Source organism: Balaenoptera physalus (genome assembly GCF_965194825.1).
Source record: "Balaenoptera physalus genome assembly, chromosome: 17".
Classification (NCBI taxonomy): Eukaryota; Metazoa; Chordata; class Mammalia; order Artiodactyla; family Balaenopteridae; genus Balaenoptera; species Balaenoptera physalus.
Genome location: NC_138895.1, coordinates 72,809,781 through 72,881,869, shown reverse-complemented (window position 1 = coordinate 72,881,869; position 72,089 = coordinate 72,809,781). Strand labels below are relative to the sequence as shown.

The 72,089-nt window shown below is 42.7% G+C and overlaps 1 long non-coding RNA gene across 1 annotated transcript; it reads left to right on the top strand.

The window, feature by feature from the left end:
• Positions 1 to 26,676: 26,676 nt before the first annotated feature.
• On the top strand, positions 26,677 to 56,069 carry LOC309647116. The gene is made up of 2 exons (XR_014255818.1): positions 26,677 to 39,677; positions 51,634 to 56,069. It is a non-coding gene; the product is annotated as an uncharacterized lncRNA (long non-coding RNA).
• Positions 56,070 to 72,089: the final 16,020 nt, after the last annotated feature.

Here is a 72,089-nt window from a genome sequence, read left to right as displayed (position 1 = left end):
TCATCAACAGACAAACAGCAGGAAGCCAAGCCATCAGGAGATGTAGAACAGTCATCTGATTTAGATACTATCAGTAGAACACTGCAAATTTGAGCAAGTCTCCTGATTGCCACCAGTACTTGTGTTTACTACTCCTCATCAGGTTTCAGAATAGCCCGAGGATTTTGCTGCCACTTGAGTCATCCGTTGGAAAATGTCTCAGTTTTTCATGAAGCAATTTCAGAGCAAATTCGGAAAGAAATGTTTTTCACCCTCCTTCCCATGGCCTTCTGGGAAGCAGGTCTGGAGTGAAGTTGTGCACATCCTTGAATCAAGGATTGTGCATAGACCCATTATTACTGTGCAGACTTAAGTTCCTAATATTCATTATGAATAATGACTCTCCTGTCAAATCTTAGTGAATTGGAAGATAAATATTATGTTCCCTTAAAAATAAAGTATCTGGGGGCTTCCCTCGTGGTGCAGTGGTTGAGAATCTGCCTGCCAATGCAGGGGGCACGGTTTCGAGCCCTGGTCTAGGAAGATCCCACATGCCGCGGAGCAACTAGGCCCGTGAGCCACAATTACTGAGTCTGCGCGTCTGGAGCCTGTGCTCCGCAACAAGAGAGGCCGCGACAGTGAGAGGCCCGCGCACCGTGATGAAGAGTGGCCCCCGCTTGCCACAACTAGAGAAAGCCCTCGCACAGAAACGAAGACCAACACAGCCAAAAATAAATAAATAAATAAATTAATTAATTAAAAAAAAAAAGTATCTGGATCAGGGAGAATGGTTAATGCTCAAATTTTTGTGGAATATGCCAGAAATTGGAGGGAGACTGTGACCATGGTTTCAGTGGTCAAATAAGATGTCTTGAAGAAAAACCACCACCACCAAGTGGGACTCTAGGAGAAGGGAAAAGAGAGGATAAACCAAATATTTAGTGAGTACCTACAATGTGCAACACATTTTACCATACTTTTAAAAATTATTACTTCATTATGTTTATTTTCCACTGAAAGCTCTGTGAGGATATGGCTATATCTTATTCTTACCAGTAATTAAGTGCCTAAAACATCATTAAATGTTTATTGAGTGAAAAATTGTGCTAGGAGCTCTCTATAAGTGATCTTTTCAAATAATTATAATCACTGTGTGAATTGGAAATTATCCCCACTTTGTGAATGAGAACACCAAGATTTAGAGAAGTTAACTGATATATCCATTGTGCCTGCGGCAGATCTGGAATTCAAATCCAGGTGCCATGATTCCTGAGTCCATTCTGTCCCCACCATGACATGCCACCAGATTCTCTACGGGAGACATCTCTACTTGTGTTTTATGCTATAGAATGGTGGGTGTTCTTTCCAATTGTGATTTCCTGTAGATTGAAGGGAAATGGCTCTACCATGGACAAGCACAAGGCAGAGTGGCTAGAGACAAAAGGAACTCCCTGGCCTGATTCTTCACTGTTGGTGGCCAGTGTGGAGTAGTGAGGGGAAAGAACCCTGCATGAACATATAAGAGCGCTGGTTCCACCTCCTCCCTGACTGCTTTCTTGACTGCTGGATGGTATATTAGTTATCCATCATGCGTAATAGATCATTCCAAACTTAGTGGCTTAAAAACAACAAACATTTATTATCTCACCGTTTCTTTGAATCAGGAATCATGGAGTAGCTTAACTGGGTGGTCCTGGCTCAAGGCTTCTCATGAGGTTGTGGTCAAGATGACCACTGGAGGTGTGGTCATCTGAAAGCTTGACAGGGGCTGGAGGATCCACTTTCCAAAATGGTTCACTCACAGGGCTGTTGGAAATGGCCTCAGCTCCTTGCTGGCAGTTGACAAGAGACCTCAGTTGTCACCACACAGACCTCTCCACAGAGGTGGTGAATTCACTAATTCACTTCCTCTTCACATATCGTGAAGACACTCAAGACTCAGGCTGCTTGAGTGTCTTCACAATATGTCAGCTGTTTTACCCCACAGTGATCTAAGAAAGGGCAGGAAAGAAGCCACAGTGTTTTTCATTACATAGTCTCAGAAGTCAGACACTTTTACTTTTGACATATTCTATTCATTAGAAGTGATTCACTAATCCAGCCTACACTCAAGAGGAGGAGAATTAGACTTCACCATTTGAAGGGAAGGATCTCACAGAATTGGTGGACGTATCCTAAAGCCACCACAATGGGTTAGGTAGACCATGTGTTGTAGCTGACACTCAAATACTCTATTTCCATTCCTCATGGGTGTTGCCAAAAGATATGGGGCTTTGAAAAGGGGGCAGTGTTGGAACCCTGGATAAATGTTCAATGTCTCCAAGCCTTGTTTCTCAACCATACAATAAATTTCATATCAAATCAACTTTCCAGGCTTTCTGGGTGGATCAGAGGTCATAGAGATAAAGCTGTTAGTACGATGTTTGGCACAAAGTAAGTGTTCAAGCAATGGGCTCATTTGTGTTCTTTTATAAGGCAACACTCCCTCTCCGCAGTCCTCAAATATGTCTGAGTCAGGATACTGAAATCACACACACACACACACACTCACTCACACAGATTTCTGAGTCCCTTCTGTTTCCACCATGCCATCCTGCCAGCTTCTGCATGGCAGTCATTTTTGCTTCTGCACTGTGAAATACAGTTACTTGTCACAAAAATGAGATTCCAGAATCACGATACGAGTTGGGAAGGGAACTTAGATGTTCTCCAATCTTGCTCACATTCTCATGCTTATTTGCTGTTCTTGACTATTTCCAATAAGATAGACATGGGATTAAATCCAGACTCTTCCACTTGTTATCCTGAAAACCTTTTCTATCTTTTCTCAGGGTCGTGAGCTCTCTCTCAAGTGTGTTGTGAGGTTTAAGTCAGATAATGTGTGTAACTCTCTCAATGAATGGTAGCTAGTACTCTCACCATATTTATGGCTAGCTTCAGTTCCTTTAAGGTCTAAAATATTTAAAATACCACCTGGAAAAAGTGTGTAAGTATTAGGGAGTGGGGGCAGGTGTACTAACTCTTCGTAAGAACCACAAAATGTGCTTGGGCTAGATACTGGAATACAGAGAGGTAAAGAGGACTCTATAGGAATACTGAGGCAGAGGAGGGGTGTAAAGCCCACTGTAATGTTCCATCTTTGTCTCCAGATAATGACAGACAGACCACCCTGGTGAAATGGCTGATGAATGGAAAGCCAGCTCATGTTATTCAGGTACATACTGGTAGTAAACACAGAAGACTGGCAGCCTTGACATTGATGAAATTACTGATGAAACTGTGTTGGATGATTATAAAGTCAATCTGCTTGAAATCAAGATATCACAGTGGAACAATTTCCTTGGTCCTGTTGTGTCATTTATCACCATTGTTTGTCTTCCTTGTTGGTATTAACATCAATAATTTATCATAATGCACATTTTCCTTCCCAGCCCTCTTTCCTGTCTGACATGTAGAATCTCTTGCTATTAACTTGAGGGGCAGGTGGAAATATTAGTCCTTCTTACATCATTGTTCCTTCTGAACTAAGAGCTTTTTCAGGGGGACAGGCAAATTGGAAAAATCCATTCCACGTTGGATAAATACTGTTTCCCTTGCTCTGTACACATTTTTCCAGCTGACATTTAAGGTGCTATTCTTCTGGGGTTGGTGATGTAGGGAAGCAGGCAGGTCTGTTAAATCTAAAGCAGGTAGAAGCGACAATACTTGGGATGGCAGAAACAGCTAGTTGCCTCCCCAAATCTGTTCTCCCTTTTCTGCCTTAGTAACATAACCTCATTTTTTATGGGTTAACAGGGCACACAGCTGAAAGATTATATTTACTAGTGTGCCATGGCACTAAGTTATGGCCGATGAGAATTAGCAGGAGCGTAATGTGAAATTTGGGGGGAAGGCTGATTAAAGGAAACAGAATTAGCTGGAAGCCCCCTTGCATTCTACCCCATTACCCTTTTCCTTCTAGCCTACAGCATGGATGTGACGGCAAGCACTCCAGTAGCCATCCGGGACTGTGAGATGACATTAGGATGGAAGCTGCAGGTTACAGTGGTAAACAAAGTGAAGGAACTTGGACCCCTGGTGATCTTTATACCACCATAGCAAGCCCAGACTTCCTACCTTGGGAAGATATTAAATAGCTGAGTTATTTAAATCATTGGGTTTGTTTGCTTAGGTTTCCTGTTCTATGCAGCCGATTTTAATTCTAAGAGAAAAATTTGGGAGTGACTAGATGGGAGGGAGAATTGGAGATTGGGAGGGAGAGGGAAGAATCAAAGAGGACTCCCATGCTCTTGGCTTGGGTGACCGTGTGGGTGGCGAGCCCATTCACTGAGAAAGGATACACAAGAGGAAATACAAGATTGTAAGGAGAGGAGTGTGCTTGGTCTTGGACATGTTAAGTCAGAAGGGGCTGTGGGACATTAAGGTATAGGGTTCTCACAGGCAGCTGGATATGGCTGTTAGGGGTTACGAAGAGATAGTAAGGAAGGAGATACAGACTTGGCCATAACTAGGATGTGTGAGATGTGTAAGGCTACTGGAGTGGATTAGATTTTTCAGGGAGACCTAGATGTGTTGAGAATTAACATAGAGCGCTTGAGCGAGCTTCCTGTGGGACAGCTGAGGGTGAGGTACAGATACACAAACATGTAATTATGACTCCAGGCAGGATGTGGTACATGCACTACCGATCCATTTTATTGCTCTTCCCCACAGGTAGTCGTATTTTGATAAGGTGCCAAACAAACAGAAATCTTAAAGCAATTAGTTTCTGCTTCTAATGAACCAAATACTGCTGCCAAGCACAGGTTCTCATCAGCATGAGAGAACTGGTGTTGCCATAGTAAGTTGATATTATTTCAGCCACATCAAAGTCTTGTGATGTCTGAACCTATGTGTCCTAATCACAGGCAAATAAGTGATTTCCAGTAGGGTTGTACAATATTGATATAGACTAATGGATTCCCCTGAACACCTTGAAGGAATCATCAAGTAGTGGACAGAGCGTGGATGTAAGACTCGGTCAAGACTGTGTGAGTGTGTTAGCTCTAACAGTTTCTACCAGACTACCTTAATGTCTCAGCTCCACTTCTTCATAGGGAAAATGCAGGAATACTTCCCACCTCATGGTACTGCTGTGAGAAATATGAGATGACATATTTAAAGCATTGGGAAAGTAGCTGGCATATAGGAGACCCAAAATTCTTCATCTCACTTGGTTAACAGGAAACTGAAGCCCTGGGAAACTGGGGATCATCTTACAGAGGCCTCCTATGTGAAGGCTCCATTCTCATGGGGTTTTCTTGACCAGAAGCAAAAGAACTTCAATGAAAAATTTTTAAAGAATGAAATGGGGAAGAGCTGGTACATTGTAAAATCACATGGGTTGCCACTTATCGATATTGCAAACAGCTGCTCCTGGAGTTGAACAGTGCACAACCTCTACAACTGTAGACTGGCCCTGTTTGGGAGACACCTCTTACAATGTCTTCTCAATAATAATGGCTGTTTTCTTTGGCAATAAGAAGAGGTATGATCACCACTGTGGTTTGTCGTTTGTTGTCCTTTGTTGAGGTCCTACTTCCCAAGGCCTCTTTGAGTCTCACTTTCCCTACTCTCTGCCACACACTTAGTGTGCTTCCCTCTCTCATTTTTGCCTTCTCTCTTTGGCACATTCTGTTCCCTTTTTATGGAATTCTCTTTCCCTGGTTTGGCTTCGTGGTGAACCTCTACTCATCTTTAAAGAACCCGCTTAAATGTTACCTCCTTTGGTTGCCTTCCCCACGAGCTCCAGGTGGTATTAAGGATTCTCACTTCGGTGCTGCCATGATAGCTTGGACTTTGTCACTGACTTTGGGATAAAGCCCAAACTCCTCAGCCTGTCCTAGGAGGCCCAATACAATGATCACCTCTTCATCTGCATTTCTAGCTACTTCCCTCCCACGATATACCCAGAGTCAATAGGTTCTATTCATGTTGATTAGGAGCTTGGGCTTTTGCCAGGAGGAGAATGCCTTACTGTGAATTGGGGCTATTCCCAGAGGGAATTTCTTCTGATCCTGCCCATGGGTATATGGTACAAACACCCTTTCTTAGTCCTGCCATATGCTCCATGTTTTAAAGCCTCTTGTCACAGGTGGCTACTTAAGTTAAAATTAATTAAAATTAGATAAAATTAAAAATTAAGTTGCTCAGTTGCACTAGCCACATTTCAAGGGCTCGGTAGTCACATGTGGCTAGTGGCTCCTATACCGTATTGGACAGCATAGATAAAGGACACTCCCTTCATAGCAGAAAGTTCTTTGGGACAGTGCTGCTATAGACTTTGCAAATGTTTGGGAGAAAAAGTACCTTAGAATCTTGTTCCTCAAAATATTTTCCCAAGACTAGCAACAACTGTATTATTAATACCTGGTTGCTTGTTAAAAATGCAGCATCTCAGATGTATTAAGTCGGAGCTACTGAGTCAGAATCTGCACTGTAACACGATTCCAGGTGACCTGCATGTACATGGAAGGTTGAGAATCACTGTCTTAAAGATCACCGATTGCAGTCACCTCACTTTGGATGTTCTCAAGGTTTTCAACTGCACCTTGAAGCCTGGGAAGCCTAAAAAACTGGATATCTGGGTCTCAGCCCTGGAGTTTTGATGTAATTGTTCTGGAAAGTGATCTTGGTACTGGGAGCTTTAAAAACTCCCCAGGTGACTCTAAGGTGCAGCCAGGATTGATAACCACTGCTTTAGAAACAAGGCAGGAAGTCTCAGAGAAGGAAAGTGATGGATGTAGATCTCTAGTTATGGGCTCACTTATTTTCTGACTCCGAGACCCGTGCTCACTGTGCTATACTATCTAGTCTCATTCTCGTCAGACGGAATTCTAGAGGAGCACTCTGGATAGATCAAGTCTTTTTGTTATTGTTGTTTTGATTTTTTTCTCTTTCTCCTTTTAAAACAATCATCCTGATATCCCCGAGTGAAGGTAACACAGACACTGCATTATAATTGCTTGTTAATATCAAACTGATGGCTGATGGATTCACCATCTGCAGAGGCTTTGCTTTTAAGGTCCAATGCCTGGCGTACAGGTCACGCAACACGCCTGATGGAGATCAATACTCTGTCATGGAAGCAGCCGGCTAGCAAACACCACGGGGGCCTCACCTCCTGCCTTTAGGCACATCGGCTCTGCAAAGAACTCAGATCAGATCTGTGAGGGCTACAGGTGAGGGAGCCACTAATGGGCCCATCAGAGCCCGATACCAGCACTCCGACAGGTCCGCGTACAGGGGCACAGCTGTGCAGCCATTGCCCTGCACAGTACGAGGGCCTGCAGACCTGCCCGTCATGTCTAGTCGGCCACATCTACCACTGCGGTCAGCCTTGAACTAACCTACAAGAGGCAGCTGAGAGGCAAAAAGAAAAAAGAAAAAAAGAGGGAGAAGTCACAGACACTGCCCATTCCCTCTGCCTACTTTCCTCTCTCTCGCTCTGATTTTATCTCATTCCAGGTGCAGTAGAATGGAGGGCAGATTAGCAGAATATTGATAATGATATCAATTTAGAGAACTTTAAAAGTGCCAGAGCACTTTAGAGCATTTTAAAAGTGCCAGAGAGTCTGCTGAGTGCTTTTATTCATTTTCTCATTTAATTCTCACAACAGTGCCCTAAGTTGGGGCTTGATTTTACAGATGAGAAAGTTCAGGATCAGAGAGGTTATGTGATTTGTTCAAAGTCATATCAGGAAGTGGCAGAGCTGGGATTTGAACCAAGATCTGTCACCCAGCAATGCCCATGCTCTTTAGAGCCATGCAGTTTGGTCTCCCAAAACATGTGTGTGAAGGTTCCCAGGGTTTCCATGTGGCAGAGAAAACTGCTGGGGGGCCAGCCTTGTAATGACTATGCGTATTTCACTGTAACAATTCCTATTTGATTTTTTTAAAATTGGGTATAATTTATAAACATAGATTGCATCAATCTTAAGGATACCACTTGATGATTTTTTTTTTTTATAAATGTATACACCTGTATAACTAGAACTCAGTTCAGGGTATAGAACATTTCCATCATCCCAGAAGATTTTTCACCGACAGTAACTAACATTATAATTTCTATAAACATAGTTTGCCTGGTCTTGAGCTTCATATAAATCGAATCATACAATATGTACTCTTTGTGTCTGGTTCCTTTTGCTTGATTTATTTTTGAGAGTCACCCATGTTGCAGCATGCATCAGAAGTTTGTCCATTTTTACTGCCGTATAGCATTCTGTTGTGTGGATACATCACAACTCGTTTTCCACTATTCTGTTGAGCATTTGGGTTGGTTCTGTATTAAATTGTAAATTCCCATAGAGCAGGATAGATTTTATCTGATATTGTGTTCAGTTCAACCCAAACCCTTCACTACTTCACTCCGTGTTGTTGCTACTGTGGTGTCTCTCACAGGGTCTAAAAAATGTCTGTTGATGGATGGACTTGCTGAGTGAGAGTCTAGAGTCTATTTTTCAATAGTTTTATTTTTAACTTTTTTTTAATTGAAGTATAATTAATTTACAATGTTGTGTTAGTTTCAGGTGTACAGCTCGGTGATTCACCCCCACTTTCTGTTTTGGTAACCACAAGTTTGTTTTCTATGTCTGTGAGTCTCTTTCTGTTTTGTAAATAAGTTCATCTGCATCTTAATAACGTATCTGAAACTAAAGCTTAAGAGCTTCCTATAAGTAGTTCCTCAGAGAGATTGTCTTAGTCTGTCCGGGCTGCTATAACAGAATACCAGGGACTAAGTGGCTTATACCCAACAGAAGTTTATTCCTCACAGTTCTGGAGGCAGGGAAGTCCAAGATCATGGCGTGGGCAGATTGGGTGTCTGATGAGGACCCTCTTCCTGTTTCACGGACCGCTGTCTTCTCAGTGAGCCCTCACATGGCAAAAGGGGTAAGGGAGCTCTCTGGGGTCTCCTTTAAAGGGCACTAATCTCATCATGGGGACTCCATCCTCATAACTTAATCACATCTGAAAGGCTCCCACCTTCTAATACCATCACACTGGGGATTAGGTTTCAACATACGAATTTTGAAGGGGGCACAAGCATTCAGTCTATACTAGAGATCTTCCTATTTTCAAATTGATTCCTCCCAAGGCAAGCTAAGAGGTGGAACTAGACCACTGGCATTCAAGGCAATGATGTCTAAGGACCTTAAAGGAGTCCAGGGACAAGTTTTTCATGGAGCTTTGTGAACTAGGTTGAGCAAAAGGATTTTTTTGTTTCCTCATCTGGAAGGAGAAGATACTATAACCATCTCTGCTCCAAACCACAAATGTTTGTAGGATGGTGAATGTAAAGCAAAATTATTTGTAAATCACAGTGGACCTTTGCCAGTCATTTGTATGACAGACCCAGTCCTCAAACCTGCCATCACAGCAGCACTTCTCAAAGCACTTTCTTTGACTTGCTCAGTCAATGTGCCTGCTGTCACATCAGCTGGGAACTGCTGCCTAGTAGATGCAGCTCTCAAAGGATCCCAACACCCACTAACCAGCAGTTAAAGAATGTGAGGCAATTGAGCTGTGTATCTTCCATTCACCTCTCTGGATGCCAACTCCACCCCCTTTCACCATGAGTTATTCCCCAGGAGACCGACCTGAGCAGAATAAATCAATAGGTTTCTGTGTCTCCAGTGTCTAGAGGCTCAGACAGGGGTGCACACTAGCAGGAGATGGGAGGGAGGTAGAAAAGTGGAGCTGGTGTGGTTAATCCTCAGGATCCAGCCCTGCAGGCTCATCTTGACCAAAGCCCTCCACTCCTGTCTCCACCTAGCCCTCTTTGACTCCAGGTTTTAGTAAATATTCTACACCTGTGCCTCTTCCCACATTAGGGAGTTGTCTATAACTAACCCTAAGGTACTGCAATATTCCTCAGGGTTTCTTGATACCCTGCTCACATCTTTGTAAGCAGTATCTTTTTAAAACTAACTTCAAGTTATTCTATTTTGAGTGTGCCCTCTGTTGTCTGCTGGGACCCTGATTGATATATCAACATGTACAAATTTACAAAGCCCTGTGTTTCCCAAACATACTTGATGATAGCTCCCCTCCCTTTATTTTTCTTTGTTTATTACATAAGAGAACCCTGTTGAATTAGCAGGGAATTCTGGGGAATACGTTCTCTTTTTTTCTACTCAGATGTTTATCTTTCAACTTTGTGCACAAGCACAGACGTTTGTGGAATGCAGAAGGGAAATTCTTGATGGAGATAGCCATGCTGGCTTGACCTATCCAGTTCAGAACTAACATTTGAACTCATCTTAAGTTCAGAACTTTCAGATAAGGGTGGTTTCAAGAGGTGGGGAAATCAAAGATAGTGTACTTTTCCCCTAGGGAAAGGAAGGAAAACATTTTTCTTACAATTTCCTGTTCTTGTATGGTTTCTTCATTCACTGTACATTGAATGTATACCAGCCTGAGTGCTGGGGTACAGAGATAAAAGTGCTCATTCATGTCTCTGAGGAATTTATTAGTTATCTTGTGAGAAAGATGCAAACAAATTACTGCAGTACAGTGAGACTGGCACTATAATGGGTGGGCATGTATGATTCTCCAGAGTCCAGAGGAAGTGGGGAGGAGGGGAATGAGTAGTATTTCTGGAGTGTCTATTGAGAAGCAAATACTGTGCTCCTTGCATTATGGATGTTCTTGTCTCATCTTCACACCCATCCTGGAGAGACAATATAATTTTCCCCTGATTCTCAGAGAGGTACATCAGTCTTCCCTGAATCACACAGCTAGGATTAAGAACTCTTATTAAAGTTGCACTTGTCTGGTTCAAAAGCTTTGGCTCTTATGGTCCAGCCTTGCCAGAGGGTCTGGGACTAGAGCCACTCACATGGAGACTGTGTGCTGAAGGCTAAGGTGGGATTTGCCAGCTTGGGAGGGGTGACGGGCATTCCAGGCAGAGCGGGTTCCGACTGTGAGATGTCAAAGAAGCCAGGAAGTATGGACTCTTTGGAAAATGACTTTCAAGTCTTTCTCTCTGGCTGGAGACTAGAGTCCCTTGGCGAGGGATATGGGGGGAGGGGAAAGAAGTTGGAAAGAAGAGGTGAGAGGAAGGACAAACCATGTAGGTGGTGTCTGTTTGCAAAGGGCTTTGCATCTGCCATGGCATCCTTCTTGTGCTAAGAAGACTCCAGTCTTGGGACTTTGGTTTGTTTTGTGTTAGCAATTATCTTACTATACATCCCTCCTAACATTTAACAAACTGAAGGAGATCATGAATGCCTGGAGGCCAGTGAGGCAAGAATTCAGTGCAATAGAAGGGAAAGCACCCAGATTTGGAGTCACAGGATGTGGCCTTTTTCTTGACCCACCGTTTAGACCTGGGTGAACTTTGGACTGCTATTTAACCCCGTGGAGCTTCCGTTTCATCGTTTGCGAAGCAGAAACAAGCTTCAGTCCTACTAATAGAACCAGCGTTTCAAATTGCATCATAGAGAGGAATCTGCCTTGTAAACTATAAAGTATTGGGGCAACGATCGTTTCCCAGCTTTTGCATAGCAGTAGCTGATGGTGTCAAAGGCAATGATTTTCTCCATGGCTGGATATCTACCAGAAGAAGAATACAAATGGCATTTGTGTTTCATTGTTTTTTTTTTTTTTTTTTGCAACTGTTTTGTAAAAGCTTTCTTGGGCCAGTATTAGACTGCCTTGTTCATCCTTTGAAAGAAGGCCAGCCCAGGAGGCGCCTTGGTCCTTGTGTGGCTGAGTCATTTGCGATGTAAGATGTAAACTTGCATGTGCCTCACCCTGTCATGTGAGGGACGTGTGAGAACGCTCACCCTGACACCCTGGCTCATGGATCGGGAGACTGAGGCTCGGAGATGAAGTATTGCACCCGAGTTCACATGGTGAGGACGTCCCAGAGCCAGATGTCAGCCCAGGTTTGCCAGGTTCGTATGCCTATTCTTTTCACTACTTCATGTTGCCTGCAGTAAAAGCTCCTCTGAGCGAATAGGTAGGGCTGTCAGTTAAGTGCGAGCCAGGGTTGAGGCAGAAGTATGCACGAGGGTGATGCACGCTTTGTCGGAGACTTTGCTGTGGCTTTTACCAGCCCGCCACCAGAATAAAACCCACCCAGAGCCAGTTGATATCAGCCTGGGCCATAATGAGCCAACACCTTCCAGAGTGAGAAAGCCTCTCTTGTTGGCTTCAGTTGACATCAAGAGAACAAGTCAGGAATGAGGAACCAGGAAGCCACTGGGAGAAGACTTTGCCACCTGGACCATTTCCTGCAATATTATAGTCAAATAAGACAAGCCCTGATAACGCTTACAGATTTGTGTGTGTGTGTGTGTGTGTGTGTGTGTGTGCACGTGCACGCGTGCGTGCGTGTGTGTACAGTTTTAAAGGAAGCCTATTCAAGCACATCAGACTCAAGACTTAAGCAAAAGATGCCTTCGGTTTTGATGAGATCATCTTTGTGGACAGTGGCCACCTCTTCTGTTGGAGGCATCTGCAGGTAGCACACCTGTCCAGCAGGAATGCTCTGTCAAGATGCATTAGTGTCATCTGGGAGGATGTTGCCCATGGCTCCCTTCCCAGATTAGAAAGAGGGAAGCTGAACACCTCCAGGATATCTTGGGAATGACATTTAAAAATCCACAGCTGTCCCAGCTGAGCCTGGAGCCTGAGAGCATTTGGAGCACACATTATTTATGTCAGCAATCTCTTTCAGCGCCACATCTGGGGATAAAGAATCAAACCCCGACAAATTTAATTAAGGCTCATCACGTAGATGAAATTGAGATGCTAGACTAGGCAATTTGTAATGGTTAGAAAATGCCCTTCTAAGTCCCATCAATGCATTGGCTTCTTGGCATCTCCCAGAAAATGCTCTCACCAGATATGCCCCAGAGAGATGACACCTTTTAGAGGTTCAGGGACCATATAAAGGTTAGTGATGGATGTTTTCCTCAGGGGCGATTATGGCTCTTTAGTCTAATAGCTCCCCTATTCATACCATATTAAGGGCTTAATAAGAACTGAAAAGGTGCTGGTAGCTTTAAAAGCTGACACAGACTCAAGGGCTCTGTAGAAAACATAATATCCCTGGGAAAATAGATGGCATAAAACCATAAACAAAACACAGCTCACCAATGCATTGATAAAAGCCAAACTGGCATTACAGCCTGCTGAGAAAGAAGGCTCACTCCTGGTAGGGACACTTGTATATTTTGGGGATAGGTTGGAAACCAGGAGAGAGAGAGAATGCCTTCTTGTTGGGACTTGTGGTAGAACCTATGTAGGGCATGCCAAACCCTTCCCTCATTAACTATTTGACTCTCCCTGCAGGCTCAAACATATTACCTGGGCAGTTGCGAAATGAGAACAGTTGTGGGACAAAGAACACATTGTTAAACTGCAGAGTTGCACAGTTATTGCCTGGAGCACCAGGTTAAAGGAAACTGAACTGGAGAATTGGCTGGCTCTGTCAGTATACACAGCTCAGTCTAAGGCCCTGATCCTGAGAAACTTGCTGGGTTCCTGCCCTTTGATTCAGAGAAAGCAGCTTTCCAGCTGGGGCAGACTCCCTCCCCCACAGAAAATAAAATAAAGTCAATAGCACATAAAAATTCTTTGTACTTTTTTCCATGCCTTTCATCTGCTGAGCTCAAAGGACCATGAGGGTATTAACTCTGACTACACCCCTTAGTGGTAGGTGGAGAGTTTGCTCGTCCCTCTGTTTTCTGGGTGGGGACCTGAGATATGGAGAGGTTAAACAGTTTGACCAGGGTCACACAATTGGTCATGGGTGGAGTTGGGAAGAGAAATCAGGTTTTCTAATTCCTAGTCTAGTGCCCCCTGCAGGCTATATTGAGAGATGCAGTTGGTAAAAAAAATAAAGGCAAAACCTGGAAATAGGATCACACATTAAGATCAGGGGAAAAAAAAAAAAAGAAACCATTTTTGCCAATGTCCTCATTTCCCACATGAGGAGATGAGGCTTGGGAAGTTTATGTGATGTTCCAAGGTCAAACATTTGGTTAATTACAGAGCAGAGTTTAGAAGTTGGACTCTTAACCTCCAGTCTGAGGTGGCTTCCACTTCATTGTGCTGTAGTCTCTCTGTCTAGATCATCTTTGCAAACTTTAGAGTACCTAGCAATTTAATTGGTGTTCAAGAAATGTTTGATGGTGATTTGATAGTCTCATACTAGCTATCCCCTTCTCTATGCCATTGTATTCATTTTTTAGCATTCAGTTCAAGACCTAGCCATCCAAGAAGCTCTACCTGATCACCTGAAAACAGCTCTACCCTCTACCATTTGAATCCCACATGTGCCCTGTGCCCTGGGATCAGACTTAATTTCCTACCCTAGTTGTCCCTGTGGCTCCCCTTGATCTCCAGCCTCCACAGACTATGTTCCTGCAATTCTTTGTATCTAACTCTGCCATGTGAATCATTGGTCATGATTCATGTTGCACTTGTCTCCCTTCCCCACCAGACCTTTTCTGTGCACTGAATCATACAATCTTACCGCCATTTTGAGTTGCAGATTCATACTCCTTTTTAAGAAATGAAGAAAGAGAGACGTAGAATAATTTTACTGCTGGTGAGTCACTTAGAAGCCAAGTCTTTCACACTACAATTCTGTGTTCTTTCTACCTCACTGTGCTGCCTCTTTTGAGGGCACCAACCATGTTTTTTACATCTCTCCCTCTCCATAGGGACTAGTATAATATCACTAACGACATTCTGATTGCTCTGAAAGGAAATGGATCAAAACACATCACCTGATGCTACTGATAATGAACCACAGTTTTGGTTACGTCTACACCTCTTATGCCCACACACATGGGTGACTGTGTGTGTTCCATACATCTGCAAAGCTTCTCAGCGAGTCAAATATATCTTTCAATCCCTGCTTTCATGGCAAACCATGGGAAATGTGTAGGACAGTGATTATAATGGGGGTGAAAGTGTCTTAGTTGGGAAGATTTTTCCAACCATTTTCCAACCATTCCTTCTCCCACAAATTATAATATGGCCTCCAAAGTCTTCTTTAGTTGAGAATCACTGGGAAGAGGTGTATTAGTTCAAGTAACACTAACTGCTGTAACAAATAGGCTCCATGCACATAAAGGCTCACACTTATTAGAGGTTTATTTAGTCTTCAACATAGCAATTCTGGAAATGGGTAAACATGTTATCAGCATGGCTCTACCCCATGTAGTTACTGAGGGACATTCTTAACACTTGCTTCCACGGTTGCCATGATAATCCCCATCCCAGCCAGCCACAAGGAGAAAAGAGCTTGGAAAAGCATGTGTTGGAGATTGTTATAGGCTAGACCTGGAAGTCATGTTTCATTGGATTGAAAGTCACATGGCCACACCTTAACTGCAAGTGAGTCTGCGAAATGCAATTCAGCTGTGTGCCCAGGAACAGAGGAATAAATTTACTCTGAGCTCAGATCACTGATACCATCTTGTTATAATGCCTGTGTTATGGGCACCTTTTTAATTCACTTGTTCATTCATTTACTCATAAACTAAACAGCTATTAACTGAGAGTCAATTGTATATTTGGTATGAGAGTCACTAGACAGAGGCAAAAGCAGATAAAAGACCTGCTTTGGGGGAGTTTACAGACTAATACAGAAAATAGGCATAATTCAAACCGTAATGAAATCAATGTACACGTACACTTCTGATAAGGGCTAATTTTGAAAGAAAGGCATATGGTGCTTAGGAGAGCTTATGACAGAGGCTCAGGGTTTAGCCTGTGTGGTCAGGGCTGACTTCCCTGAGACATGCTTTCTGAACTGAGAATAGGAGTTAACCAATCAGTTGAAGGGTAAAAGTCAGGAAAGTAGCTTTCATTGCCAGTCCATAAAACTGTGTGTAATATATAAGGCAACTTCTATCCCGGGTAGGTGGAGAGAGACGCTGCAAACATGTGGTTTAATTCAGTCATGCAACTAGCAAGTCTTGAATGAAACCAGTTGTCTATCTTTAGTCAGCTGGCGGCTTTGGCGGTGACCAGTGGTGAAGCCCTCCAGGTATGGACAATCGGCTTGAGTCCAGAGTGGGTGAACAATCTCCCTGACACTCTGCCTGAGCATATGCTGCCAAAGACCCCTTTGGGCTTAGTTTCTGCTCAGTCTCCAGGGATAACGCTTGGCTGGGGGTGGTCAGGAGTCTTGGGTGTGCTAAGAGTTAATTAAATATACATCACTGCCTGGCTTCCGGCTGTTCTGCCCCCTGAATTAATATCAAGAGTCTTTAGTTTGCTCTTCTTATGCACATAAGAAGAAAATCATTATTTCCATGATTATGGCACTTTGGTTGTGTCAATATTCACTGAACTGTACTATGCTGTGTTGTAGCATGTCAGGACCATATCCTACAATAACAGGGTCAGGAAGTCTGGCGCAATACGAGGGAAACATAAGCCTGAGAAAAAGAGAGAGAAGAACAAAGTCATTTATTTGTAAGATAATGAGCAGGTTGGACATTTTTCTCTTTGGAAGCTCCTGGTTTCCCAGGGCTAACACCCCACAGATAGCAGAGACCCAGGTACTGTTTGAAATGAGATGCCATCCCATCATGACTGTAACTTGATATATGTACTGTAAAGGTGTGTCCTGCCAAGATATTAATGAGGTATAGCACCATTTCTCTCCCTATCCCTTAAATGGAAATGTGGTGTCCAGTGAGATTCCTGGGGGGTTGAAATTTAGGCTAGAGAAGCTATTTTCTGATATAAGTTCTGTGGTGGGAATGACAAAGCTTACTTAAAAAGTGTACTTGTCAGGCTACCTTTTCTACAGTCAGATTAAGTTTAAACCAGTGAAATATTAATAACTAATTTCACTCCTCTGGATCTCAATCTCTCCATCCAGGAACTAGGATGCTTGTAGGTGAGACTTTAGAAGTCTGTAGACCCAAAGCTGATGAAGAGGGACTTTCTAGCTGTTAAGTGTGGGGTAGATGTATTAGAACGTGCTGGTCAGGCGGGCTGAAGGACAGATGTACTTTTGACTTCTGCAGCCCCAGATTTTAGCTGTCCCCCCTCCTTGGTGGGGTCACTAGGCATTTCCTCCTCAGAAGCTTCTTCCTAAATGAGAACTGAAATCAGAGTGCCCCGATCCCATTTCACTCATATGAAATTTGTTTAAACTTACTCTAAACAAAGCAATAATATCTGTGAAAAGACAGGTTTGACAGGCTAGAAATTTAGCAGGAACACATGTTTAAATGTAATTATTTGCATTGGAAGTATTCATCCGTACACTGTGGACAACTGCCTCCCATGGCCTGTGGTCACGCTTGGGGAAACACACGGTGTTAACGGCATTGGCAATAAAGTTTCTTCAACAAAGTGGAAGTGATTTCTTTTCATAGCGGTAAATATACTCCAGTGAAACGTTTGACAATGGAAGTATTTCCATGCTCTCAATTCACTTCTTTCTTCTCTCCTCCTTCCCTTTTTTATTTCCTCCCTCCCTCCCTCCATTCCCTTCCCTCTCTCCCTCCCTCCCTCCCTCCCTTCCTTCCCTCCTTTCTTCCTTCCTTCCTCTCTCTCTTTTTTTTTCCTGGCCTTTCTTCCTTTCTTCACTGATTTCCTAATAGCTGCCAAGGACTCTGATAGGGGCAGGAACTCCTTCCAAGTGCCAGCATACTACTGCATTTATTACAACCATAGATTTTAAGATTATTTTCCTGTCTGCATCTTGAGGGCAGGGACAGTGAGAGGCATGGTATCCTCAGCGGCTGCCGCAGTGCCTGCCACAGGGCAGGACTTCAGTAACGCTGGGCTGCACGCGTGGACACTGTCCTGGGCATCGCGGCACCCTGGATTTAATTGGGGAAATGGACACTAAACCAGACCTGGTAAATTCCGGTATCAGGGCAGGCACATGTGAGACAAGTGGGACAGGGGTCAACTTTGCCTGGGTGAGGAGTGGTCAATTGTGGCTTCATGAGGGAGACTTGAGCTCTATCTTGAAGAAGGAATAGACAAAAGAGAAGGGCATTCGGGGCAGTGGAATAGCAGGGAGACCTCAACAGGAAGGATGAATTCAAGGGCTATGAAAACCTTGGTATCATAGGTGACCTTGGGGCTGAATAGAAAATAACAACAGCAGCAAATACCTTAGCTATAGCTAGCACGACTGTGTAGCAGTTACTATTCCAAACACTGTATGTATTACCTTCCTTAATTCTCTCGACCACCTTGGATCCCTGTTTTGTGAAGGAAGAATGGAGTCAACACCTGGTTGCTCAGGTACAGCATCAAAGTCCGTGACTGAAGACAGGTACCCTAGTTTCAGAGTCTAGGTAAGGATGACATTATATTGGCTGAGACAGTAAAAGGCTGGAGAGGTTAAAAAGGTGGTGTGTGCTAGGAATTAAACATGGCACGGTGCAACGTCAGGTACTGGGGTAGAGGGTAGTGGTCGTAGTAAAATTTTGTCACGAGAAAGACCTCTTACGTGTGTTTGTGTAGGAAGTCACTGACCTTGCCCAATGCCCAGAACAGCTTGGCGTGGGAAAGTGGCTTTTTTGGGAGATGTGGAGGTAGGTGTCAATCAACAAACAGTCAAATGTACCTCCTATGTGTGTCAGGCAATGGGTTAAGGATGCAGAAAATAATTTATTGCTCTCCTGTCCTTGAGGCTGGTAGGACCTCCCCTTATAAGGGAAACAGATAAGCCAACAATGATTCCCTAACATGATATAAGTTATTGTCAATCTGTGTACAAATGGTGGGTAGGTGGGCGAGGAGAGAGCTCTCTGGGACGTGTTTGTGTGTGTGCATGTGTCTAGGTTTCTCTTACGCAAGGCTTCACAGAGGAGACACCATGGAAACCTGATCTTGAAGGATGGATGAGAATTTGATGGAGGAGGGATGGAGGATTTCCAGGCAAAGAGAACATTGTGAGAGAAAGCAGAGCTATGCAGGGGCAGGGAGTATTTGGGAACAAGAAGCTTAGCATGGCTGTGTATACAGCATGATGGCTGGTGGAGAGTAGGTGCTTCCTGTTTTTAAATGAATCAGTGAAAAGATAAATGAATGGCATCAGTGGTAGGGGAGGTAAAAGTTCGTGAAGGGTCCTAGTATGCATGTCCAGGGAGGATGGTTTTTATCTTGTGGGCAATGGGGAGCCCATTGTACTTTTTGAACAAGGATAAAATATAATCAGATTTATGGATCAGAAAACACTAGAAACATGTTCTTGCAACTGTATGGAGGGTGCATTAGAAGTGATTACTTTTGCAATGGTCCAGGCAAGAGAGGCAGTGAGGATTAAGAGTGGGGTGGGGAAGATGTGAGAGATACCTGTAGGGAAGAAGTCAAAGGAGAGGCATAAATACAGAGGATAAGGGAAATCACAAGTAGTGTTTGACCTCATTAGGCAGTGGTTTGTAAAGTATGACCCAGAGCATTTAACATTTGACCCTGTGTCTTACATACGTACCCATGGGAAGCAAAAATTTAGAACCTTTCCATGTGTCACCACTTATCTGTTAAACAGGAAACCTTAACTGTATACTGAATTTTAGAAAAGGAGCAAAGTCAGGATTTAGAAAATACCAAGAGGTCGTGTGTGTTTAAAGTTAAAATACTTAGGAAATACATTTTGGCAGAAGTAGACGGACGAAGAGTCTAGGGAAATAAAACTCTTTGTACCAGAACTTACTCAGGGCTGGAGTTTATTCATAGGAAGTGAAATTCATATGAAGAGAAACAGGGACCTCTCACTCATAGGTCTTACTCTATCCAACTTGCCTGGCTTTTGGCAGTGGGTGGGAAAGGGCTAATACTGGGGGCGGGGGTGTGTATGGAATCAGAGGTATCACCATCTATCAACCATGGTCCATTGATCTTATATTTTTACTATATCCAGGATTTCTTCTTTTCAAATTGGCAGCTACAAGCAGCAGAAGGAAATTGAAGTCTCTGTGATTTTTGCCTCACTGGTTTAAGCTTTGACTTTATTTATGCCTTTAATTTTCTATTTAGCGAATAATTGTTGCCTTACGTTCTGATCACGAAATGTCCTGGAATTGAAATTAGATTCTACCCTTGGCTGTGCATCTCTGATTCTTGACAGTGCCCATGATATCATGCTTCGAGCTGAGCCCTTTCCAGAGCAGGTCAAACTTCCAGGCATGGAGTTTTTTACATTTTCCCCCCTTTGCTGCTGCAATGCTTTTTTGGAAGAGTCTCAAATTGCTCACCGCCTCTTCCGTCATTGTTCTTTTAACACCTGGGCTAAGTCAACCGCAAGGAAGGCCATATTGCAGGGGAAATAATCTGAGCTCTGGGTTAGCAACCTTGTTCTGTCAGTTGGGAGCAAGATGATGTTGAGAAATTATTTAACCATCATGGCCCCAGTAAAACGGGACTAAAAATCAACTTCCTTGAAAGATAGTTATGATGATTCGAAACATAGAAAGGGTTTAACGTGGTGCCTAGTACATAGTGAACACTCAGTAAATGTTGGCTATTTTCAATTTTATAATTACAAGGGCTTCAGACAAGAGAGAGAGCCCTGGGGGGTAGGGGTGGGTGGGGTGGGTGTTTTCACTACAGAGGAAGAGAAATTTAACTTACGTCTCGAAGGATGAGAAGACTTGACCTGGCAGAGCTGACTCCTCGGCTGGGACTGACACCTTCAAGCCTCGTCCTGGACTGAGGGCTCAAGGCACCGTGTGCTCAGAGGCACCAGGTGTAGGTCTGTCCTCTCCTGGGAAGTGGTTTCCACTGTCACTGCTGTGATGCTTAGCATGCCAGGTGCTCCGGATGAGGCTTGGGAGGGCTAGGCTGCAGTTCTGTCCCATCTCCACCACTTCTTTCTTCTCCCAGCACATATCTTCTCCCAGTAGGTCTCCCCTATCTTCTCTCAGTGGGTTCAAACACTAAACTTTTGGACCTTAAAATATGGGTATGAGTTATTTAGTTTGTTTTTGCTATAACTTCAAGTTGCTGAATTAGAGTTGCCTAAATGATTCTCTTTCCTTGCTTCCTCTTTTTCTCCCTCCCTCACTTCCTCTTTTCCTTCTTCCATCTCATCCTTCTTGGGATAGTGAACTTTAGAATACAATGAGCCGGGGCTTCCCTGGTGGCGTAGTGGTTGAGAATCTGCCTGCTAATGCAGGGGACACGGGTTCGAGCCCTGGTCTGGGAAGATCCCACATGCCGCGGAGCAACTGGGCCCGTGAGCCACAGCTGCTGAGCCTGCGGGTCTGGAGCCTGTGCCCCACAACGGGAGGGGCTGCGATAGTGAAAGGCCCGCGCACCGCGATGAAGAGTGGCCCCCGCTTGCCACAACTAGAGAAAGCCCTCGCACAGAAACGAAGACCCAACACAGCCAAAAATAAATAAATAAATAAAGTAGCTATTAATTTAAAAAAAAAAAAAAAGAATACAATGAGCCACACTGGCTTTGAATTCCAACTCTGCCCCTTAAGCAAGTTTAAATTCCAACTCTGCCACAGAAGCATGTGTCATGTTTTCAATCATCAGTTTCCTCCTCTGGAAAATAAGACAAATAATTATACTTGCATCATAGAAATCTCAGGAAAATTAAATGCACTAATGTATGTCAGGGCATCCATCAGCATTTCTGGCCTTAAAGAAAAGCTCAGTAAATGTCTCCTTTAGTTATTACTCAAAAGGCATTTGTTTGTTGAAAAACACATGCATGTCTTTATGTGTATGTGTGTGTGTATATACACATATAAATGATATAAATATATACAAATGTAATTAGGAAGGTATAGGAGAAGAGTTGTAGGTGTTGAGACCATTGAAATCCTCAAGCAACAAGCTCTGGTGAAGAGAACCTCATGTGTTTGTTAACTCTGTACCTTCCCTGTGGAATGCCATACTGATACTGCTTCTTTTAAAAATACTACTGATGGGGGCTTCCTTGGTGGCGCAGTGGTTGAGAATCTGCCTGCCAATGCAGGGGACACGGGTTCGAGCCCTGGTCTGGGAGGATCCCACGTGCCGCGGAGCAACTAGGCCCGTGCGCCACAGCTACTGAGCCTGCGTGTTTGGAGCCTGTGCTCCGCAACAAGAGAGGCCGCGATGGTGAGAGGCCCGCGCACCGCGATGAAGAGTGGCCCCCGCTCGCCGCAACTAGAGAAAGCCCTCGCACAGAAACAAAGACCCAACACAGCCAGAAATAAATAAATAAATAAATAAATAAATAAATAAATAAATAAATAAATAAATAAATAAAATTAGAAAAAAATAAATACTACTGATGCTCTGTGGCCACAAGCACCCTGAAGCATTGCCTGAATCTCCCTGTCTGCTCCTCTTTCCCCCCGCAGAGCTCCTCACAGCGTCTGCAACAAGAGAGCCCTAACACAGATTTCCCCAACTGCATGTACTTAGACAGAAATAAGTAGGTGTCAAATTCTACAAGGCTTTGTTCGGTCACCTCGGTTAGAAGGCCGAGATCAGAGCATTGTCTTCAAATTCTCCAGCATTCGCTAGTAGAACTCAATCAAAGCTACTACCCCAGCCTGCACAATGCCTATGGTGGTCCAGTCGGAAGTACAACCAGGGAAACCTTTTAGCCACATGAACGGTGAGGTCAAACCAAAATCACACTAATATGCATAAAATGGATAACTAATAAGAACCTGGTATATAAAAAAATAAATTAAATAAAATTCAAAAATTCAAAAACAAAAACAAAAAATCACCATTGGAGAATGACCCACATTTTGTATGAATTAATTTAGTAATAAGAAATAAGATACGTTCCATAAATAGGAATGGCCTTGTCTGTCTTATTCACTGCTGTATCCTTTCTGGACAGCACAGCCTTTGACGCTCAAGGCTGTCAATAAGTACTAGTGAATCAATGAATTAATCAATGGGTGGCTGTAGGAAAAGGAACTGACTTAACAAGATCTGCTAAACTTTATTGCATGTTTATTTGTGTGCCAGAAACTTTAATGTACATTAATTTATTTAATCCAAACAACAAGACATTATGGTAGGCTCTATTTTTATTTCCATTTTTGAAATGAGGAAACTAAAACTTAGAAAAGTTAAATCCCAAGGCCAAGACCATACAACCAGGTCTAATGCTTTTCATGATCATAACACGTGGTCTTAAATGCCTTTTTTTGGCTTTCACCAAATAGTAATAGAAAAAACATTCAACTTTGACATTTTAATTTAGCATAAAACTCATTAAATAATCCAGTGTTTCCACAATCAGGTAGAACATGGTTTCATATTCCATAGGGCTCTACCTCAGTTTATCCATTTGTAAGGCAGAAATGATGACGCCTGCCTCTTCTCTGGGAGATTATGAGATTTAATGAGGGCAATGGTTATTAAAATGCTTTGAAGTCAGAAAGTGCTTATTAATATCAGGGCTCATGATTATGTTTCCCAATAAGATATCCTTGTCTTTAAAGCCAGTTGCCTGGGATGAGCCCTAAGGTTCCCCAGAGGGAATGGTAAAGGGAACATTCACGTTGGATGCCTAATTCAGCCCATATGGTTTTGCAGTGATTCCATAAGTGAGGAGGAGAGGAAATAATCCCATCTCTTTAACTTTCAAGTGTGGGAACATTAGAGTTTGCTCCTTAATGATCATAACATTCAGGAATGTTGGCACCTTTTCTTCCTGACTTCACGTTATGAAACCCAGGGAGTGTTGAGTAACAGGATGTACGTTCATGCCATTTTCAGTTTCTTTGGGGGTTCGTTTTGGGAAACCTTCCTTCAAGCAAGAGCTTCAGTGGTTAGACACAGAACAGCCCTTTAACCTCAGGGCTGTTGCCTCCAACGTGGTGTAAAGGTCCTGATGTGTGGAGTAAGAGTTGGATCCTGGTCCTCATCACTTAGGAGCCATTGTTTGCAAATATGTTCCCCGATGGAAAAGGATCAGATCCCGGACGGTAGGGAATATTATGTTCATATTGCAAAATCTTGGTACGATCTGGTCTTGGGGCTGATGGGAATTTGATAAAGAATTCTTCTTGGCTGGAAGTGTCATCACTGGGCTCAGCGTATTACCATATCCCATCCTACCCCACCCCACCCCCATTCAGGCTGCAAGGCAAGATTTAGAGAAATCCCTTTGGCTCTGTTGGAGTTGCCGCAAGGATGTGAGAAGACCACAGGACTCTGGTCAGAAAACTGATTTTGCCTCCCTAATATGTTACTTTGGGCAGGTTGTTTTAATTCTGCAGCTTAAGTTTTCTCATCAGAAAGTGGGGACCGTAATACTTGATTCTCTTTATCACCCAGGGTTTTGTGATTACTAAATCAATCTATCTCTACCTCTAGCTCTTACTCTATCTATTGATCTACAGTAGATAGACAGATAGATTGATAAAAATACAGGAACATATGGAAATGGGAGGCGGTCTAGCATGATAACCATGACAGAGATTCTAATTCTGCGTGGCCCTGGGAAAGTTACTTAACTTTTGTCTCAGTTGCTTCCTCTGGAAAAGAGAGATAAAACATGACAATACCCAAAAAACGACAATACCCACCTCAGAGTGTTATGAAAATTAAATGAGATGATTTATGTTGAAGCACTTAGCCCCAAACCTGGCACATGGGAAGCTCTTAACAAATATTAGCTATGGTCAACAGCCTCAGTGTTAAGAGGATGATTAGAAAATTATAAAAGGTTATACACATGCAGAAAATATGACTATCTTTTAAATCTGCTCTTTATCTTGGCAAAAAGCAATCCTGAGGCTTACAGCTTGTCCTTCGGAAAAACGAATTATTCACCAGGTTATTGGCCTCAGCACGTTCCTTCCTCAGCAGGAACAAGAGAAGTGCAAAATCTGCTGGCTGCAGCTGTGGCCCACTTACAGGGGTGCACTTGAGGAAATTCAGCACAGTGAGAAACTGGCTGTGACTGTTTCTTGTGAGGTCAATGTCTTTTGCAGAATAGGATCAATGTTGAAAAGATGCCTGGAAAGTGAACCTCTGCAAATTGAAAGCTATCTTCTTATTAAGTTTCCATATAAATGTACAAATACCGTCATCCAGAAATTGGGACATACGATCACACTGGGAAAGTTAGCAGATATTTCCAGTCACTTCTTCAATAGAAGAGTTATAAGTATGTGCTCATAAGATAACCCATAATTGCAAAAGAGCTAGGTTTTCCTTTCAAGGTGGTATCTTGAAACCTGAGAGAGATAATTCACACTGAAAGAACAGCAGAGTCACCTGTGGATCTTTAAAAAAAAAATGTAAGTGTCCAGCCTTACCCCTCATGCTTCTGATTCATAGGTCTGGGTGAAGCTCAAGATTTTTATTTTCTGGTTTGTTTTAGCTCCACGTAGAATTTTTATGTGCAACGAGTGAGAACCACTGGAAGGAAGATTGTAGCATCCTGACTAGAGCCCAATCTCTATTTTAATAATTCAACTCTTATTCCTCTGCCTTGATTTATACCCACGGTTGGTTGTTCAGATCCTGTTTTCTAGCTCTTATTTTAGGACAGACTTTTTCTTCCTGTATAAACCTATCTGAGCTAATGAGAAGGAGATGTGGTGGGCGGAAAGGAACAGGTGACAGGTACATAGAGATGGAAAACACAGAGAACCTTAGTTAGAATGCACAGAAGAGTTTAAAGACAGTGAAACAAGATTGTATTTTTGGAACAAAGAAGAGGTGAGGATTTCTGAAGACAGAGATTTTAGACAATGACTATGTAGCCACTGAGTTATAAAGGCTTGACTTTTGAAAGATCTCCTTTTACTCATTCAAGATCGGTAAAATCTAATCCACTTAAAACACATAGATGCATATACTCAAAGTAGTTTCCATAAAGAGTAGAGAAGGATCTGTATCCAGTAAATGTGACTTCCCTGGAGAACCAAGTGAGCTGCCTGTTTACAGGTGTGGTAGACAGTATCAAAGATGGCTGCCATCAGCACTGCTCCTCACTTCAAGAGGTGTAGCCTTAAATCTAGGCTGACGTTAGTGATTGCTTAACAAATGGAATGTGGCGGAAATGATATTCTGGGACTTTCAAGCCCAGGTCAGAAAAAGCCTTAAAGCTTCTGCCTGAATCTCTTAGAACAGTCACTCCTGGGATGCCTCAGAACCCAGCTGCCGTGTTGGGAGAAACCCAAGTGACATGGAGATGACAAGTGTAAGTAAGTGCCCTGGTTGACAGTCCCAGCTGACCTCTCAGCCGACAGTCAGCATTAACCACCAGCTAGACGAGTGAGCCATCTTGGATGCTCCTTTCTAACCTGGCCCTTGGATGACTGCAGCCACCCTAACATCCTAGCCAATACAAGGTAAACCAGAAGAGACACCCAATCAACTACCTGAAGATGAGAGATAATCAACAAAGTTTTGGGCTGTTTTGTCATATTGCAATAGATAACTTAAAAAAAAGAGAAAAAGAACATGATTGCCACTCTATATTTGCCAGTAATGGGGAGATATTAAATTGGTTGATTTTATATATTTATCTATCTGTTCATCCATGCATCCATTCATTCACCCATTCTTCTACCCACAATTCCATCCATCCAATTAACCATCTGACACTTACTGAACATCTACTGTGAAAAGAACAGTGGGAGACAAGAGTTTATTTTTTCATTCAACAAGTATTTAATTAGGATTTACTATAGGGGCTTCCCTGGTGGCACAGTGGTTAAAAATCTGCCTGCCAAAAAAAAAAAAAAAAAAAAAATCTGCCTGCCAATGCAGGGGACACAGGTTCGAGCCCTGGTCTGGGAAGATCCCACATGCCACAGAGCAACTAAGCCCCTGCACCACAACTACTGAGCCCATGTGCTGCAACTACTGAAGCCTGTGTGCCTAGAGCCCATGCTCTGCAACAAGAGAAGCCACCGCAATGAGAAGCCCATGCACTGCAACGAAGAGTAGCCCCTGCTCGCTGCAACTAGAGAAAGCCCACTCGTGCAGCAATGAAGACCCAACACAGCCAAAAATAAAAATAAATAAGTAAATAAATAAATTTATTAAAAAAAGAATTTACTATTGCTAGATATTGATCAAGGAGCTGTAGACAGATGAGAAAATGAGTTGAAATAAAAGAAATCAGAGTGATATGGTACCTGCTCATACTCCAGTGGGGGAAGATGGAAAATAAAGAGGTACCTAGATAACCACATGGTGTAATTTAGAAGAGTACTATAAAGGAAATAAAACAGCATTATAGAATAAAGATTTTCTGAGGTACGAAATTACTGTGACTGTTGTATGTGTAGATAGGATTATTAGAGAGGAGTTCCTTAAGAAAGTGGCATTTGAATAGAGACTTGAATGGCAAGGAGACAGCAGTGTGAAGAACTGGGGTGAGGGGAGCAGTTTCTCATGACAGAAAACTGAGCAAAGGCTCTAAAAGGGGAACAAGATTGGTATGGAGGAGGGACGGTGAAAAGACCAGTGTGGTTGGAACATCTGAACAAGAGAGAGAATAGGAGAAGAGAGGATGGAGAAGTAGGAGGAAGCAGGATCATGTGGGTTATAACAGGGATTTTGAATTTAATTTAAAATATACTGGGAAGCTCTTGCAGGATTTTAAGCAGGGGAAGGGTATGATCTGAAGGTAGATGACTCTTGCTGCGGTGTAGAGAATGAACTGCAGGGGAAGTGAGGAAGCCATTAGGATGCTCTTCCAGTGGTCCAGGTGAGGACTGGCGGTAACTGAGTTAGGTTGGTAGCAGTGGGGGTGGTGAGAGAAGGTCCTATTCAGAATGTGTTTCGGAAGCAGAATCAACAGAACTTGCTGATGGTCTGGATGTGAAGTGTTAGGAAAAGCAAAGAAGAAAGGGTAATTCCTATAACTACAGTCTTAGCAACTGAGAGAATAGTGGTATCATTAAATGAGATGGGGTAGACTGGAGAGAAATGAGTGTGTAGTGGGGGTGGGTAAGTTCTCTTTCGACCCTGGTAATTTCAAAACTCTCAGGCATGCTAAGAAAGGCACTGAATAGGCAGACGGAGACACATGCCTGAGAAAAAGAGGGAGAGCTCTGAACTAGAGTAGTCAGCATCTAGATTTTACATAAAGTCATAGTTGTGTTTCCCCAGCGAGAGTGTAGTGTGAGAAGCTAGCCAGGCACTTGCTGTATCTGAACGTTGTGAACAAACGGAGGACCCAGCAAAGGAGATTCAAAAGGAGCAGCCAAGTAGGTAGGAGCAAAACCAGCAGAATCTGTTGGGACAGAGCCAGGTGAAGAAGATGTTTAGGAAGGGAGTTGTGTGCAGTGAAGTGTCAAATGATGCTTAGAAGTTAGTCACATGAAGACAGGGAATACCCATTGGATTGGGCAAGATGGAAGATGCTGGTGAGCTTGACAAGAGTAGTTCCAGTGGGGTGGTGGAGACAAAATCCTGATCAAACAAGGTTAAAGAGAGAAGGGGAGATGAAGAATTGGAGACAGGAGAGTTCATCCTTTTAATAAGTTTGTCTAAAAAGAGAAAAAAAAATGGGGTAGTTGTTGGAGGGGGACATGGGGTTAAGCGAGGTACATATTTTGTTAAGATGGAAGAAATTATAGTATATTTATATGTTAATTGGAATAATCCAAGAAGGGGGAGAAATCCTTGATATAAGAGGCAGGTGAGATCATTTCAAATGCAAAATCCTTGAACAGATAGGAGGGGATGGGGTCTACAGCATAAGTCATGAGGCTGGCTTAGATAGGAGCAGGAACGATTTATATATGTTAATAGGTAGGAAGGCAATGTACACAGGAACAGAAACAAGCAAGCTTACGTTTTGTTGATGAGAAGAATTAGTTATTCTTATCTGATCTAATCTGCAGGTACTCAAGGCTTTGTAGGGGAGTTCAAATAAGTTGCCAGGGAGATAAATGGTATGAAGGGGCTACAGATGAAATGATATGGAAATCAGAAGAAAGGGACAGATGTTGCTTCCAAGAGGGGATTAAGAAAATAGATTTTTAATTTCTCAAGTTTAAAAAATTTCACTTAGATTCGAAGGTCTTTATATTGAGCATATCTGTAGTAGTAGTTACTGATTTTTTTCCTCTGCCTTCCCCAGATAGATACATACACATGTGCAAACATTACTACAGTCACACACAAATTGCCTTTCTGCTCCAAAGGTGGGCACCTGACCCTGCCTGGGCCAATTATAATACCCCATACTCTGGGCCTTTGAGATTGAACCAGGAAAGAGCATATGACCTAAGGCAGGCCAATCAGCATCTTTCACTGTGGTCATTTCAAGTAGAAACAAGGCAGGGATCTGTTTCTCTCTCCTTACCCAAGAATGCAATTCTTAGTCAGCCTCTGGCTGTGCTCTCTACATCATGGAGGAAGCCCATCTTAGTGGAAGTGAATGAGGTCAGCACATTGATAGAAGCAGAAATGAGACATGAAACCAAAGTCCTGATATAATTTTCGTGCTGCCAGAAACCCATCATATGGTTGAAGCCCATCTTCTTACCTTCTACGTTTTATAGGAGCCAATTACTTCCTGTCTTTTTACTGAAACTAATTCACGTTGAGTCTCTGTTGTTTGAAACTTAAAAAATCTCAACTAACAACTTATCCCCTAGCACATGTAGGGAAAGTCACCCGTCCTGTTCCTGTGACAGTCATGACCCCTCTCTGGCTTTCTTTCCCGTGAGCCTTTACCCATTCCCAGCGTTGTTATCAACACAATGAAATGCCCTGTTCAACTTCGACTGGTTAAAGAGAGTTGGAACATGGAGAAAAGTAATTCCCATTCCTGACCTCATATTTGGGTGTGAATTTCAACATGCCTCTTAGAGTTTAAGGACTTTTTGCTTTTACAAACTCTCCCTGGCTCTAGTACATGAGCCAGTAGCTATATGTACAGAAGAAATAAACTCTCTGGGTAGCACTTACTCCCAGTCTTCTTTCTAGGGAGGTTTCCTTTCATGAGACATACTGAGATAGGAGCCTCTGCAGAGAATGCTTTGAAACTGTGACGGTCACTGTTCTTCCTGAGGTACCTATTGGGATAACCCAATCTGACCTTCTTTTAGGCTCTCTTTTGGCTGCTCTTAGCATCTGACATTTGGGTTTGGATTAGGAAATTCTGTCTGAAAGCCACCACTCACGGGGAGGCTGTGCTTTAGAGAAAACAATGACCCCAACATTCAACCTCGGGCAAGTGTCAGAGGGACAAGTGACAGCTCGCGTGCTTGATTCTCTCCTCATGTTCAGTCCTGGAAGGGCACCTTGGGAGCCAGCAGTGCAAATTGGTCTGGGAAAGCAGACATTCCTTAACTTGGTCTAAGTGTGTGTGGGTTTGTTTCTCTAGGACAGGGGTCGGCGTGGGTTCTACAGTCACACCCAGGGTCCTTTCAGAGGAGCTCCAAGAAACTAAGCTCCCTGGGACACAGGGAGGTACTGGACAGCTCGTCCCCTTGGTCCTGATATTAAGCTCTCATTTCTCTGTAGCCTAACATATACAAGAAAGAAGTTCCTCTTCTTCCCAATCCAATCCTTGTGGTTGGGAAAACCAGAGTAACTTTTTGATAAAACAGGAAAGTCTGTGCCCCTTTTTGAAGGGGAGTGTGGCTGGAATGTCTGAAGAGTTGCTAGCTGTTGAAGGGTCACCATAGAGCAGCCCAGACATAAGCCTCAGAATCATCTTCTAAAATCCAGTCAACGGATCCTGGTCTCCTTTCGTCTGAATCTAACCTGGTCCAATTCTGATCTCTTGCCACTGTCTGTTCTATTTTGTACATCCCTGAAAATCTGTATTTTTGTATCTTTCATAATACGTTGGGCTGTTTTCTACCACAGTGTGCATTTGTTTTGGAAATCAGTTCCTGATTCTCCTGCTGTCCAGTCTCCCATAAACTTTATAGGGCCAACTTCTGGTCACCTTTCATTATGCTACTAATGCTTCACCTCCACCCAGAATGCCTCCTTTACTACCTCAGCCTGGGTCACATGCTCTCTCTAGGTTCCCATGTAACCTCACCCTGATTTATTATGATCATCTACTTATGGAGTTGTCTCCTGGTGTTTCAGTTTAGGCTTGATGGGGAGAAAGTGAGGGAAAATGGATTTGCTCTGGACTGTGTATGTCCCATGTGCCTGGACACAGGAAAGGTTCTGATGTCAGTCATCGAGTGAATATTTTTCTGAGGACTCAGCATCGGTTTACATTCCTGTGATGGAAGCAGAGATTCCCGTGTGTTCCTATTGCCAGTCGTCCTGGGATTAGGTGGCTCCTGAAGTGAGTGTTGGTCTGGACTTAGAGGAAAACATCTCCCTTTTGTGAGCCTTGGGTGCAAGTAGGGGACACAGTTTGGACAAATTTCAGTGAAATGGACTTAACTAGAGAAATTCTGGGGGCAGAGCACTCCACCTCAGGTCCCATTGATAGAGGCTAAGAGTGAGACTGAGAGCCAGCCCAGACCTGGCCAGGGGGCGTCAAAGCAGGAATTGTCGGTTACCCTATTATTATAATTCCCTGCTAGTGTCCTTGAGCTTTCAGTAAAATCTAATCAACAGTTATGTTTGCTTCTCTGACCTACCGTGCGGAGTTAGACAGGAGGGCATGGTGTATGCTTGAGATGAAGCAGGTGAGGAAAGAGCAGTGGCATCCCCCAAGGCCAGGGTGGGGACAACAGCAGTGCCAGCCCTGGTAGCCTGGAACCTGTGCCTGGGGATGCAGCTGTTTCTCACAGGTCATCAGTAGCAGCCAAAAGGTAAGAGCAAATAAATGAGAGCATTCTGTTCTTTCTCATATGTATAGGAGGCAGCTTGGAAATTCTAGTTTCTGGCAATAAAGTTGTCAGGAGTCCATGCCACCATAATTTGAGTTATAATATTCTGACTTAAATTTATTGATTTAAACCCGTGATTCTCAATGGGGGGTGATTTTGTCCACCAGGGGACGTTTGGCCACGACTAGACACATATTGGGATGGGTGAGTGCTATTGGCATCTAGTGGGTAGAGACCAGAGATGCTGCTAGACATCCTACAATGCACAGGCCAGCCCCTCGACGAAGAATGATCCAGGCCCAATGTCAGTAGTGCTGACTTAAATAGTGCCTGACTTAAGAGAAATAGAACAAAGAAAGCATTTGGGTTAAAGTCATTTTATTATTTAATTTTTACTTTGTAAAAATTGAAATATAGTTGATATAATATTATATTAGTTTCAGGTATACAACATAGTGATTCAATATTTTTATAGATTATACTCCATTTAAAGGTGTTACAAATTAATGGCTATATTTCCCTGTGCTGTACAATATATCCTTGTTGCTTATTTATTTTACACATAGTAGTTTGTGTCTCTCAATCCCCTACCCCTCTCTTGTCCCGCCCCCTTCCCCTCTCCCCACTGGGAACCACTAGTCTGTTCTCTATATCTGTGAATCTGTTTCTGTTTTGTTATATTCATTTGTTTGGCTTTTTACTTTCCACGTATAAGTGATGACATAGAGTATTTGTCTTTGTCTGACTTATTTCACTCCTGTTGATCTGTTCAGTATTATGACTGGTTAAGGCTCCCCCTACAGCCCCTCATCCCCTGCGGGAGAGTCTGCTTTCTCAGGGAATTCGGCTTCATGATGGCCGAGCTGAATATAGAACCTGCCAAGTGGAGATTCAACCTTGTTTACATTCTTGCTGGCAGCTCATGAAGAAGCGGCTGTGTACTCCAGCCATTATCTGAACCAAAAATAACACAAGACAATGATTAATTTCATCTAAAAATAGTCAGGCGCTAGCTCCGTCAGCCATGATAATCAGGCTCTGAACGGACTGTACTGCAGCGCTGGGGTGGAACCTGAGGACCAAAGTGAGGCACTAACCCGAGCCCATAGCCATCATCTGCTTTTTCTTTTCTTTTTTCTCTTTCTTCTCCTGTCTCTTCCGACCTTGCTCCTATTTTTCTCCTTCTCCTCTTTTTTCCGCCCTCCATTTCTTCCTTGTTCTGCATGATTCTTTCCCCCTCTTTCCTCCTCATCCTCCTTCTTTAAACACCCTCCACCACCTTTCCATGGCCACTAGTGTCACCACAACCTCAGTCTACAATGGATCCATTCAATTGTTTAGAGCACAGTTTCTGACAGCAGGATCTGTGTCTGTCCACTTGTGGCACATGATACAATGTTAAGTGGTATATAGATGACTGTAAGTTGTGAAGAATCCACTATTTTAATGTTTTAATTATTTTTTTAAGAAAAAAAATTAGTACACTTAGCCCATTATTTCATGGATGTTAGTGTTTAAGATGGGACCAAAGTTACGTATTTAAGCTAAAAAAGAGTATCTCAATTTAAAGAGAAAGTTAAACATATATATGTATAACCAAATCACTTTGCTGTATACCTGAAACTAACACAATATTGTAAATCAACTATACTTTAATTTAAAAAAAAAAAAGGAAAAAACAAGAGAAAGTTAAGTAAGTTAAGTAAATACTGCCTTATATTAGGATGAACTCTATGAAACTGTTAATTGGCCATTTTTGAGTTACAAAAATGTCAATTTCATATTATTTCACCTAATAGAATAAAACCCACGTTCTTCAGTGTATAAAGTCCCTTACTGTCTGGCCCCAGTTTATCTTTCAATTTTGAGTTTCCAATTTTACCCTAGATGAGCCTTCTGCTTTAATTAGGGCAGCAAATATTTACCAAGGACCAACTGCAGACTCGGCACTGGGCTAGGTCTTAGCAGTGCAAGGATGATGTGAAATCAACAGTTCCCATCCTGAAGGAGCTTACCATCAACACGAGGAGACAGATACATGGTTTTAGGAAAAACATAAGTATTGATATGTGGGTTTCAACTGGTATTGCCCACTTAGAGATATTTGGAAAAATGTGTGGAGATTTTTGGTTGTCACAATGACTGGGGAGTATATTTAGGGAGTGGGGGTCAGACATGCTAATTTTCCTACTATGCGTGACGTAGTCCTACTGGATTGCTCAATGACGGACAAACTCATCCCAAATGTCAATAGCAACCCCACGAGAGACACTGATGGGAACTACAGAGGCCACGGAGGAACAAGGAGAAGGGGCGTCTCGCCAAATCTGGGAGTTCAGAGAAGTGTTCTCGGAGGAGGAGGAGGCATCATGCTGAGTCTGGAAGGAGGAAGATCTGGTTTGTGAATCCAAGTGGGAAAGGCCTTCTAGGCAGAAGGAAAATGCAAATTACTTCGGGAGATTTGAGTCAGCTTAGCTCCTGTTTGTTCCTCACCTGGCTTCTACTGTGTCCTGCATTTGGGCATATCCATTCTCTAGGAGATTTTATCTCCGTCTTCAGAAACTGTTCCCATTCTTCAATAAGTAGCCCCTATCCTATTTTCTTATAAAGTCCCCTTATTGATTCAGTTGAGGGCAATTTCAGAAACTGTTCCCATCCTTCAATAAGTAGCCCCTATCCTGTTTTCTTATAAAGTCCCCTTATTGATTCAATTGAGGGCAATTTCTTTCTAGGCCTTTTTGACCCCGCCAATGCTTCTTGCCTTTGCCCCTTTCTTCCCTCCCCTTCTTGGTTGTGAACTTTTTGAAAGGAAGAGATGTTTTATGCTCCTGTTTTTTTGAACTTGGCAAGCAACAATTAATAAATGATATTAAATTTGTCTTGTAATATATAGGCAAATGCATTCTGTTTCTTTTTTAAAGATAAAAACATATTTATCAAATTTGTTCCTCAGAATGGCCCAGTGAAACTGTTTTGCAGGTACTTTAATCCTATTGTGTAGGTCAATAATTCTCAACTGGGGACAATTTTGCCTCCCGGGAAACATTTGAAAATGTCTGGGGACATCTGTGATCATCATGATTGGGGAAGGGGTGCTACTGGCCTCTAGTGTGTAGAAGCCAGGAATGCTCCTAAATATGTTACAATGCACAGGACAGCTTCCCACAAAAAGACTTATTTGGTCTGAAGTATCAGTGGTGCTGAGGCTGAGGAACTCTGGTATTGATTAAGAAATGCGACTAACTTCCTGAAGGCTGTACAGCAGATTGGTGACAGATCTACCAGACTTTAGGACATCAGTACCATGAAGGAGTGGAAGACGAATAAACGAGGAGCCCAGCGACCAAGCTCACAGTTTGACCGACTTACTAGAAGGTCCTGGCTCACATCTCATAGTCCTGCTTTGTCTTCCATTGCCTCCTTCTTGCCTCAGTTGAATCTCTAGTCGCCATGCTGTTTTTTTGTTTTTTTTAAATTTTTTTAACATCTTTATTGGTGTATAATTGCTTTACAATCGTGTGTTAGTTTCTGCTGTATAACAAAGTGAATCAGCTATACATATACATATATCCCCATATCTCCTCCCTCTTGTGTCTCCCTCCCACCCTCCCTATCCCACCCCTCTAGGTGGACACAAAGCCCCGAGCTGATCTCCCTGTGCTATGCGGCTGCTTCCCACTAGCTATCTATTTTACATTTGGTAGTGTATATATGTCCATGCCACTCTTTCACTTCGTCCCAACTTACCCTTCCCCCTCCCCGTGTCCTCAAGTCCATTCTCTACGTCTGTCTTTATTCCTGTCCTGCCCCTAGGTTCATCAGAACCTTTTTTTATATATCTATACAATGGAATATTACTCAGCCATAAAAAGAAATGAAATTGAGTTATTTGTAGTGAGGTGGATGGACCTAGAGTCTGTCATACAGAGTGAAGTCAGAAAGAGAAAAACAAATACCGTATGCTAACACATATATATGGAAGCCATGCTGTTTTTATTTTGTCTGTGACATTGGGCATATTCTTTAACCTTTGAACCCTCAGAATCTTTATTCATAAACCTAATAAAATCTCCATCATGGAATCGGTAAGAGATTAAATGTGATAGTGTACATGGAAGTGTGCAGGTGGTATTTATTATGTACCTACTGTGTGCTGGGTACAATTCTAAGCACTTTGTAGGTATTAAGTCATTTACTCCTCCCAATAACCCTGTGGAGTAGGAACTATTATTAGTTCCATTTTATAGATAAGGTAACTGAGACTCAGGGAGGGTAAGTAACTTATTGCAGCATCACAGCGCATCCACTGGTGTAGCTGGGATTGGAACCCCGGATCCACGTGCTGAGTCACTATATACACCACACACTCCATATTTGTGTCCGGGCACCATATTCTTCTGCCTCTTCCCACTGGTCACTTCTGCCCTCTGCTATTAAACGCTTGCATGCTGCTATGCGGGGGAGGGTGCCTGGCTCACAGCCCACATTTCTGTTCTGCCCACCTTAAGCCTGAAGTGGGTCTCCAATTGCCAGGTTATATCTACTTGTTCCCTACATCAGTAAGACCCAAGCTGTAACCAGTTCTAACAACCTAAAAGGTCATCAAGGAAAAGTCACCAGCTCAGATCCACTCAGCTAGCCACAGCGGGTTTTAGAGTATATTAAGCTTCTAGCTAGGACTATCATAACAACGTTCCACAAACTGGGTGGCTTACAACAACAGAAATTTTGTCTCACAGTTCTGGAGGCTAGACGTCTAAAATCAAGGCATGATCAGGGCCACGCTCCCACTGAAACCTGTATGGGAATCTGTCCTCAACTCTTCCTGGCTTCCGGTGACTGCCAGCTTTGGCACCCCTTGGCTGGCAGCCATATCACTCCAGCTCTGCCTCTGTCATCACATGGCATTCTGTGTGTGTGGGGGGGGGGGGGCTTGCCTCTTTTTGTAAGGACACCATTCACACTGGATTAGGGCCCAGCCTATTCCGGTATGGCCTCACCTCATCTTGACAAATTACATTTGCAATGACCCTATTTCCAAGTAAGGTCACCTTCTGAGATATTAGGGCTTAAGACTTCAACATACCCTTTGCTCTCAGTGGGGGACACAATTCAAACCCATAACATAGGACAAACTTCTTTCTGTCTCTGTCATCCCAGAGGATGGGCTCTGCTCATGACTTGGCCACCTCTGAGCTTCCCTCTGCCTTCCTCAGTCTCTGTGAGGCAGGTAGTATGTTTGTAGCTTCTTAATCTTCAAGGAAATGAGGTATCGCGTGTCCTTGTCAGAATCCCTGCCATTTCGTATGTTAGTTGATCCAAATAAATGAGCTCTTGAAGAAGTACCATCTGGCCCTGCTGAGTCACTTTCTCAAGTGGCCCCCGTCACTGCCTCCCATCAGGGGCATCCGTCTCTATTGATGCCATGGTTACCAGAGCTCGTGGGTAGAGCCCAGCCTGCTGCCCACTCAGATCCAGTTCTGTGCATCGTAGGCTTGAGAGGTACCCCCAGGAGGTTATGATCCAGCCTTCCTCAAATAAAACGTTGTTGCTCAGTGTCTCTAAAAGTGATGTTACAAAGATCAGTCGTCACTCTTCCTTTCCCTTGTCTTCTTTTATAAAAATGTGGGTTTAGTAGTAAAAAAAGAGTTTATTACAATAACTTCCATGGAAATTAAAACAGAAAAGTGTTCACCACAGGTCTACCAGAGAAGAACTGTTAGAAACTTCATTTCCCAATTTTAGTTAAAGGCATGCATATTTTTATATTCACTACAACATATATAAAATGTTCTGTTCCATTTTTTCTACTTTAATATTTATTTTTAAAAGGAAAATTTTACATTGCAACATGCTCATTCTAATGACTGCAAGATCTATCCATTGGGTTAGTTTACCCAATGGATAGATCATTGAATTTAATTAATCAAAACATTTTATCAGGCATATAAAGTTTGTTTTTTTTTTTTTTTTAAATAGCAAACTGTAAATATGCTGCAATGAATTTCCTTGTACAGGGTTTTTTTTTTTTTTTCCTTTTTTTTATTTGAATCTGTGCCTTGGTGCAAGCTGCCAGGGGAATTCCTTGGTCAAAGGCATGACTATATTGATTCAATTTATTTTACTGATTTGATCTCTAAAATTATTTTTTCAATGTATTTGTGTTCCTTTTCCCCTGTAATCCTACAAGCACTGGGCTTTATAATTTTAAATTTTCTTCTAAAATTATTTTAGGGGGTTAAAATTGATACCTTAATATAGTCTTAATTTGCATACCTTTGGTTAGCAGTGAGAACAAACACCTTTAAAATGCATCTTACTGTCTCTTACTCCTGATGCATGTAAGAGACATTGGTTGATGCTTCCGTCCAGGTGACGTCTAGCGATGAATCCTTTCTAGCGGTCCACACCTGCACCGAAGAGAACAAGCATCATCTCCTCCTCCTCCTCCTCCTATTTCTGCCCTTCTAGCAAGCTGTTTGGGACCTCAAGTAGCTGTGAGGCAGTGGAGTTGTCTATGTACTTTAGCTCTGCTCCTTCTGTTAACCCAGACTTTCATGGCCCAAAGGGACAAGAAAAGTGCAATGCTTATCATCTAGCATATGCTACCTTTGGGAGCGGTGAGGTATTCACTCAAGTTCCTTCTGCTGCACTGACTATAGGATGCTGTTAGAAAAGCAGAGAGGAGTTGGGGTGATTTGAATCGGGAAACTGACACCATAGTAGTAAGTGTCCCCAAGTCACAAACCAAAATACACTAGCATCGAAAAGCAAACCTGTGGTCTCAGTTAACTGTATTCTAAATACAAACCTATAGTAAAGTTTTGCTGGGAAGGAGAACGGGGACAGAGAAGAGAAGGAAGACGTGAAGGAAGAATGAAGGCATACATCGGACTCTTGGATATACAAGGGTCAGCAGACATTTCTGCAAAGGGCTAGATTGTAAATATTTTAGGCTTTTGGCCACACGGTCTGTCACAGCTACTCAGCTCTGCCATTGTAGCAACAAAGCTGCCGCAGACAATTCTTAAAAGAGGGTGTGGCTCACTCTAACCTTATTTATGGACACCGAGATTTGTATTTCATCTGATTTTCTTGTGTGGCAATATATCATTTTTCATTTGATTTTTTGACTTTCACCATATGCAAATGTAAAAACTACTCTTGGCTCACACATCATACAAACACAGGCAGTGGGTTCAACTGGGCCCATGGGGTGGAGAGGCTGATCTCCGGGCTGTAGTATCAGAGAAGAGGGCATGGTGTTGTGAAGTGGTTTTCAATCTTCTTTTAGCAGGAGACCTATTTACAAATCCTGCATTTATAGTAAGTGAAAGCATCCCTGCTCCGGTAAAGGAAAGGAGAGGCTGGAGGCTGTTTCTCCTTCTTGCTCCTTCTCTGCTCCCTCCCACGCCTAAGGCAACCTCTGGATCACCTATGGTTACAGAAATCAGGCTGATTTAGAAATCCTGAGACCAGATTTTAGTCATTCTTCTTCTACTCTGAGCACCGTGCAAGTGATCAATCCACTTAGTGGATGGAGGACTGGTTTCTGAGCTCACTGGTTTCAGCTTCCTTTTTCTTAAAAATCAAGTCAGAGTTGAAGAGGGAACAATGGAAGGATCTCTGAGGTCTCTTCCAGCTTCAGCTGATTCTGGGTTGTCTACTCTCCAATACTGTAAAGGTCCTCATTGAATTTGATGAATATAGATCATGGACTTAGCTTCACTCAATTAATTGTTTGTTTGTTTTTTTCCTCAAACTCTTGCTCCTAGGTTGATTAGACAGAATTGGAAATCAAACATGAAGAAACAGTGGGTGTGGTAATGAGGATGTATTGATAGTGGATTATCTAAATTTTTTTTCCTGTTCCACTAATTGAAAAACATGGAGTGTTCTTTAACGGGAAGACCAGTTCTTTGAAATTTGGAACAATGCATTTTCTTCATTGCCAAAAAGACCCTGAGCACAGTAGGTATTTTAAAAACTGTTCCTGATGCTGATGTTAGTAATGATGGCGACCCTTCTGACTACTTGCTGGTTCTGCTACAACCACACTAGCTTACTTTCTTTTTCTCAAATACACCAAGCTCATTTCTGCCTCAGGGCCTTTGCTTTTCCTCTGTCTGGAAAAGCAGAGTCCTATGTCTTTACGCCGGCGACTGTCTTCATCTAGGTCTCAGTTTTCACAGCAGCTCCTCGGAAAGGTCTTCCCTAGACATCCTGCATAAACAGGATTACCTCCTTTCCCTTTCACTGTCCTGTGTGGGAGCCGGCATTCAATGAACCTAACCTCTGGGTGACACACCCATGCTGTAGTCCCATCTCGCGCTGAGCTAGGGTTGGTCTGTGTGACTGATTGCATGTGTCAAAATTGATGGTATAGCACTTCTAGGGTTAGGTTATAAAAGACCATGGCTTCCATCTTGGGTATGTGCTATCTCTTTGGGATCATTTGCTCTGGGGAAAGCCAGCTGTCACGTTTTGAGGACATTAATGCATCCTATGGAGTGGTCTATGTGGAGAGGAACTGAAGATTCTGGCAGCAGCCAGTGAGGAAGTGAGACCTCCCACCAACCACGTGCATGAGCTTAGAACAGGACCCTCCCCCAGCTGAGTGTTCCAATGAGGCTGCAGCCCCAGCTGACTGACTGACTGCAATTTCGTGAGAGAGTCTGTGAGCCACAACCATTTAACTAAGCTGTTCCCAGATTCTTGACCTGCAGAAACTATGAGCTAACATTTGTTGTCTTAAGCTAAGTTTGGGGGTAATTTGTTACACAACAATAGATAACTAACATATTGTGATTTACTTTCTTTGTAATGCTTTTCATTATCTGATACTGCCTGATTGACTGAGTGGAGGAGATGGAATTATAAACAAGTAATTTATAACGTGCTTTAAGTTCGATGAGAGACTTATGTCTGAGGTAAGTGTAGGCCAGTAGTTCTCCAGGTGTGATCCCTGGCCCAGCAGCAGCAGTATCACTGGGAATGTAATAGAATGAAAATTCTTGGGTCTCACATAAGACCTACTAAACCAGTAACTCTGGGCATGGGGACCAGAAAATTGCATTTTTACAAGTCTTCCAAGTTATTCTGAAACACACTAACATTTGAGAGCTACCGGGGTAGCATTATGGGAGCATGAAGGAGGTCAGCTATGCTGGCCTCAGACCCAGGATAAAAAGCAAGGACACCAGGAAGACATCCTGGAGGAGGAGGCACTTTAAACAGTATGTAAAGATGATTTAAGCCCTCAAGATGTGTGCAATAGCAATAGCAATCAAATGATAAAAGTAAAGAGCAGAGGATTTCTTTTTTGAAAATTTTATAAAAGTGACTCTATTCCTCGGTACACTGGGAAGTGTTCGTAGCAGAGTTGACAACTGTGCAGGAGTTTTCCAAGAGAAGGAAGCGCAAAGAGAATCCCAGGCAGAGGGACCTATGTGAGAGAAGGCCCGGAGCTAAGGGGCCTGCTGTGATTACATCAAAGGGTCATTAGCTGCAGGTCGTGGCAAGTGATGAAGCTGAACATGTAGGTTGGAAACAAATTGCTCCAAACTAGGCAAAGGATCCGGGGTGTGGACAAAGCGAGATGAACATAGAATTGCCTGAATTTACAGCCAGATGGTGGGATGGCGTGCATCTCTGAAGAGGCAGGGATGCCCCTGTACCAGGTGGCTGTCAAGGCGAAAGGAGGGAAAGGTGGCTGTTCTCTTCCCCTTCAGTGACCGCACTGCCTCGGGCACTGGCTGCCTTGTCTGGGGAGGTGACAGGCCCCCCCCCCCTCCCAGTCCTCCAGGCAGCAGCGGCTGGCAGGTTTGATGGCAAAGGGTGAGTTGTTATTGGGACCAAGCAATACAGAGACACTCCTTTCACTGCGCCCAGGAGGTAAATCTTGTTTCTCCACCAAGACTGCCTTTGCCCTTCTGTCTCTCCCAGGTACTCCTTCCCCAAAAGGAAACCCTACCTGCCCCTGCCTCCTAGCCTTTAATCAGCTTAGGAGCAAGTGCTTTCCCATGTAGCTTGCCTTTTAGGGGCAGAGGGGCAGAACGGACTGCTCACAGCATGACTTATACGGATGTCCTTCTGTGAAGTCGCAGGGACCATGCTGTGCCCAGAACAAAGAGGTGTGAATATTCAACCACTGCTTTGCAGCCTGGGATGGCGTAAAGCTGGTTTGTTCCAGAGGGATTTGTTCTTCACACGCAGGCCCACGTGATTGTGTTCCTAGGGAGGTCCCTTGACCCCTCGTGGTCACTATTCATTTCTGTAGACACTCTGTGTTCCAGGAGCTAAGCCGCACACTTCCTCTAAACACTAACTGAAAGGATAACAGACCAAGTGACAATCAATGAATGGATGAATGAATGAATGTTATGATAAGTAGAATGTGGACTTCAGATACATAGTTTACATCATAATCTTAAGGGAAATTCAACATAAAAATGACTCACCTGAACACATGCACATTTCAGAATATTGTACCATTGTGAGATGCAGCTGCTGTTGATGAAGAAGAGTATTATTTCCAGATCCTTCCTCATCACTGCCTGGCGAGGGAAGCCAGAGACACTGTGTGGTTCTAATGTCCACGTAGCAACTGTGCAAGAGGTAAATCCAGCCAGCCAGCCACCTGTCCGCCCATCCATCCATCTATCCATCCATCCAACAAACATTAATGTCCACCCTTTCAACAAAAATTATGTGTTTTAAGTACTCAGCTTTCTGAGACAAATAAGACAAAACTCCTCCACCCCCAAAAGCTCTGAGTCTCAAAGGGACAGGCATCTGTGAGCTACCCATAACAAAGCATGATAAATGCTTTGCTTGAGGGATGAGCAAAATGCTGAGAGAGCACAGAGCAAGGGAACAGTGCAGTAAAGCAATGTGATTCTCAGGAGAAGAAAACCTGCATTCACAGGTGTAGATGCATGCCACTTTCTGGAGCTTCTTCAGATCTGAGCAGTCTGTGGCTTACTTTCATAGGAAGACAATAGCCTTCCTTATCCCACTTGCTTTGTCTTGTCTCTGCAAAGCCCAACAGCCTATGTGAAACAGCCTGAAGGTTGCATTCTTTACCAAAAAAAAAAAAAAAAAAAAAAAGAATAGGCAGCCAGCAAACAAGAAATCTGTGCCTCAGACAGGTCGTCTCTGGGCAAGTCACGTAATAAATGTGTTCCAGGGGTGCACCCGGACGGACCTGGACATTTACAATAAAATGTAAGAGGCGTGGGGATCCTTCTTTGCTGGTGTGCCGACTCATGGTATGAATTCGGAGGACAAGAAAGGCTGACTCTCTGATTCCACTATCAACACTATGCCTTTTCCTAACATTTTGATATAGTCTCATATCTCATATCGGCATGTAAGCTGCTAGCATTCCTTTCTACCTCACTGTGGCTGAGAGGACTGGTCAGAGGTGAGTCTGGAAAGAAAAAGGTATTTTTATTCCACTCAGTTAACATTTATGGAGAGCCCTCTACGTGATGAAGCTTTGGAGATGTCAAGATGAGGAAAATACTCAATGTGTGTTCTCAGGAATTCTTGGTCTGGTGGGGAAATGGCAGTAAACAGTCACACTGCAGGATGGAAAAGGGCAAGCTAGAGGCGACACAGCATCATTTCATCCATGGTGGGGCTGGCCTACTGAAGAGTGGAGCGACCCAGATGCCTGCAGGTGTTGGCATCGCTCTAGAATTTTGCTGAGGTTGAGCCTAAACTGGGAGCCCGAGCTAATTGCAGTATTTTGTATGATCCTGGTATTTTTCTAGAGGAGTGATTTCAGGACTTTTTCATGTTTTATTCAAAGAAGTGCATCTCTCAAGAATAATCCTGAAAATGACATCATGATGGATAGAAACAACTGAAGATTAGTTTGTTGGAAGTTTCGACTAATGAGGTTAAGATTCAGCAGATGTCAGACATCAACATAGAAGAATTTCAAAAGAAATATCTGAGAATCAGTTTTACTAATTTAAAAAGCCTTTTCTCTCCAGTGGAATTTAAAATGACCAGGAGCAAACCGAGAGAGAGAATTACACTAGGGCGATTTTGGAGAGCTGTTGAAAGGCTGTGAGTCCCTCTCTAAGGAGGGGGTTATGGGTGTCTACCCCTCATTTCAAGCTAAGTGAGAGGGGGCTTCCGTGAGCCCATGCAGAAAGCTTGATGTGTGTCTCTAGGAGTTGTGGATGAGTTGTGAGTTGATGACTGACTCCTTCTAGAGAACTCCAGCATGAAAGTGGAGTGACTTCACCTTCCCGTACACAGCTGATGTGTCAGGGGCAAAAGATGCATGAGTGTCCTCTGGATCAGATGTGGGCACAGGGGAGAAAGAGCTGGTCTCAAGCTCTTTTGCCACCTACCCATGGGACAACCTGGTTGTGTGTGTGTGTGCGTGCATGCGTGGAGTAGGAACAGGTATAGAATTCTATCCATGGGCTTGGAGGAATCTGTGTCCCGTGTAACTGAGATGGCAGTAGACACGCTCAGTTACGGCATTAGGTGCATTTTGGAGATGACCTTCTGAAAAGTATAGAGTTCGCAGGGTTTGTCTTTTGGACCCAGAGGGAACAAAGCTATTTTGCAACAGTACCAGCTAAGTAAGGACTTTCTTACCCCCCTCACCTCTCTTTCCTCTTCCACCTCCATCTGAAAGGGAAGGAGGATCAAAAATAACAAGTAGCCAGTAGAGAAGGTGACCAATGAGAGAGTGAGAAGTGAGCCTTTCTGGGACAGGTTACCCGTGGACCACAGACTCTAGATATTGGGGTGAACCGGGTGGCAGGGGAGTCTTATCCTTGAATAGAAGCAGGGCTTTTGATTAATGGATTTGACTGGATATTTTAATTTCTGAATGGAGGTTATACATTTGAGACTTATGATAATGATCGGACCACGGGATGACCTGAAATTTCACCCAGTGGCTGAGGAAGGCTTATTATCCCCACTGAGTAGGTTTAAGAGAGCAGTCGGGGACAAAAGCAAGAAAACTAATTTTATGACTAAACCCTGTGTGTTCTGCGTGTTAAGTGTTCTCATTACACGTGTGTCCTCATCCATTAAAAGGGGACCCATAAGAGAGGAAGTAAAGCTGCCCTGGGAACACCCACCAGAACGCCCACGTGCAGTGAGCAGTGGGTGGGAATCCATCTGGGCTAAATTAGCTGCTGTGTGGGTTTGGGCATCGGAGCAGGAAGTGATTTGAGAGCAGCCTCATGAGACAGCTGTCTGGAGGAGGAACTCTTTAGGTTCCCAGTTTCTCCCGACTCCATTAAAAGCCAGAGCAGGTCTTTCTTGCCTGAAGGGATTTCTCTGACAAGAGGAGATTCATAATTCATACCACCAGCTCTCATCAGGCCTGTCACGCACGGTGTTGGACACAAATTCCCTGTCTCTTTTGGAGTCTTTGTGGCACAATGTACAGAAACAGGGGGTGCTATCCCTACGGCAGCAGTTCTCAAATTTTAGGGTTCATCAAAATAATCTGGGAATCTTGTTACAGAGTCCATCTGGGGAAATCTGATGGTCCCCCAAGATCAAATTCTGTTTTAGAAAGCCTTGGGGGAGGCCTTGGAATCTGTATTCCTAACAAAGCCCAGGGTTTTCTGAATCAGGTGCCCTGGTGATCATACTTTGAAGAGCACTGTTCTGGAGTTTAGATTCTGAAATAATGACGTTGGCCACATCCCACCAGACCTGGCAGAACTTCTGTGTACATAAGGCATTTGTATCGTTTACTCTGCTACTTGTCTTGTTGATCACTGCCTCCCTTAATCCTCATAATACTTTGTGAGATGGGTCTTAACATTCTTCCCATTGTGCAGATGAGGAAAATGAGGCACCATAAGGTTAAGAACTTCTTAAGTCTTTTTCAAAAGGCTTCTTTTGAGTCCTACTCCCTGGTGTCTCAGAGGATGGAGTGGCCCTGAAAGTCATTCCAGGAAAAGAAGTGGGGCTGGGGACAAGCTTCATTCAAGGCCGTGCACACTCCACAGTCAGGAAGTTAACTCCCCCAAGGAAAGTAAAAAGTGGCTCCATCCAGCAGAAAGCTTAGTATCACATCTCAGCACATCTGGAATTGGATGAAAAGTGGGGATTATGGCAATGATTTGTAGGCTCCGCAAATATTGAAATGCCTTCTCAAGGGAGAGGAAATCAGGTTCAATAATAGTGTGCATTATTATTATTATAGCTAACTTTTATATAGAGCAGTGGTCTGCAAAGTTTTCTTAAAGGGCCGGATCATAAATATTTTAGGCTTTGTGGACTATATGGTCTCTGTTCCAGCCACTCACCGCTGCCATCATAACGTGAAAACAGCCATAGTTAATACATAAAGAAATGGATGCGGCCGTGTTCCAATAAAACTTTATTTACAAAAGCAGTTTGCCATAGTTTACTGTCCATGTTTCAGAGCATTACAGTTTACAGCACACTTTCCAATCTCTTACTCAGTTGGATCTAGAGGAATACGATTCCTAGGGAAGTATTCAATAAATGACTCACTTGAGGTCACCAGCAACCTGACGACACACTTGCAAATCATGCCCAAATGTGATGCTTCCAGGGCAAGTCCTCCTTCAACTGCAGTCCCAGCTACCACCAGAGACAGGGTATTGCAAAGAATTTGAAAATGGTTTCCTGCATATGGTAGCCATCATGACAGATACCAGATGGCTTTACCATACAGAATCTTTAATAATCCGGAAAGCCTAATTTTCCTTCTTTGCTAGAAATTTAGAATTTACTATAGTAAACAGTTATACTACTGTGAGTACTTTTAAGGCAGGGCCTGGAATCATATTTTCTCACGTGTGTGTCTTCAGAACCTGAAACAGAGATCTCAAACTGGAAATCCTACAGGGCCCAGCTAGTTCACACTAATGGATGACATAATGGAATGGTAGGGATGGGGCAAACTTGGGATCACATGGCCCATTTCCAAGAGGCAGCAGCTACCCAAGTCGATACAAACGCTGACCTGCAGAAATGCTGGCCCAGTGCTGCCGAATACTGATTTTTCCAAGAGATGCTAGAAATCTAGATTTGAATGTACAATATTCTGATTTAAATATTGGCAATTTGCTTCTGATTGTGACAAAAGGACAGTGCAGATTAACTAAGCAGGACACCCAGACAAAGGCTGAGGGTCATATTCTACTTGGAAATCACCAGTTTCTGACCTCTGATCTTACACATAGTAGGTGCTCCACAAAGGATGACCAGACGAATTGCATTTCCGTTTTATATGTGGCCGTATGGAGTTCAGTAATTGTCTATAATGTGGTTCAATGCTCCTGCTGTTAAGCAAAATCTAGCTCCTAGGAGCTCCAGCAATCTCTCCTCCTCACCTCTCTCTTTCATTAGAAAGCTACTGACAAATGTTTTCTCAATCAATTACTGTAATCAGTCAGCTGCAACATTTACAGGTCAGGAGAACACATCAACAACTGTCAGGAGGCCAGACAATCATGATTCCCATTTGTCAAATGTGTCATCTCTCCCTATTACTATGCAGCTCCATCCACAAGTGCAGAACCTCACAAACACATGGCTGCCACAAGGCCCAGGAAGGGAACAGCCACGAGAAACGACGCCATGATGGACACGGACCCAGCGGAAAATCCCATGGTTTCTCAGCCACTTAAAACAATGCCCCGTAATAGAATAATTAAACAGGCACTGCGATATCAGAGGAGCAACTGAGCTGTCTTGGACACAAAAGAATAATATCCAGTATAGGAGGCATTTACCTCTCACGACCCTCCTAAATTCACTGCTCTCTAAATACCTGCCAGGCTCTTGTGAGCTGATTCTCTCCGTTTCATGGACCACCGACAGTAAAGGAGGGAACAGGAGAACGGAGGTCTGCTTTTTATCTATTTCAGCCCGTACTCCTCATTGAGTGACAGAATTTCCAGGGAAACCATATGGTGATTATTAAACATTTATATAACGCCATCTGTATACTCAGGGCCTTATGAATCATAAATGCGACAAGAGCCCTTCTCAGCAAGCTGAGGATTTCTGTAAAAAATAAACAGAGAAAATAGAAGGGAGGCAAGTGTGCCAATTGTGTAAAAGCAAGAAGTGACTCGGACTCCTGAGAAAATCTGAAAACACCAGCAGCGGATCGGCTTGGGGATTAGCGGGGCCAGGGAAGCTGTGCTGCGAAACTGCTAGTGACAACAACAGTAACAATAATAGCAACTTTTAGTTTTTGAGCACGTATTATGTGATGGATAAAAAGTTAAGTGCTTTATAGCCACAGTTTTACTTAATGCTGACTACCACCATAAAAAGTTGGGATTACCACTTTATTTTACAGCATTTTGAGCATCTCTGAGCTCAGAAGGGTTATATGACTTTCCCAACCCCAAGACCTGGTAAGTGGTGGAGGAGGAATTTGAGTCCAGGTCTGTGGGATCTTAGTTTCCAATGAGTCTTGAGGGTCCTGAAGACTCAGCATACTTCTTAATTCCCTTTACCACTTGCTGGCTTGGATGCTGTATGAATGAAATGGATATAAGGAAAGACTCTTGCTTTGATGTCCTCTCCTCCCTGAAGCTTGTAATATTCATTTTTTTCCCTTTAATGTCAGGTTACTGTCTAGTAGAATTTCTAGCATGAACATGTTGGTAATAATAATAATTATAAAAATAATAGTGGCAACTACTTTTTACTGAGTACTTACTTTGTGCCTGGAATTGTGGTGAGTACTTTGCTTATGTTACCTTGTCTAATCTTCCTGATAGTACTGTGTAGTAGGGATAATTATCTCCAAATTATACCTGGGAAAAGTGGGAGCCAGTGAGAATAAATAACTTGCGAAAGGGTCTGAATTTAGTTTGCTGCACTCTAAACATTGGGCTGTAATTGGCAGTGAAAGAAGGGGATTTAGGAGTCAAATAGGCCAATGCCTTCAACATAAAGATCCCAGAGAGGGCAAGGAATTAGCGCAAGGTCACAGGGCAGGAAGAGGTAGAGGTCAAACTAACTATGAGTCAACTGATTCCTCTCCAAGTGCTTTTTATCACTATCGTGCACCATTTTTCTTACCTGCTTCTGTTCTTTTATTTTTTGAGAACGCTAAGCAAAGCCCAAAAGCAATTGTGTCATTTGTACATGTAAACAAAAAGCACAAGGAACCCAGAGTAATACTTATGTCAAGACTTTGGAAACCACCTGATTAAAAATAGTTGATCTAGACATTAAAAAAACCACACCAGGTTACCTCTACAGCTGAGCTGATGCAGGCTGTTCTGACAGTGGTCACTGAGATGGGAAAATGAATGATTGGACAGAAAGGAACAATAACTATTGATTAAGTGGTAGCAGATAGACACAGACCTAGGTCTGGTTCACTCAGTGCATTTTTGCAAGGAAGAAAGCCATCAGTCCTGGAGATTTCTCCACCCAATACGAGGATCTCTAATTTATTACATACATACATTAGGCTGGATTTTTAGAGGAATATGATTTTTTATTTATAGGGGAATTTAAATACGGCATTTTTCAAAGTGTAAACTTCAGATCTAGTCTATCAGCTAGAGTCATAAATCATGGCTGTTTCATTTCCAAATCATTAGGGAGACTGAAAGCTTAAAGTATTTAATTTATCCAAACCACATGGGGTAGTTTATCATTGTGCATGATGTACCTTTTTTTTTTTATTTCGATGCTGACTAGTAAAATTTTGAACAAATCATGCTGAGTTTTGGGGGTGTATGAAGGCAGTGCAAATCTTCTCAATCTCTACGGAGTAGGTAACGTGGGAATCCCGATGAAATATTTGCAGAAATGGAAGTTTATATAATACTATGATATCTCCCTGATGTGACAGGGTAGCTCATATTAGAACCCGTTCTTCATGGAATAAGTTGAATGTTTTTGTCAGAGGGTAAAATGTAGTGGTTTGATTGAAATGGATGACATGATTGAATAAGATGGATGCAAAATGGGCTAGTCCCTTTTTGGTCAGAAAAGACATATTTTTTTCCCTCACTTACAAGCCTTTCCCTGTAAATAAAGTGAATCCTACAGCACCTGCCTTGAAAATTATCTTGCATTAACAAGAAAGTGTCTTGGATTCCTTGATGAGTAAGTCTTTTTTTATATGACTCAGAATCTCACCCAGCCTCAAGTCCAAGACTGGAGTAGTTGGGTTACTTATCTCTCTTTAAGCTTAGGGGATAGGTATTTATTAGGATAACAAAGATTTTTTATGTTAACAACACCCAAATCTGGGATTTAAGCCCAGATCTGTTTTGGCTCCAAAGCCCCCAAGGTGAAGCAATCCCAGTGGCACTCAGTACTTTACCTTTTAGAGGACAACAGACAGCTCTAGGCGGGAGTAAGCTGATGTGAATGTAATTTTCTCCTTAGCTTAAAATGGGTTATTTGTCTCCTGAGTGTGACTCTGTATTTACCCATTGTTTTTACTTTTGCATTGCAGCCTTCATTTGTATCTGCACTCCCATATTCATGGCAGCATTATTCATAATAACTGAGATGTGAAAACAAAGCAAGTGTCCATGACAGATGGGTAGATAAAGTGTAATATATATTACGTACAATGGAATATTATTCAGCTTTAAAGTCGAAGGAAATCCTGCCATTTGCGACAACATGGATGAAATGGGAGGACATTATGCTCAGTGAAATCAGTCAGTCACAGAAGGACAAATACCTCCTGATTCCACTTATATGAGATTACGTGTAGTAGTCAAACTCATAGAAGCCGAGAATACAGTGGTGGTTGCCAGGGGCTGGGGGATCATGGAGATGGAAAGTTGTTATTCAATGAGTATAAAGCGTAAGTTGGGCTTCCCTGGTGGCGCAGTGGTTGAGAATCTGCCTGCCAATGCAGGGGACACGGGTTCGAGCCCTGGTCTGGGAAGATCCCACATGCTGCGGAGCAACTAGGCCTGTGAGCCACAATTACTGAGCCTGCGCGTCTGGAGCCTGTGCTCCGCAACAAGGGAGGCCGCGATAGTGAGAGGCCGCGTGCACCACGATGAAGAGTGGCCCCCACTTGCCACAACTAGAGAAAGCCCTCGCACAGAAACGAAGACCCAACACAGCCATAAATAAAATAAATAAATCTAAAAAAATTAAAAAAAAATAATTAAAAAAAAAAGCGTAAATTATGCTGATGAACAAGATCTAGAACTCTGCTGTACAATGCCGTGCCTGTGGTTAACATACGGTATTGCGTGCTTTAAAGTCTGTTGAGAGTAGATCTCATACTTGTTACCACAAAACAAGAACAACAACCATAACAAGGGGACATAAAGAAACTGGGAGGTGTTGGATATGCCTGTGACCTTGACTGTGGTGATGGTATGAGTGTTTGCATACGTCCAGACTCATCACATTGTACACAATCATTATGTGCAGTTTTTATTATGTGAAGAATTATGTGAAGAATCAATTATTCTTCAACAAAGCTGTTTAAAAGAGAAGCAATTCTAGAATTCCTGCAATAAACTTAGTGTTGTGTTAGGCGATGGACATTCCATCCTAGACTTGCATGTGTTAAAATCCAAATTTGGTGTGGACAGTACCTGCAGTTACTCCCCGGGCTCATCCTGTAACTCGAGGCAACTCTAAAGCCTTTACATGCAAACATCTTCTATCTATCTTCATCACTTTTGAAATTGAGGAAGTCAGGAGACAGATCTGAGCCTCAATTTCCTCATCTGCAGAATGGAGATAATAATAACTCCTTTCTAATTTGGGAAGATTAGAGGAGATAGGGTAATGCAAAATACAAGGAATAACATTAGTACTAATTACTGGGCTTAAAGTTAACAGCTAACTTTGAATACTTAGCGTGATCTAATCAATCCACGTTTTTCATTTCACATAATCTTCACTACAACCTAAAGCTAGAGGTAATAATATTATTCTCATTTTCTAGATGAATAAACTGAGGCTTAAGAGAGATTAAGAACTTGCCCAGGGCTTCCCTGGTGGCGCAGTGGTTGAGAATCTGCCTGCCAATGCAGGGGACACGGGTTCGAGCCCTGGTCTGGGAGGATCCCACATGCCGCGGAGCAACTAGGCCCGTGAGCCACAACTACTGAGCCTGCGCGTCTGGAGCCTGTGCTCCGCAACAAGAGAGGCCGAGACAGTGAGAGGCTCGCGCACTGCGATGAAGAGTGGCCCCCGCTTGCCGCAACTAGAGAAAGCCCTCGCACAGAAACGAAGACCCAACACAGCCATAAATAAATTAAAATAAATAAATTTAAAGAGTAGTCAAAATGTCTAAAAAAAGAAAAAGAACTTGCCCAAGATCATGATCTATTAGACACCAACATCGCATAATTCTCATAATTCTCCATGACTTGGTAGTACAGCCTGAGAGAGTCTTGAAGAGTAGAAGGCTGCAATCTTTGCACCCAGCTTTGAAACAGGTTGGGGGATGCCCTTGTGTCTGTGGGATATTTTAAATTTGGCTGCATGTTCCCATGCCTCAGAGCTGACGCACCTGACTGAAAGTGCTTCAATGGACCACACATGGCAGCCAGCTCTTTTCCATCTCAGCAAGGGAAGGGAAACACTCATATTTAATTAGGCATCTTCCATATTCAAGGCTGTGCTAAAAACTATGTATTTTATCTCATTTTGCCCTTATAATAATGCTACGTGGTAGGTGCTTATATCCCTATTTATAGGTATGAAAATGGAATGCAGAGAGATTATTAATTTATACTATGCTACTATGATTTGATTTATAAAGATTCAAAAAAACACATTTCCATGCTCATTTAATAAAAGAGGGAATTATGAATATAAACATAAAAAGTCATAATCCTGGAAAATATGAGTAGGGGAAAAGATGAAAACCAGAGAGTAATTTAGGATTGATGTAGATATCATTGGTTCCTATATTGTTATTTAAATTGAGTTCCAGACAAACCTGTGAGCTTCCTAGTGGCCAGGGCAAAATGGAAAACATAATTTTGTTACATGATTTGCCTTGTCCTACACGGGGGTATATTTCAGTACCTGGGTGCGGCAAAGCTTTTGCTGGAAGATAAGATGCTTGTTTGCACAGAATCAGAGTTAGGAAGAAGAGGGAATGCTGGCGTTGGAACCCATGTCTGCCTATTTCCCAACCCTACCCCACTGCTCTACAAAAAGCTGTCTCCTACTATGTCTTGCTTGGGAAAAGGGTATATTTGCTCTGGTTTCTGTCAATACAGCTTTGTCTTCAGCACTCACCTTGCTCCAGTATAATTAAAGTGCTTTGTCATTGGCAGGAAGGAAAGATGTTAAATTTTAATTCCTTGTGTGGCATAAATAATGTGGGCAGGTGTACTCCCCCCTTTAGTTAACACAGGCATGTGGAAGGATAGGGCTGAAGGACAGAGAAGGGGAAAAGGAAGAGGTGGCACCTAATGGCAGGTACCTTTATAAAGGAAATGGGCAGATGTGTAGGGATATCAAGGGCAGTGAAAGGGGAACGTGCACTATGGAGAAAATGGGAAGGAAAGAAAGAAATGTAAATGAATGGCGGCATCTGCAGTAGCCCTGCTCTTAGGAGAGAGAAAGATAACAAGCAGGGAGACCTCTAGATGTAGATTCCAAATGGGGATAGCTGTCCCCTCTGGGGATGGGGGAGGGGCTCAGCACTCTGCCCTATCGTTCTCCATTAGCTTGAGAGCATGGTCACCAATTTTTCTCCAACACAGCCTTCCCACTTCCCCAGCAGAGAATTCTGGCTGTCTTACTACCACTTGATTGCTCAGGACAGAATGAACTATAGAGCTGGACACATCTGATTTGAATCGAGTCTCAACTTTATTATTCTAGCCTTGTGCAAGTCCCCAAATCATTCCCCCTCTTGGATCTCCCTTTCCTCTCTTGTGGTGTGGATATAACCATCCTTGGCTTCCAAGAAAGGTCAATCAATTTATGTAAATGCAAGGCTTTGGGAAGCTGCACGTTGCAATGCCAGAGTAGTATAAAGAATTCATGATTGAGCTTTCTCCAGGATTTCTGCTTTCCATGAGAACCCTGCAGAGCAGAATTAAGCCTTGTGACATGCATGCAAGGAGTAAGCAAAAAATAAAAGAAAAAAAGAGAGGCAAGTATTAATTTGAATGAGAGAGCCAGTCAGTAAACATGGAGTTGGTGAGCACAGCAGAGTGGCCTCTTCTCTCCGGGAGCTTGCATTCAAGTGAGCTGCGCTCCATGTCAGGTGTCTCACAGACTTCACTCTTACATCCCAGTAAATTACCTACTATGAGGTAGGTATTGGGATTCCCATTGTACAGATTAGAAAATGTGGTTCAGAGAGTTGACGTGACTTTCTGAAGCGAGTAAATGACAGAGTCAGGTCCAACCCCAGTCCATGCTATATTGTTCATGATCTTTCAGTCCAGGAAGTTATTCAGAGATGCAACAAAGCGCTAGCCACTAGGCTTCCTTAAGTAGGGCTTGAGCTCTGGCGGGGGTTAATGTCTGAGTATACAATGACATAATAATGAGAAAAGACACTGACCAAGATAAGATTTGAAAAGCCTCCTGTCAGAGTGTCCACTGCTGTTCTAGGAGGAATAGAGAAGAGTATGCAAGACCTAGAATATGAAGCTGACCGGACTGCCTGCCTGCCGGGGATGGGGCCGCTGCTGGCACTCAGAGTGGCAGGCAGAGGGAGGGAAACTGAGAATAACACGGAATTTTCTATCGGGATTCCTTATGTTTCAAAGTAACTTTTCACATATTATCCCATTCAGACCTGCCCCTTCCTCCACACACCCCTCCACTGCCCTACTTCAACCCTCATTATCTATCCCTGGGGTTCCATTCAGAGCTCAGCTTCCTACCTCCTTCTCTGGGGGTGAGAGGGAGTGATCCTTGGAAAGGCAGATCTGACCATGTTGCTCTCTGACTAAATTCCTTTGATGACACCCCATTACTGTCAGGAGAACAAGAGTCTAAATTCTTTTCATGCCATCTGAGGGCTCGCCTTACTCTTTCTGCCTCAGTTCCTGCACTGTCTCATCACCTACTCAGCGTTGTTTCTACTCTGCTGAGCTCCTCACGTTTCCTTGACGTTCTTTTTTTGAGAAAGAAAACCTGATACTTATTGAGCCTTTTTATGTGCCCGGCTCTGTCCATGCATTTTCTCAATACTCCAGTGGAAGCACGGAGTCCTAACCACTGGACCGCCAGGGAATTCCCACCCTCTTCATTTCAATGTAGTCTACAGGGCTCAGGTAGGTTAAGCAACTTGCTACAGGTCATACAGCTGGTAAATAGCAAAGGCAAGTGTCAGAACCAGTTCTGTCTAACTTCATAACCAGCGCTCTCTCCTCTACACCTTCACTTTTAGTTATGTCAATTCTATTGAGACATATTCATTTCCTTGACATTCCAAGCGCTCCTGCTCTTCTGGGCTTTTGCCATTGCCTTTGCCTCCATCCATTCTCCACTTCTTTTCTCAATTAAATTCTATTTTCCTTTCAAGCAGTGGTCCCATCATCAGCTGTTAGGATTCTTCCCGTCAGAATCAGTCACTATCCCCTCTGTGTTGCCACTACACTTTGTTGACAGTACTTGCATTTTAACTTGTAGCATGGGCTGTTGGTTTATAGCGACTGAACATGGAAGCATGTGTCTGTCTAGCTCATTAGAATCTCTGAGGTCAGGGCCTTGGTCTTTATCACCTTTATGTCTCTAGCACTTGGCACATTGCCTGGCACATGGCAGAGATATGACACTGTGGAAGTAAATGGGGGTTCACTCTATCAGTAGAAAATAGAAACCACTTTAGTTATTTCAACAGGCAGAATTTAACAGAGTAAACTGGTGAAGTGTGAGTGAAGTGTGAGAGCACTGCAAAGGCAAAAAGAAAAAAAATAAGAGTGAAATAGTCACAGGAAGCAGTTATTAATCCTAAGTGTGAAGGAACAAAAAGGAGGTTGGGGGTCATCAGATTTAAGAAGTTTGGAAGAGGGAGGTGAAGAGAAAGTGCTGCCCGGCTGGCACTGGCAGGGACATGATGAGGCCTTAGAAAAATAATGCCTTACTGGTGGAGTCGCTTTGAGAATTATATGGGAAAATTAATGTAGGAAGGTTTAGCACTGTGCCTGGCACATGCTAAGTCTTTCATAAAAGTAAACTCTTATTGCCCAAGGTTATGGAGGTGCTACTGTGTGTGACACAGAGGGTTTTTGGGGCAGGCAGGATCTTGTTGATTCTCGTGGTTCCGCCATCTTGCCAGCAGGGTTGGGCTGACATGAAGATAATAGATAATTTGCGTAAATAATCCAGAATAATAACGGTCCTGGAATAAATGGAAACTCCATTCTTTCAGTGGCTCAGCAATCCCCACTGCCCCCTCCCCCCCAAAAAAAAAAAAAAAAAAACACTGGAATCATCTTTGACTTCTCTTTCTTTCATACCTCACAGATACCAACCATCAGCAAATCCGTTTGGCTCTGCCTTCAGAATATGTCCACGATTGGCCCACTTGTCACCACCTCTGCCATTGTTTCTCTAATCTCACCCGGGTTACTGCAGTTGCCTTCTCCCTGGTGCCCTGCCTTCACTGTTGCGGCCTAGTCTCCACCCAGCAGCCAGAGTCAGTTTGGAGAATGCCAGAAAGATCAAGTCACTCCCCTGTGTCCTCCCTTGGCTTTGCAATTCGCTCCAAATAGAAGCTGAAGTTCTTATGGGGGCTTATAAGGGCCTCTGCGAGCTGCAAACCACAGCCAACCCCAGCTCCACCTGATACCATACATAGCCCTTACTTACTGCCCTTCTTTTTGTTCATCAGACATCTTAGAACACCTCAGAGATTTTGCGTTTGCTGTCTCCTCCGCCTGCAAGGTTCACTCCTCTGATATTTGCTAAATTAATTCCTCATGTTGCTTGAGCCTCTGCTCAGGGACTGCCTTGTTGATGAGGCCTTCCTGACCACCCCATTAAAGACTGCGTGTTCCTCCACCACTGCCACCATCACTGTGCTGAGCCCTGTGCCTCCCATCCCTTCTTTGCTCTCATTTGCACTGACCATGACCTCACCCATTGAATATATGAATAATGACTTGGTGACAGATACAATTTATTGTCCCAAAGTCCTGGGATTGAATCCTGCATTATTGTTTTACTAGCTGTAAGGCGAGCTGTGAACATTGTGTTTAACCGTTCCTTGGCAGAGAAATATGGACAAGAATACACACTTATATAATGTTTTGCCTACCTTTATTTGGCTGGTTGCTTTGTGAGAAGTAAATGAAACACTGTTTCCAAATAGTTTAAACAGGTTGCCTGGCATACACCAGGAATCAATTAATGTTAACTGTCCTCCATTTGATTCAATGAATTCCATTCTATTTGGTTTGACAAGCATTAATTGAGTTCTATTTTTAAGTTAAAAAATAAATTTAGAGGTTCCCTTTTAAAAACCTTACAAAATCATGAATACAAAGTGTGAAAATGAATATTTTACTTAGAATGAAAAAGAAATCACAACAAATCACACAATAAATCTGACATAATTACTGTTAGAGAAGTCTACAAGAAATAATATTTTAAATAATTTTTAAACACAACTTTATACTTTTTCGGGCTGTCTACCTTTTGATCCCCCCTCCTGATGACAATGATTTCTCAATATCATTTTCCTTAGAGGGCATTGGAAGCTAACTGAGTCTTTCCTCTAGCAGGGCTGACTGGAATTTGTTGTTTATTTTTGATAGTTGAGATGCATAAGACATTTGACCTGACTCACAGGGAGACATACTATTTGTAGTACTGCGGGAGATTTGTGCCCTAAAACACTGAAATTGCTGATATGTTTTATTTTCTGTGATTTTAATCAGAGAAGAAAAACATGCAAGGCGCAGTTATAACTGTATCTGCTGCGAGATCTGTACACCCTGTCACAAGAGTTACTCTACTTCGACTGGCCATCTTGATGGTTCTCCGCGACCACCTTGTCTTTCATGGTTGAACTGCTCCCAATTTACCAAATAAAGGCTTGTCTCTCATGGCCCAGGACTGTACTATAAAGGATTATCCTGAGGTGTGGAAACCTCAGAGGGACTATTTGAAATATTGTTTTTTGAAAAAGTTTCATACAATCAAGATGCCATGATTTGCTCTCTCTCTACTCCCATCCATAACAAAGAGATGTCTTTTCAATAAAACTTGATTTTTTTAGTTTAAAAATGCTTATAAAGTGTATAATATTTCAGCTCTATTGCTCACTTATATTAGTAGTAATAACAATTCTGATATAGAAGAGTGAAGGAATACTCATTCATCTCAAATCTCTGTAGACAACTGTCTGAAGTTTTTAGAACCAAGGTTATCAAACTTTAGCGGGTACCAGACTCACCCAGAAGGCTTGTTATAACAGCGATTGCTACACCTTATGCCCAGAGTTTCTGATTCAGTAGGTCTGGTGTGGGGACCTATTGTACTCTGTGTTTCTAACAGCTCCCCAGGGGAGGCTGGTGCTGTTGGTCTGAGGACTGCACTCTGGGAACCACTGATCAATAAGAAGTAAAGGAACCACTGAAAGAGAGACGTAAAAGGCTTCTTGAAGTCAAACCCGTGTTAGGAAGTTCATACATGATTACATATATGCTTTATTCACAAATGTGTCTCTTTAGCCCTTACTCAGAGCTCTGTCTGAGTAAAAGAGTCCTGTTTTTAGACAATTATTTTATTACCAATTTTCCTAGCTTCTAGATTATCAGAATACATGAATAACGGGAGGCACTGGCATTTACTGGAGAAGCACATTTGTGAAAACACCAGAAGAAAAAGGGCTGCCTGAGAGTGAGGGGGAAAAGTGAGAAACAAGGTGAAGCAGACTTAATGAAGTTAAAATATTCAAGTGCCTGCTCTGGTTTAATAAAGGGACAATTAATCATGAATACTTTATTAGCTCTCGAATTTTGATGTCCAGAATAAAAGCCTCTGGCCACATGTGGGTATTGAGCATCTGAGATGTGACTGGTCTGAATGGAGTTGTGCTGTGTATGTAAAATGTATGCGGGACTTTGAAGACTATGAAAAAATGTAAAACGTGCCATTCGTGATTTTTAAATGCTGAACACATGTTGAAATGATAACATCTAGGATATATTAAGATCTATTATTAAAATTAATTATAATCTGTTTCCTTTGACTTTTTTAATATTAATTTTTTATTTATTTATTTTCCACTTTTTCCCTTGACTTTTCTTTTTTTTAATAAAGTTTTTTTTTTAATTAATTAATTAATTTATTTATTGGCTGTGTTGGGTCTTTGTTTCTGTGCGAGGGCTTTCTCTAGTTGCGGCAAGCAGGGGCCACTCTTCATCACGGTGCGCGGGCCTCTCACTATCGCGGCCTCTCTTGTTGCGGAGCACAGGCTCCAGACGCGCAGGCTCAGTAGTTGTGGCTCACGGGCCTAGATGCTCCGTGGCATGTGGGATCTTCCCAGGCCAGGGCTCGAACCCATGTCCCCTGCATTAGCAGGCAGATTCTCAACCACTGCGCCACCAGGGAAGCCCTCCCTTGACTTTTCTTAAACATGGCTTCTGGAAAATTTTAAATCACCTAAGTGGCTCACATTCGATTTCTATGGAAAAGCACTCCTTTGGAAGGCATCAGTATATTACAGCATTTGCTGTATACTGGTACTGTCCTGAGTAATAACAGCAGGATGGGAGGCTGGTGGGTCAAGACCGTTGAATTCCTTGAGAGCAGAATGACTTATTTGCTGGGTCTGCCCCAGGGCCAGAGCCTTTCAGTGCGTGGTCCATGAGAAGTATTTATTTTATATTTCTTGAAAGAATGAATACATAAGTGAATGGATGAAAGAGTAAAAATGTTTGAAGTATTCTGCTTAAGAAAGTGGGAGAGTGCTTTCAGAAATATTTCCAGCAAAAGTGGGTAGGATTTTAGAATTCTTAGTCTTGTTACAGTAAGCTTTGGTTTTCTGAAAAATGCATGAAGGAGAGGTGCCTCATTCTCTAACAATTCAGGATGGATGATCTGCTATGGTCTTTAGATTTAAAATGCCTCTTTCCCTCCAAACAACACATAAATATTTAATTAACAGTTGTACTGTAACTTAGTAGCTCGTGAATCATTTATTGAATGTACTTGGATTTGACATACTTATCATACTTGAATTAAGAAGTGGTAAGATACGAAGTGAAAAGTCCTGGGCTTAAAACTCAGAAGGTTTGAGTTAGAGCCTCTCAAATCTCCCATTTATCAGTCACGGATGCCCCAAAGTCACGCAAGTCTTACCTTATACAAATGGTATCTTAGGTGCATTGTTCCCTAAAGCACATGCCATGGTTTTAGGTGTGCAGGATTTTTTTGCTCAGTGCGTGCAAACACAAAATGGTCTTGTGTCCAGGTGCAAACTGAAAACATGAATGCAAGGTGGGAAGAGGGAGGAGAAGCTGTCCTTTGTTCTGTTGCTGTGAAGTTTCTTGCTGCTTCAGCCTGTATTAGTTATTCAGTGCTGTTTCTGGGTGAGACCCTCCTTCTTACATGACAGTTAAGACTGGAGAACAACCAGAAAAATGTATGTAAAATAGTTTCACTTACAACTAAATCTGTAAACAAGAATGAAATATGGAGAAAGTCAACACACTTCTTTCATTATACTTCAACAGTGAAAAATATTTTGAATACAGTATATTAAAAAGATATAGTGTCCATTGCTGCTTTGTTCAATATGGTAGCCACTAACCATATGTGGCCATTTAAATTCAAATTAGATGCAGCAACATGGATGGACTTAGAGATTATCACACTAAGTGAAGTTAAGTCGGGCAGAGAAAGACAAATATCATATGATATCAATGATATGTGGAATCTTAAAACAATGATACAAATGAACTTATTTACAAAACAGAAATAGAAAACAAACTTATGGTTACCATAGGGGAACAAGGAGGGAGGGATAAATTGGGAATTTGGGATTAACAGATACATACTATTATCTATAAAATAAATAAACAACAATGACCTACTGTATAGCACAGGGAACTATATTCCATATCATGTAATAACTTATAATGGAAAAGAATCTGAAAAATAATACATATATATATATATTTTTATATATATATATATATCACTGAATCACTTTGCTGTACACCAGAAATATTTTAAATCAACTATACTTCTGTTAAAAAGAAACTTAAAAGGGGGCTTCCCTGGTGGCGCAGTGGTTGAGAATCTGCCTGCTAATGCAGGGGACATGGGTTCAAGCCCTGGTCTGGGAAGATCCCACATGCCGCGGAGCAACTAGGCCAGTGAGCCACAACTACTGAGCCTGTGCGTCTGGAGCCTGTGCTCCGCAACAAGAGAGGCCGCGACAGTGAGAGGCCCGCGCACCGCGATGAAGAGTGGCCCCCTCTTGCCGCAACTAGGGAAAGCCCTCGCACAGAAACGAAGACCCAACACAGCCAAAAATAAATATAAAAAAAATAAAAAAAGACTACTATAAAAAAAAAAGAAACTTAAAAAATCAACTCAAGTTGGAATTCGTTAAAATGAAATAAAATAAAAATTCAGCTTTTTAGTCATATGAACCATGTGGCAAACGCTCAATGACTGCATGTGGCTAATGGCTACTATATTACACGATGTGTGGAGTGTTTATTTCCAGCATCAAAGAAAGTTCCACTGGACGGTGCTGCTTTAGGGTAAGTGATTCTTTTAACGTATCTAAGCTCTGCTTCCTTATCCGAGAAAAGGGAGGAATAATAATTCAGTCTTTCGTTACATCACAAAAGTCCTGTTAGTCAAATGTCCATAAAAGTCCTATATGAATGCTACACAAAGGTGAATTATGATCCTTATTGTAATCAGTGTAATCAGCGGAGGAAGGTCGGAGTGAGAATTGCTGGTAGGTAGCTGGCTGGATGGTCACTATGTACAGAGCATAGATCTTTCCTAGGTGCACCGGCTATATTTTGGCTGACTGTATATACATGACTGGACTGGACATCTCTTTTGTATCATCTTACCTCCTCTTGGTCTACATTTCCTACGCTACACATTGCTGCAGTAACCAGCTACCATTGAGGCCAAACTTAACAGGATCTGGCCTCAGCTGCACCCTATAGCTCTTACTTTCTGCCCTGGAGTGTCTATGACATGGCCAAGGTGAGGTTCCTGAAGGCACCTGCTCAGATATTCTGGAGCATATGCATCCCTGAGAGCATGAGAGAGTTGGCACCTCCTGGGATAAGCCTTGGCCTGTGGGGGATGGGAGCAGGTGGGTAAACGTTCCCCCCATCTATCCCTCAGGTAGATGTTACGTGCACACCGCACAAGGCTTCCCTGGAGGGAGGAAGTAGGACTGAGCTGCAGATGCCCACAGTGTTGACCAGCTCAACCATGCACCCTGGATAGGCTTTTCTTCATTCCCTGTTTCCCTCTTCACAATCCTTCTTCTGTTCCTCGGCACCACTTCTCCAAAATAAACTCCCTGAAAGCCCTTGTCTAGGCTCTACTTTTCTTGTGGGGTTGAGAGGGGGGACCTAGGTTAGGATAAGGTTTTGAGGTGATATACTGTTTTTCATCAAATTTTCTCAAGGTCATTTGAGTTTCAGAATTTGAACGAGTTGCTTTAGTACTGCCTATGGCCTTGAAACCAAGGACAAAATTAGTCATGTCAGTTAGCCTGCCCCTTTTTACTACCTCTGCAAAGAGAAAGGAGGTTGTAGTGATAGGAAAACGCAGGGGTATTCAATAGTCTCTATGACAACCTAAATCCCCTACTGTCACATTAAAGTCTGCAAGTTTTCATTGACGTGATTAAGATGTGCCCAGTACTGTGCCTGGCAAAAAGATTTAATAGGAATAGAAGATTTGTTTCTCACCCTCTGGGAGCTTATAAGCAGTATTAGTTCTTGACCTTTGATGTTTGTTAGATTGTTCTTTACCTCAAACCACATTTTATCTCATATTGCTTCTTATTTTGTAAATACTTATTTAGAAAGTAGACTGTAAACTTAGTAAAGGTAAGAACTATACCCTTTCACTCAATATTTTGCCCCAGGATGGGGTCTGGCGCATAGAAGGTGCTCAGTAAATATTTTTAGAATTAATGAGTGACTAATAATAGTATTTATTGAGTTTTTACTTTGTGCTAGGCCAGGGGGTGACAAACTACAGTCAGTGAGCCAAATCCGCTGAGGGACCCGTTTTTAATAAATCAAATTGTATTGGAACACAGCCATGCTCACCCACTTCCATCTTTTAAGTGGCTGCTTTCAAGCTCCAGGGGTAGAGTTGACAGTTACAGCAGAGACCACATGGCCCACATGGCCAGACATATTTACTGTCTGGCCCTTTATTGAAAATTTTGCCAATTTCTGTGTTGGGTCATAGGGTCTTAAGAAGCTAAATTTTCCGTGTGTGCCACGACATGGAAAATGTGGGGAAGGTCTGCATTAAGCCTCCACCGAATGGAAGACATTGTTCTAGAATACTACATACGCAGGTGCAGAAAGAGTAGTCTGTATACGTAATTTTAGCTGTGGAGGAGAGAGAGCGAGGAGCCTTTTCCGCAGGCCCCAAACAGGGACATAGACAAGCCTTCTACTCCTCTTGGGGCAGTGTCTTCCTGGCCTCAGCAGTGGGTAGGAGAAATCACTCTTTGTTTCCCCCACAAATCCCCTTCTCAAAACATCTGAGTTCTAACTAAATAAAATAATCATAGTTACCAATTTATTGAAAGAGAGTAAACTCCATGTGTCTATTTTGCGTTGTATCTGTACTGAATCCCCAGATTGTGCACAATAAATGTCTATGGAATTAACGGAATTCTCACCATATTATAGATGAGGATTATTTCAGTCAGGAGAAATAGTCTTGTTTATTGAATATACAAAAGCCATGGTCACTGTCACACAGCTAGTACGTAGTGGAGGTGGATTCAAACTCAGGAACACCTGACTCAATATTTGGATTCTCTGCCCTATAACCTGTCATTAGGTAATGGGCTCTTGGACCAGCTCCTTCACCATTCTAGGGCTTTCTTTGCTCATCCAGAAAATGGGTGGAGAGTTGAGAACTAACTGAATGATTGCTAAACTTACTTCTTAATTTTGGAATGTACTGAAGCAATAGGCTATTGTCTGCAGCCGTGAACTGAAAGACTAGGTTGGTTTAATTGAGGTGGGAAAACCATTTTTAAAAGTAGGGAAAAAGTGAAGGAATTGCACAGTGGCCAAGCAATGTAAACAAATAAGTTCTGTTTTATGGAGCTTCAGGTCCCCCTGCCACAGCTAGGTCAAAAATCACTTGAGTAAGACTCAAAGGTCAAGTTAACCAGAAAATAAAATATCAAATGGACCAAGTGGAAGAGACAAAGCCCCCTTTGCTTTCGAACTAATACCCTCTATTCGGAGCTGGAAACGGCTTATCTCAATTGCTTCATCCCACAACAGCACTTTTGCATGGGTTCTCTTTGGTTTTTCCAGTGCAGTAAATCTTATCTTTCTTTAACCCATGCTGCGTTTTTTAAAATTATATTATTTTGTCTTTTAATTCTAAGAATCCTTTTCTTCCTCTGTTCATTTTGAAGTTCAAAGGCAAGCTCTTTAAAATCTTCGACAGTCAGGTCACATTATCTGCGACCTACCATCTCATCAGTTTTATTGTCAACGCATCAGTGTGGCTTCAGATCACATGGTTTATTTTTACTTTTATGTCTTGATTTGCCCTGGGCCACACGAGTCATTCAGAAAAAGATGGCCCAGGGACATGCAGGCCATTCTCTTCCCTTAATTCCCATAATTAATTGCTTTTTAATCAGTGGCAATGACTCTGGCAAATGAGCCTGCCAAATATTTGCTACTCCCCTTATGAATCGTTCTGCTTCGGCCAGTGAACCCACACACTTAGTTGCAGATGTAGTGTGATGAGCTGGCTTGGGAACAGCAAGCCAGATCCTGATCTTGCTGGGCTGTAGAGGGTTGTTCTGAGTTATGAGGGCTTTTCTGATATACCAGAGTTCTTGTGCTCAAAAACTGTGAATGTATTTCAACAAACATTTTTTGAACAGTCATTAATGCATTTGTCTTCAACTAACATTTACTGCGTTTTCTATTTGAAGTGCTAGGGCAGGAGGATAAGGCAGACAGATTAAGCTTCTGCCTTATGGGCATTTTAGTACAGATAGAAAATATACAAGAAACAAGTACTATGTACATGAATAAACACGTAAGTAAATCGTGATAAGTGAAATATGAAGGAAGTAAAACAGGATGATGAAATTGAGCTGGCATGTGATGTTAAAGGTAGAAGGTCAAGTGAGGCATCGATGAAGTGATGACATTTGAGTACAGATTTGAGTGATAAGAAAGAGCCAGGTATGTGAGAAACTGGTCGGGGGTAACTTGGGGGTATCCGGGCAGATAGCACGGTGGGTATATAAATTCTGAGGTGGGAAGGAACCTGGTGGGTTTGGGAAACACAACAGAGCCCGGTGTGGTTGGAGTTGGGTGAACATGGAGAGTAGTAGTTTAAGATTAAGTAGGAGAGGTGGGCAGGGGAAGATAATCCCTTGTGTAGCATAGGCTCCAACTCTGTGTTGGAAACCAGGCTGGGTGCTAGATGCTGGGGCTATAAAGACCAAAAACACATTTGTGGACCAGATCACTTGCCCTGAGGGCCTCCCATCATTGCAGGTGTAAAGCTCCTCCCAGATCTGAGACTCCTGTCACTGATGCTCCAGGACTTGTCCAGTCACACCCCCCATCCTTTTCTCCTTAGCACCATCATAGACCAGTGCTCCCAGCTAGTTCTTTCTCAGTGGACATGCCTCTAGGCTTCCCAAATCTGATCTATCCCCACCTTTCCTGTGCTTTTAAACCCCTGCGCTTCCCTGGAATTCACAGTGAAGAATGAACAAATCCTCTAATGTCCCAAACTTCCTCTCTGAAAGGTCCCATCACCTTCTGGATCTACATAAAGACTTTCTGTCCCCCAGTGAAGCAGCTTCCCCACAAGCCTCCCATTGGTGGATGTTTTATCTTGCACACCCCAGACACCTCAGGGTCTGAGGGTGAGGGAGTTATCTCCCTTTGCCCGTGGTGTCTTTTTCCTACTTCAAAAATTCCAGCTGCTTTGAAGCACATCATTAGACTTTTTTACCCAAAATTACTTGGCACAGAGGAAGTATTTCCAAAGTGTTGGCTTTAATTATATATTGTATCATTTTATTTTTGTTTTTTTAAGCAGTGGGGGAAAGATGTAGTTAAGGGCATAGACCTTGGAATCAAATGGCCTGGGTTGGATCCAGGCTCTGTAATTTACTAGTTGTGAGATTAGAACAAGTTAACTAATGGCTCTGGGACTCAGTTTCCTCATCTTTAAAATGGGGATAGGGTAGATCTGAGAATTAAATGAGGTAATATATGAAGTACTTTGAATGGCGGTTGGCATATTATGGGTGCCATATAAATTTGTTATTATTTTGTTATTAATTGAGTGATGGCTTGGGCATCTGGGTTGCTTCTTTTCTCCATGTCTGCCGTATATCATTCTTGGCAGATTCAGCATCCATGAAGGTGGGCCCTCTATGCGTGACTCTGACCTTTCAACCTTTGGCCTCCTCAGCTCTAACCATTTTTTCCTCCATCGCGTCTCAGCCACCTACACATGGCCACACCCTAGACTTTGTCATCTTCAGCAGTTGCCTCCTCTCTAAAATCATGATTTCACACATCGCACTTGTATACCGTTATCTCCTCTCCTACTATCATATTCACTCCAGCATTTGCCCGCCAGAGACTGACATCATTGATCTTAAACCCATTCACCCTTCTGCAGCTTTGTCACTATCTCTTTCTCCCCCTCTCATCTTCACTTCTCTCATCATCTGGCTTATATTTTATGGTCCATCATTAAAATTACTCCCTTGCAAAACTCCCGGTCTTCCTTTCCTTGCTCTCCTTTGGCCAATCCTGCCTAGAAAAACCCCTGGATAAGCCCAACAAGTCACTTTGTCTGAGCTTGCTCCTGAGAAGTTGAAAAAAATCACAATGTTGCTTAGAAGACTCACTTCAAACACGGGACCACGAAGTTCAGATGTGTACAGAGAATACCTATCAGAATCCGACATTCCTCTATTGAATTCACTTGATCATTCTCTGAGATGACTGTTGTACATCTTCTCTCCCCTCACTGGCACCCCTCCCTACTAGCCGATGTTTTAGTTTCATACTTTATTAAAAAGTTAGACAAAAACAGACATTCCCTCCAATATTCCCTCTGATTACCTCCATTGATTCCACGACCCTGCCTTCATTTGTACCTTCCCTCCTATAACAACTGAAGATCGGTCTCTACTCTCCTCCAAAACAAACCATTCCTCTTGGTCTTTGGATTCACCCCTCTAACATTTTCAAATACCTCATTCTTCTAATTATCTCCACTGTCAATCTCTCCTCTGTGGGATCAATTTCCTTGGCACACAAACATCTTTTTATATCGTTTATCTTACAAGAAGCGTAAAAACCTTGACCTGAGCCCAGGTCATCTTACCAGATAGCTTCCCTTGGCTCCTCTGGATCCATTCTTGACCTTTCTCCACACTGCACCCTGACTCAATGGGTTCCTTGTGTTTGGGCTTCTAGTTGGATTTAGTGACCAGGCAGCCTCTGCAGGATACTGGAGAAAGACAGGAGAGTAGGGTCAGAGTACTTACTACCCTAGAAACTGCCTTTTAAGTAGAAAGCTACTGTGCCATCCCTTGAAGTTACCATGCCCTGTATATATCTTCATAGGCAGTGCCTTTATAAATAACCTCTCCCAGGATTAACCTAATTTGACTGTGCCATCTATTTTCTGTTGGAACCCTGCCTGATAAGATCATCCTTTAGCTACAGCACCATTTCTCTGATGTAACAGTATTCCGGGTTTTCTCATATTTTCTAGATGTACCTTCTCAGTACCCTTGCTGGATACTCCTCTTCCTGAAATCTAACAGACCTCTATATGTTGAAATACCCCAGGACTTTATCCTCACTCCTCTTTTCTTTCCTCTATCCCTTTTCCCTCATGACCTTATCTAGTTCATGGCTCCAGATACCATCTATATGTATTAATTATTTTTAAATTTACATCTTCAACTACAACTCACATTCTAAGTTACATACATTTATGTAACTACGGAATGGATACCTTCACTGGGAAGTCCAATGGGCATCTCACACTTCACCTGGGCAAAATGGTACCAGTGATCTCATTCGCTGCAGTCTCCCCAACAAATCTGCCTCTCCATAGCCTTCCCCATCTAGGGTAAGACTACTACAATCCACCCAGCTTCCCAGGCCAGCAGTCATCCTGAATTTCTCTCATTTCTTATATCCCACATTCAATCCATCAATAAGTCCGATCTCCAACATATCCTAACTGCAACTACTTTTCACCATCTTCACTGCAATACCTGGAGTCCAAGATGCCATCTCCTTTCTTCCAGGCTCCTGAAACAGCTTCATACCTGGGATTCCTGAACTACTTTGTATCAGTCCAGTCTTTACCTTGCAGCTAGAAAAATCTTCCTAAAGCATAAGCCACACCCATGCTTTAGAGCTGTCTCACTGCTCTCAGGATAAAATCCAGACTTATTATCATAGTCTGCACAGCCTTGCTTGACATAGACCCTGCCTGCTTACATGGCCTCACTCTCTCTAATTTAAAATTGAATTTTAAAGAGGAGCTCATTTACTGATTGACTAAGGAGAAATTTAGCACTAATCTACTTGATTCACACACTCACAATTGGCTGAAAATAATGTTACCATGAATCTTGGGCCTTGTGATAATTTTCCAGAAGATATTGGGTTCTATATTCTAGGATTTGGACTTGGAGTTCAATTTCAAGCAAAGTTTCCCTTTGGGAAAACTGGGAATTAAAAATGGTCACTTTTAGAGAGTGGTAGTGTATATATGGACATATATACACTACCAAATGTAAAATAGATAGCTAGTGGGAAGCAGTCGCATAGCACAGAGAGATCAGCTCGGTGCTTTGTGACCAGCTAGAAGGGTGGGATAGGGAGGGTGGGAGGGAGGCAGACGCAAGAGGGAAGAGATATGGGGATATATGTATATGTATAACTGATTCACTTTGTTATAAAGCAGAAACTAACACACCAATTGTAAAGCAATTGTACTCCAATAAAAATGTTAAAAAAAATTACCCCATTCAGTTCTTCTTTTCAGGATGCAATTTTTTGTCATTAAAATCCTGAACAGAGACATGCCTCTGCAAAAAAAAGAAAAGGTCACTTTTAAATAGAGCATTGTTTCCTAACATGAATTCTTTTGGTCCCTAAGTGTTTGTCACTGCAATAAGAAGGGTTTTGAGCTATTCTAAATATTTCAAAAGCCCAACACACTTACCAATGATTAGGCTGTACATACTAATTAAATTTCAAGGTTCTTCAGTATTTGCTGACATTATGCCAGTTCACTATGGTGACACTGATGAGCAGGACTGGCTGTTTCATGTGGTGGTAACCTCTTTGCTGAGCGGTGTCCCTGTGGTAGGACCCACATCTCCCCAATCATCGTTGGAGGACCTGAGATCAGTTTGCATGAAATACTGGCCACCAGTCATTTCTGGGAAAGAACTCATCCCAAGGAAAGTTTTAGTTAAGGAGGTCAAGTTCAGGCCGATGCAATGGAGGGGTTTTGAAGGGAAGGCAGGATTCAGAACACAGAACTGTCTGGGTAGTTTTACAACTTAGTGATTAAGAGACAAAGCTCTGAGATGATACCTATTTGGACTTGAACCCTCGCTTGCCAATTCCTTTTGGGTGACTTTGAGCATTTGAGCAATTCTTTAGAGCCTCAGTTTCCTCATCTGTAAGACTGAAATGACCATGAGAACTACATAAGTTTGTCCTAGGGAGGAGACTATACATGAAAACTATTGCTCTAAGTTCTCCATAAAGAAAAAAAAAAAGCGTGGGCTATAGCCCATCTTGCCCTTCCCAGCTCCTTTCAGAACTTCAACCCTTGTCCATGCCCACAGGCTGGTCATCACCACATCGCCACACTTAGTTGCAATATGACTACACAGGTGTCCCACCCACTCAACCTCCGTGCAATGCAGCGTAGATCCTGGGTGTAACACGGATTGCTAAAGGCAGTGTGTGGTAGGCAGAATTCTAAGACGACCCCCATGACCCCTTGCCCTTTGCTAATCCTTTCCTATTGAGTGTGAGCTGAACTTGTGAAAATGATGATATATAGCAAAATGAATTCAACAGTTATAATCAGGATCCTTATCTTTTGAATTAATCAAAAGGGAGATCATTCAGGTGGGTCTGACTTATTACAAGAGCCCTTTAAATCTGGGTCTAGAGGTCAGGGACAAAGTCAGATTCAAAGCATGAGAATTACTTAACATAATGGAGGCTTTGTTGTCGTCTTTTAAGATGGACGGTACACGCAGCAAGGGATGTGACTGCCTTCTAGCTGCCGAGAGCGGTCCTCACGTGACAGCCGGCTAAGAAATGGGAACCTCAGTCCGATAGCAGCAAGGGACTGAACTCTGCCGAAACCTAAATGGGCTTGGAAGAGAACCCCAGCTCCAGATGAGATGAGCATGAGCTTGGCTGCACCATGATCTTGCCTTTGTGAGACCCTAAACACAGAACCCAGCTAGGCCATACACAGACTTCTGACCCACAAAAACTGTGAGCTAACGGAGTTGTCCTAAACTGCTAAATTTGTGTTCATTTGTCATGCAGCAATAGGAAACTAATACACAGTATTCTTCTAACTAGAGTTTCAGAGTAATTAGGAATATAAAATAATCTCACTGGGGGCTTTTTGGTACCTGGCAGGACTCCACTGTGGACTGGCCGAATACTATAAACCCCAATGTATGGGAGTCTCCCAGAAAAAGGGGGGTTCATGAAAAGTTGTATTCACTGACTATCCCCAATCTGATACATCCTGGTAACATTTGTTAACTATGCAATCATTACACATATCAAACATGTATTAATCATGCAGCGGACAGATACCACCCTCACTTCGGGTAATGGGGGAGAGTTTTGTAAAGTGACTCGATGCAAAGGTTTGGAGAAATAGACATGAAAGAGTGTAGTATCCCAAGGGTTAGCAATAGCAGTGAGCTGTCAGTATCCCCAGGTCTGGAGAGCAATTCCCTGCACCCAGAGAGAGGATCTGAATGGAGAAGGCTGCTTCAGTAGAGAAATGGAGCCAACAGAGCAGAGAGCAGTGGGCATGGGTGCGGTAGAGGCTGGGACTCAGCAGCCTGAGCTCCCTTCCTCTGTCCACTGACCTCTGGCATCTCACAACCAGAGGTCAGAAGGTGACGAGCTTGCATCCACATTGGCCAGGTTAGCAGGATGGAAAAGTGTACAGAATGAATCTAAAGGGGCAGACAGAGAGTATCTGATGGATGAATTAAGCTCTCATTTCTATACAAGATGCATGCCTCAGAAAGCTAGTTTTTGCCAAGTCTCCCACTTGGTCTCCCATGACTTCTGCAGGCAGTACTCGATCCAGGACACCGTCTTTTGTCAGCCTGTGACACAGAGAACTGAACATGTCGGACTGAGAATGTCCCAATGTCCTTTTCCCTTGGAGGATATTCCTGGAAGACTTTGGCAGGCCCTGTTTATCATGTTCCTGACAGTTGAAATTGTAGTTAATTTTTCTTTTCAGAGAGTTCTGGATAGTTTATATATATATTTTTTCCTTCCCACTCTTCCTGTCATTGTCTCCAGGTCTCCATAAGAGAAATTCTTGGAAATTCAAGATGATGAGAGTTGGGGAGGTGTTGAAGACAAGTTGGTGGAACATAATATGAGAATTTAAAGTCTCATTCTCATGTTCAAATTAAATATTAAATATGAGAATTAAAATTGTCATTAACTCTTTTGCTAGGTCCATAAACAAGTGAATTAAGCTCTATTCAGAATTAACACTCAAACCCCCTTTAAGTATGTTCAACTTTGTTTTCTGTACCTGTAGATTGAGTTAACCCCACCTTAGCAATTGAATATTATATTTTCATTCATTCAATAACTATATTTTAAATACCTATTTTTTGCCTGTTCTCTGTTACATTGGAGTGGTGGTGGGTAATGGTGTATCACGAAAGAGGAGAAACAGGGTCTCCGTCCTCAGACAGTTTACTAAAATCCTGGCATCTCCTAGGTTCTGGATTACTAATTTTCCTGACAATGCACAGCTAATTCTGGGACTTCTCTCCTGAAATATATTAACAGGAATGATAATAAGAGTTAGTATTTAGTGAGTATTTTCTCTATGCCAGAAACTCTATTAAGCACCCTATATTTCATTTTCTTTTTAAAATTCAAATAATGCATATAGATAGTTTAA